The sequence below is a fragment of the Schistocerca nitens genome, chromosome 8 (assembly GCF_023898315.1).
Source record: "Schistocerca nitens isolate TAMUIC-IGC-003100 chromosome 8, iqSchNite1.1, whole genome shotgun sequence".
Taxonomy (NCBI): domain Eukaryota; kingdom Metazoa; phylum Arthropoda; class Insecta; order Orthoptera; family Acrididae; genus Schistocerca; species Schistocerca nitens.
Window position 1 is genome coordinate 329,398,608 of NC_064621.1, and position 72,089 is coordinate 329,470,696.

A 72,089-nucleotide genomic window follows, 5' to 3' on the forward strand; every position below is an offset into this window, starting at 1 on the left:
ACATGTTCCCTCGGAAACGCTGGGGGGGTTTCCGAGCCCCAGATGCGAATGTTGTACACATCAACCTACCCATATGTGTGGATGGTTGCTTCGTCAGAGAAACCAAAATTTCCTAGATACAAGGGTGGACAAACTAGTATGAATACCAAGCATGTACACAATATTTATTTATTATTGAGGAACTCGGCCACCATTCCGCGAAATAGATTCGTATAGTGTCTGAGTAGTTTCCAACCGAATGTTAAGCCATTCCTGTACAAAACGTCTGCCAGTTGCTCCAGCGATGTTGGAGCTGGAAACCTGCTCCTTACTCTCTTTGCTCTAAAACTGTCCATAATGTTTCAGAGATGTTGAGGTCTGGCGATTGTGTTGGCAGGCAAGATGGTTGATGATATTCTGATGCTCCCCAAAACACGCCTGAATATTCTTGGCTGTTTGTATGGGCGCTTCGTCATCTTCGAATATGACAGTCTTTGGCAGCAATATGCCAGTCGTTGTTGTCGAGGATGTATGGGTATTCATTCGCAGTAATCCGGCCAGTGAGGGTAATGATAGGATCAGCTGAATGCCACGACATACCCGCCCAAATTGTAACGTAACTCTCCCATGTTTGACTGTGGTAAGTAGGCAGGCCGGATCGTAGGCTTCTTTCGGGATCCTCCATACATAAAACGGGTCGTTTGTTGGGTCGATGTAAACGATGATTCACGGATCGCAGAACATTCAAAAATGGCTATGAGCACTATGGGACTTAACATCTATGGTCATCAGTCCGCTAGAATTACTTATACCTAACTAACCTACGGACATCACACAAGACCCAGTCATCACGAGGCAGAGAAAATCCCTGACCCCGCCGGGAATCGAACCCGGGACCCCGGGCGTGGGAAGCGAGAACGCTACCGCACGACCACGAGCTGCGGACTACGCAGAACATTCTTCCAGACATCAAGTGTCCACGTCTTATGATCGTAGCACCACTTACTTCGCAGTTTTGCATTGACTTCCATTATTAACGGTTTCGCAACTGCCGCGCCTCCATGAGTGTTAGCCTTGTGAAGCTCTCGCCGTACTGCTTTTACGAACGCAGCATTACTCAAGTGAGTGTCGAGTACTGCTGTCACTTTCGTTGCGGTAGTTTTATGTTGGATGGCCACAATCCTTTGTAATGCTGGTCGTTGTCTGTCAGTTAACTTCACCTTTCGCCAACTATTTCTTTTCGCCGATGATGTTTCACGATGTTTTGTGTGTGCTGTCATTACCGTGGATACTGTCCAACAACTCAGCCGGTTTCGTCAAAGATACTCCCACTAACCGCCCACCGAGTTGCACTTTTGGAAGTCTCAGAGATCACACATTTCACCGATAGCTTGCGTTAACCGTTGCAGAACAAGGCGTATAATACGTTGGAAGGTAAACTCCATGACTTTGCAAGTGAAAAGTGCTCTGCTGGCGAGTCGCAGTATTTACTCGTTCGCAGTGGCGTCAAGTTGCAAGAAGATGTACTATACTGTATGGTGTTTATATAATTCTGTCCGCCCCCTGTAGTTGACGTTTTACCCGGTCCGGTCCCAATACGTCGATAGCAAATCCCTGGCGAAGCTGCAAGTCGTTTCGTCGCTACTTTATAAGGGTTGAAGTCGTTTGTGAAGCACCTTGCGATCTGTTGAGCGAATATTGCACTCAAAATATTCCTGTTGCAAACTTTTAACTGTGAAATTCGTACTACCCACAGTTTTCACGAGCATATCATAAACCTCAGAACATGTTCCAAGTCTTTATCAGTAACTATTTATTTATTTTACTTATTTATTTATTTATTTAACCTGATCAGATTAGGGCCATCAGGCCCTCTCTTACATCGGACCAGTGTTCCACACATGCAGTATTTCACACATCAGAGTTACATCATAACAATAGTTTAAATGAGAAAATTAGATTACTCTAGTGACAATATGAATAAAGAGTAGTGACTAAGACCTAATAAAGTAAATGCGGCAGAATTTTTACAACAGGTGCTATACATACAGATTATGATAAAAGCAATAATAATAACAGTAAAAAAAAGTCAAATAATAATGATAAACATGACTAAGACCTAATAAAGTAAATGCTGGCATAATGTGGAATTTTCATTATTCTTTCACAGTGCAATTCCCTTTCATATATCATCCGTTTAGAAATTGTGTAATGACTGCAATGACTCACTGTTGAAATAGTTGCAAACTGTAGACGAGAACGTGTCATTTCCGTTGCATTGACAAAGTTCATCTGTCCAGATAAACCAATAAGCAGATATGTTTTCCAGTATCTGTTAGCAGCTACTTGCGACTAATCACAGTATAACATCTACGGTGATAAATCGCAGGAATCGCACTTCAGCATTGTGGAAGGATACAAGTTGCGAATCCGCAAAATGCAATTTTAAACAGTGACAAATCGTAACTAGACATAGCAGTTACCAAAAAGTAGCATTCACGGAAATCACTGGTATTGGCAAATCACAGCTTGGGCAGTCCCTATCCAGCCACCCCAGCCCCCATGCCCCCGCTCCTTTCTTGTGGTTCCGCCATATGGCGGCGTACATCCATTGTGCAGGCTGTTCACCTATTCAGGTACATCAATTAGCAGAAATGACCGCGTTCAGGAAGTCACAGTTTTACACCCCCACCCCCCCACCCCAGTAACTGTTAGCAGCTACTTGCGACTAATCACAGAATAACATCTACGGCTACGGTGATGAATTGCAGGAATCGCACTTCAGCATTGTGGAGGGATACAAGTTGCGAATCCGTAAAATGAAATTTTAAACTGTAACAAATCATTACTAGACATAGCAGTTACCAAAAAGTAGCATTCACAGAAATCACGGGTATTGGCAAGTCATAGCTTAGGCCATCCTTATCCAGACACCCCCGCCCCTCTGCCCCGTACCCTTCCTAGTGGTTCCGCCATATGGCGGCCTACATGCACTGTGCAGGCTGTTCACCTGTTCGGGTACATCAATTAGTAGAAATGACTGCGTTCATACGGTCACAGTTTTACACTGCCCCCCTTCCCACGGTTTGGCCATCTGGCCTTGTCGGTGGGCCCTCCCTAGCGGCCTACGTGCACTGTGCAGCGTGGTGCAGGCGGCAGGCAGAGGGTCCCTGCGCTGTTGCCGCCCTTCCCCGGCCCCCAGACCCGCCCACGGGCTGCAGGGCCCCTCCACACGTAGGCACGACTTGTGCCCACCCTCTCGTGTTACGCCCTGAGTCGCTCAACTTGTTCCTTCATCTTTATGGCCTGAACCTACCTCACGGCCGTTCTCCCTTTTAATACTTGTACCCTTTGGAGTCAACAAGAAGAGAATTCCAACTTAATTAGTACTGCCCGCATCTTGCATCTGTTATATAGCGGCTGCGTAAGATACACATCTAATAATTTCTATGTTATTCAAGACCATAACCGGTGATAGTCTGTATTACAATTTTATTTTTTGATATGGACTACCTGCTTTAGCCCTATTTGCCTGTCTTCGGTGACGTTCCGTATTTTAATAAATATTGGTATAGTATCTAATGAAGAAAATAGCGACCAAATTGCTTTGTAAATGTTTATTTAGTCAAGTCCCGTAGTAGTATACACAGGAGACACGTTTCTTCTGATATGACTGGATTGTACCGTTGTCGTAAAGGGACTCTGCTGCTCTTGGCGAAGCATGCGTCACATTTAAAGGAAAGACACGGTAGAAAATGTGGAGAAGAATAATGGGCTGAATTTGTTCTGCATTTACGATTATGTTCGATGATGATGATAATGATGTTTGATTTGTGGAGCGCTCAACTGCGCGGTCATCAGCGCCTGTACAAAGTCCCAATTTTTACATAGTCCAGTTTTTAACTCAGTTCAGCCTAGCAACTGTCACGAGTGATGATGATGATGAAATGATGAGGACAGTACAAACACCCAGCCCCGGGGCAGAGAAAATTCCCAACCCGGCCGCGAATCGAACCCGGGACCCCGTGATCCAGAGGCAGCAACGCTAGCCACTAGACAACGAGCTGCGGGCACTACAGTTCACGAAAGCTGTGGCACAAACCTCCATATCGCCTCTACCTGCGTTCTGAATTGAATTAAAAATGAAAAATGTCATTGACTTTCGGTTTCTTTAATGACACCATCATTGGGGATCGGAAATCCTCTTTATTTCATACGAATCAAAATTAACGATTACTTTATCTTAACGCAGATAAAATGTTAGACATTTGGCATGTAGCTACACAGGTTGTGTCAGGAGGAAAGGTACATATTTTGAGGGGGTGATATTATTAGTTATTCTGAACAAAAAACGTCATAGGAACATACGTCCTTTTCTTAACAGTTTCCTAGGAAATCAATGAGAACTATGGGAAACACGACAAATGCAGCTGATAGTAAATAAAGCATTGTGATCTGATGTTTCGTTTAATTGTGTACATTTCCCCACAAAAAACGTTCAAAACACCCACCGACAATTTCAGTGCATTTTGCAGTTGTTGTAGACAATTGTTGTGTTGCTGAACTAAAGCTCTTTCGTGTGGTCCTTTAGATGAGCTCTGGAATTCCCACTGCAAAAACCGTGGACAAAGATTATGTCACCATACGCCGCATATGTGAAAACCTGTGGGATTTTCATTACACTGATCCATACTCTTTTGACTGTACATCTGTCAAACACTGTAACACACAGGTGCAACCACTGTAGTGCCGGCCGCGGTGGTCTAGCGGTTCTGGCGCTGCAGTCCGGAACCGCGGGACTGCTACGGTCGCAGGTTCGAATCCTGCCTCGGGCATGGGTGTGTGTGATGTCCTTAGGTTAGTTAGGTTTAAGTAGTTCTAAGTTCTAGGGGACTTATGACCTAAGATGTTGAGTCCCATAGTGCTCAGAGCCATTTTTAGCTCAGAGCCATTTGAACCATTTGAACCACTGTAGTATTGAGAGTTGAGAAAAACGTCTACACTTGCAGACTCGTCGCCCCAAAATGCGCTAGTGAAGTGAGCATTGTAATGGTCTGTAAACAAAACACCACGTAGTGTAATTTGGCTTTGGTTGTATTCGAGTGTGAGTCCTGGTGAAGAAGGACATGCGAGTACGTCGGAAACGGTTAATAAAAGGGCATATGTTAAGTTTTTTGTTGGAAATCACCAATACTGTCACCCCTCTGAGTATCTCTCTTCCTGACTCACCCTGTATATTTGGGCTGGACACCTAAACCTCTTGTTAATACCCAATTAGTTTGGTTATACAGGTGTTCCCTGTTTGGGGCAGGCGCGGATGTAGCGTCGGTTGTGAAGGGTGGGAGGTGCTCACACTTTGTTATGTCTCACTCGCTCTCAAAATTTTCCGTCGCCCCCACTTTCAACTTGCCACAGATGCCTAGGATTTTAATAATAAGTACGATAAAATATATATCATGTTTTAATATATTAATAATCTGTTAACATCAACGTTTAATACGTCGCTTTAACATAGCTTCCAAGTGATTGGAGTCCAAAGAATCGTATCGCTTGAAATACATTTGTCCGAAAATTTAAGGACTACTGCCATGTAAATGATTTACGAACAAGAACAGCAACAAACCCGAAGGATCTTCAGAACGTCAGAATGTAGGCAAATTATTGTACTCGGTGAATGGAGAAAAAAATGGCTCTGAGCACTATGGGACTCAACTGCTGAGGTCATTAGTCCCCTAGAACTTAGAACTAGTTAAACCTAACTAACCTAAGGACATCACACACATCCATGCCCGAGGCAGGATTCGAACCTGCGACCGTAGCGGTCTCGCGGTTCCAGACTACAGCGCCAGAACCGCGCGGCCACTTCGGCCGGCGGTGAATGGAGAAGACGGTTTTATTATGCAACTTTATTCTGCAATTTTTAGGAACTTTAGTTTTATGTATCACTAATATTACATATCTGTGACCATACTGAATTATTTTAAAGTGAAAACATATTTAGAATACAAAATGTTTCTGAAAATCATGAAGATGAACAAAATGTTCAGTATTTGGTAGGTCAGATCTTTAATTCTCCTTGGCTTACATATAAGGCTGAGACCCGGTAAGGAGCCAAGACGTGTCGAGACAACGGTGGACATACGGCCCGACAACCGGCAGTAGTCGTCTGGGCTTCCATTGCGTTTCATAGCAGGACGCCTTTGGTTGTTAACCGCGGCACCGCGGTACGTCGACGACTTCTACACCCAGTTTTGTTGCCCTTTACAACACGCTATCCTGAACTTACATTTCAACAAGATAATGCCCACCTGTACACGGCGAAAGTTTTTTCTACTTATCTTCATGCTTGTCAAATGCTGCCTTGGGCCAGGAAGGTTACAGGATCTCTCCCTAGCTGAGAATGCTTGGAGCCTTATCAGCAGGGCTCTTCAACCAGCTAGGGATTTTGTCGGTGTAATGCGCGAGTTAGACAGAATTTGGCACACTACTCCTCAGAAGGACACTCAGTAACTCTACAAATCAATGCCAATAGGAGGTATACCAACGCGTTATTCATTTGCTCAACCTGTGTAGCTCTTTCTCTTTAATAAATCTTTTTTTCGCCTCCTCCTTAGAGAGTGTTTCAGTCTCGCCTTTATTTCAACAGCATGTGATTTAGTGGGTTAGAAAGTGGGTTCACGAACCGTGGCAGATACGTTGTGGGCAGCAGATGTTGTTAACCTCCAAATGCACGTATTTACCTGACTTGTACAAAGTTCTGTACTTCTACAGCTGGTCGGACTGCATACGTATCCACATGATGGAGCCCCCCAAACTTCGTAGAAGATCTGCATAATTTGCAGAACTAACACTGCTGGAAGAAAGGATACAGCAGCGAAATTGGGTTGGCCACAGCCTGTGAGTCTCTGTAGTGGAGGGTGCCCTCTGCCGGACTGGCACTCGAACCCAAATCATTTTCTTTCATCTTAGTTGAATCTTTGAAGTAGTTAATTAACTGAACTTCATCTCGGGCGCCGAAAGTCTGAAACTTGGGTTTTAAACGGAATTTCCGCCGCAGCTTCCGTCTCCGATAGTTTGAAGACTGATGTTCTATCGTAGCGGAAGTGTCAAACTTTCGACCTTAAAATTTCAAAATTCTAGACGTCGAATATCAGCAAAAACGCTTCCAGCTTAGGGCGGTCGCGGGCCTTTGCTGTCTCCGGTGCTGTACCGGCCCACCACAAAGGGACGCCGATGTTTACAAATCGCCTCAGGTATAGTGTGTCGACTGTGGGAGGGATTAGAGGAGAAATTCTTCTGCAACATAGCAGATTGTACAGGATGGAAAAACTGGAAACGGGTTTCAGGCGGCTACTAGAGATCCAAACAGTCTTTGAAGTCATTCTTTTAAGTGCAGTCTTCCATGCACTGCTCAGGTACTCCCCGTGTAGGACAGCATACAGGCGTGTGTTGCTCTAGAGCCTGAAAACTGGATACAATGGAGCTTGACAGGTCCTTTGTTCGTATTTGCCATTTGGTTGGTAGAGGGCATTAGTGAGGACATTGTTTTTTAACAGTGAAGTTTATCTGCGTTGTCAATAGCCCTCTAGTCGGAGGCTCACAAAAAAGTTTACTGCTAGCATGCTCTGATGCAGCCATCAGTCAAAACATATTTATGGGTTATTGATAAAGACTGATCAGGCGAAATCGGTATAACCATTGAACTATCGGTTTGTTTATAAATAACTTTTCTGCTACCAGTCACGATTTTCTTTTATTTACATTTTACATGAAGCGTTTCGGAAAACGATTAACATTTTCAAGTGAATTACAAAGATGTAAAAACATCTTTCATACATCGAGAGTAACGAACTTACGTAAACAAAGAGTTACAAAGATGTTTGTACGTCTTTATAACTGTTTGTTTATGTAAGTTTTCTACTCTTGATGTATGCTATGCATAGAAAATTGTGTCTGATATTTAATATATGGTAGACTCTGCACAAATGTCAGCAAGAAAAGTTAAAGGCAACAGAACGAATGCAGAAACTCACACATCAAATACAGTACGAACAAATGGCATAGTACACAGATAAAAACGCACTCTAAGATATGAATCATTTCCCTAAACGCGTCGTGTAAAATATAAAATAAAGAAAATCGTGATTGATAGCAGAAAAGTTATTTATAAATAAACCCGTTGTTTTCACAGGCGCAGGTTTTCAAAACCCGTTTCTAATGGATCATATCAGTCATTGAACAATTGACGGAAGCACTGACTGAAACAACTTTGTGGTTACGAGAGCCTCTGTTGTGAGAAAACGTAAACACAGAGTGCCAAATCCTGTACTCTGTAGTATCAGTATTTGTCTCCACCACAGGTTTGGTGGGCTGTGAACAATTTCTTAGTGGAACAAAATATATGATTCCTTAAGAAACAGATTAACAAGATGTAAAGCTGCAAAGTTCACACTCACTCCGTTCGTTTCTTTCAAATGTGACGATGCCGCGCTGCTCTCACTACCTGTAAAGTTATTGTTTATTAAATATAATTCATCATTTTCAGAATCCTGTGGTTTGATTTAACTCTTACATTTTCTTCCATTTGATTTTATTTTCAAACAAGTCCTTTCATTATAATACAATATCGGCTTTCGCGACCGGAACTTCCTTCACTAAAATCCCCCGGAGTGAGAGACCGTTGTAGACGTACAAAACTCTTCACTAGCGTTTCGTCACCATCTGTGAGAGACATCTTCAGAGTAAGTCGTCAAATGTATCTAAAGCCCAAGGAGGCTCCAAATTTTAGAGTTGTATACAGGGAACAATCATTCGTTACGTGTAGCCGAATGTGTGAGCCAATGTTTGCGAATACCTGGAAGCCGAAACAATCCTTGATCGCAAATTTACTTTATTCAGTTCAATAATCGGTTTCGATCGTTATGATGTTATGGGATTGATTTAAACCAGAAAGCGAATATTTGTGTGTAAGAACATTACGATAGAAAATGGTTCAAATGGCTCTGAGCACTGTGGGACTTAACATATGAGGGCATCACTCCCCTAGAACTTAGAACTACTTAAACCTAACTAACCTAAGGACATCACACACATCCATGCCCGAGGCAGCATTCGAAACTGCGACCGTAGCGGTCACTCGGTTCCAGACTGAAGCGTCTAGAACCGCTCGGCCACCAAGACCGGCCATTATGATAAGATACGGGATTAAAAGTAGTAGCGCTGATTTGCATTTTCTGCGAAGCTTGTAGCAAATCACACACCTATCCCCTGAAATTTAGTGAAAGGAGCAAATATTTTTTTTAGCCTTCATTGGCATTGTAATTTAATATGGAATTGTGGTGAACGCTCAAAGTCTGAGCGGTTTCGGTCAAGAATACCATCATAACAACCGGGAGAGCGGTATGCCGACCCCACGCCCCTCCTATCCGCATCCTCCACCGAGGATGACACGGCGGTCGGATGATCCCGGTAGGCCACTCGTGGCCTGAAGATGGAGTGTTAGATGTCATGCATATTACTTTTCAACATTCTCTTGCACCTCTATACTCCGCAATCCATTTTATGGTATAACGGAGGATAAGTTGTGTAACATTGTCACTTCCCTCCTTTCTTGTTCCAATTGTGAATGGGCGAGGAAAAGAACAATTGTTGGTCAGTCTCGCTCCCTGATTTTACCTGCATGAACTTTTAGACTGATATGGGTGGCAGGAAGCAATGTTTAGATTGATTCGTCTAGGAACGGACGCTGTCGGAATTTTCATAGTTAATCATGAACCACAACGCTTCTATTGTAGTGTCTGTCATTGGAGTTTGAAGACCATCTCCGTGACGTTTTCACGCATACTAAATAGAACTGTGGCGAAACGCGTTGCTAGTTTCTGATTATTTTCTATTTCGGCTATCAGTCCTATCTGTTACAGGTACCAGACTGACGAACACTAATCGAATATTAGTCGAACGAGGCTTTTGTACGTTACCTCCTACATAGGTACCCTATACTTCCTGAGAATTCTTGCAATGGATCTCAGCTATGTGTCTTCTTCTCGTGGCCGAGCGTTTCTAGGCGCTACAGTCTGGAGCCGCGCGACCGCTACGGTTGCAGGTTCGAATCCTGCCTCGGGCATTGATGTGTGTGATGTCCTTAGGTTAGTTAGGTTTAATTAGTTCTAAGTTCTAGGGGACTGATGACCACAGTAGTTAAGTCCCATAGTGCTCAGAGCCATTTGAACAATTTTTTTGTCTTCTTTTCCTACGATTTGTTTTATGTAGTTGTTCCACTCTAAATGTATCATGCGGATGGCCCCAAATATTTAATAGGTACTACATGCCAGGATCGTTGGGCAATCGTGTACTCACACTATTACACCTCTCTCTGACCATTTATGTGCAGTACATCACATCATTTGTGTGTGTGTGTGTGTGTGTGTGTGTGTGTGTGTGTGTGTGTGTCACTACTTCTACAGAGTAGAAAAATTCATATATTGGTAAGTCTAGAAACCAGTATCTGCTGTGAAGTATCGGTCACTCTGTCCTCTAACTCCAATCTGCCTGTTGCGCAGCGGTAGACACCATAGCCAGTCCTATATATGGTTCTCTCGCGCTCTTGCAGCTACACGTGGACCCGTTCTAATTGCGACACATGCATTGATCAACGCTCCTGTAACGCCTGCACATGTCTTTGTGCCGGGCGTACACCAGTTCCTTAACCATTCTCCTAGTCAGAAATCCAGCATTTCACATCTGGTGAAAGGAGGTGCCCTGCTTCCGGCTCTTCTCGACCAGTCCATCGTTCATGAAACATTGCGCTTTGGTGCTGTTGCGAGCTCCGCAGAAAATGTCGTGGTGTCCCGTTGTGCATGAACCATAGCGTTATCTTTCTCCAAAGATAATGCTGTCCAGTGGCTCTGTTAATCCATCACGCAGAAATCGGTGATGCACAGCACCTGTTGATCTGTTTGGTAAGGTGTATGGTCCTACGAGTCTATCAGCAGTTCATGGCCACACTTCAATACTGGAACTATCGAGATTCGTCACATCCATGATTGCTCGATGATTTCCATCACCCCACACGTGCATGTTGCGGTAATTTATTATGCCATCTCTTGTGAATCTTTCCTTATCTGTAAATAAAATGTAGGATGTGAACAGTGGATCTTCACCGCCCCATATACAACAAGTATTGATTTCCGGACGTATCGCTATAGGAAATTCTACTTCGACCAAAACTGCTTCTTCTCGGAAAACCCATAAAAAAAGCAGGCTGTATGCAGGGTGAACCTGGAGGAAAGGTACATTCTTTGAAGGGAGATAGTATTAGTGATTATGAATAAAAAAGTCATACGAATATGTGTCATGTTCTTAACAGTAAACAGTAATCTAATGGAGTAACACAACACCGTATAGTACGCTGATGTGACCACAGTAGTACTGAGACGTGAAGTAAACAACGCCTATACATGCAACTCTTGTCGCTCCAGTATGCGCAGGTGAAATGCATATTGAAGTGGTCAGTGAAGACAACACTACTTATAAAAATTTCAAGGCGCGCAGCAGTCAGTGACAGAATTCCGTAATTTATTGCAGTAGATATAGACTTCGAACGTAACATAATCATCGGTACGTTACGAGAGAGTGATGTTGTTGTTGTTGTGGTCTTCAGTCCTGAGACTGGTTTGATGCAGCTCTCCATGCTGCTCTATCCTGTGCAAGCTTCTTCATCTCCCAGTACCTATTGCAACTTACATCCTTCTGAATCTGCTTAGTGTGTTCATCTCTTGGTCTCCCTCTACGATATTTACCCTCCACACTGCCCTCCAATGCTAAATTTGTGATCCCTTGATGCCTCAAAACATGTCCTACCAACCGATCCCTTCTTCTAGTCAAGTTGTGCCGCAAACTTCTCTTCTCCCCAATCCTATTCAATACCTCCTCATTAGTTATGTGATCTACCCATCTAATCTTCAGCATTCTTCTGTAGCACCACATTTCGAAAGCTTCTATTCTCTTCTTGCCCAAACTATTTATCGTCCATGTTTCACTTCCATACATGGCTACACTCCATACAAATACTTTCAGAAACGACTTCCTGACACTTAAATCTATACTCGACGTTAACAAATTTCTCTTCTTCAGAAACGATTTCCTTGCCATTGCCAGTCTACATTTTATATCCTCTCTACTTCGACCATCGTCAGTTATTTTACTCCCTAAATAGCAAAACTCCTTTACTACTTTAAGTGTCTCATTTCCTAATCTAATTCCCCCAGCATCACCCGATTTAATTTGACTACATTCCATTATCCTCGTTTTGCTTTTGTTGATGTTCATCTTATATCCTCCTTTCAAGACACTGTCCATTCCGTTCAACTGCCCTTCCAAGTCCTTTGCTGTCTGTGACAGAATTACAATGTCATCGGCGAACCTCAAAGTTTTTTACTTCTTCTCCATGGATTTTAATACCTACTCCGAATTTTTCTTTTGTTTCCTTTACTGCTTGCTCAATATACAGATTGAATGACATCGGGGAGAGGCTACAACCCTGTCTCACTCCCTTCCCAACCACCGCTTCTCTTTCATGCCCCTCGGCTCTTATAACTGCCATCTGGTTTCTGTACAAATTGTAAATAGCCTTTCGCTCCCTGTATTTTACCCCTGCCACCTTCAGAATTTGAAAGAGAGTATTCCAGTTAACATTGTCAAAAGCTTTCTATAAGTCTACAAATGCTAGAAACGTAGGTTTGCCTTTTCTTAATCTTTCTTCTAAGATAAGTCGTAAGGTTAGTATTGCCTCACGTGTTCCATCATTTCTACGGAATCCAAACTGATCTTCCCCGAGGTCCGCTTCTACCAGTTTTTCCATTCGTCTGTAAAGAATTCGCGTTCGTATTTTGCAGCTGTGACTTATTAAACTGATAGTTCGGTAATTTTCACATCTGTCAACACCTGCTTTCTTTGGGATTGGAATTATTATATTCTTTTTGAAGTCTGAGGGTATTTCGCCTGTCTCATACATCTTGCTCACCAGATGGTAGAGTTTTGTCATGACTGGCTCTCCCAAGGCCATCAGTAGTGCTAATGGAATGTTGTCTACTCCCGGGGCCTTGTTTCGACTCAGGTCTTTCAGTGCTCTGTCAAACTCTTCACGCAGTATCTTATCTCCCATTTCGTCTTCATCTACATCCTCTTCCATTTCCATAATATTGTCCTCAAGCACATCGCCCTTGTATAAACCCTCTATATACTCCTTCCACCTTTCTGCCTTCCCAAGCCTCTACATCCTTACATTTGTCCTCTAGCCATCCCTGCTTAGCCATTTTGCACTTCTTGTCGATCTCATTTTTGAGACGTTTGTATTCCTTTTTGCCTGCTTCATTTACTGCATTTTTATATTTTCTCCTTTCATCAATTAAATTCAATATTTCTTCTGTTACCCAAGGATTTCTATTAGCCCTCGCCTTTTTACCTACTTGATCGTCTGCTGCCTTCACTACTTCATCCCTCAGAGCTACCCATTCTTCTTCTACTGTATGTCTTTCCCCCATTCCTGTCAATTGTTCCCTTATGCTCTCCATGAAACTCTCTACAACCTCTGGTTCTTTCAGTTTATCCAGGTCCCATCTCCTTAAATTCCCACCTTTTTGCAGTTTCTTCAGTTTCAATCTGCAGTTCATAACCAATAGATTGTGGTCAGAATCCACATCTGCCCCTGGAAATGACTTACAATTTAAAACCTGGTTCCTAAATCTCTGTCTTACCACTATATAATCTATCTGATACCTTTTAGTATCTCCAGGATTCTTCCAGGTATACAACCTTCTTTTATGATTCTTGAACCAAGTGTTAGCTCTGATTAAGTCATGCTCTGTGCAAAATTCTACAAGGCGGCTTCCTCTTTCATTTCTTCCCCCCAATCCATATTCACCTACTATGTTCTCTCCCTTTTCCTACTGACGAATTCCAGTCACCCATGACTATTAAATTTTTGTCTCCCTTCACTACCTCAATAATTTCTTTTATCTCGTCATACATTTCATCAATTTCTTCATCATCTGCAGAGCTAGTTGGCATATAAACTTGTACTACTGTAGTAGGCATGGGCTTTGTGTCTATCTTGGCCACAATAATGCGTTCACTATGCTGTTTGTAGTAGCTAACCCGCACTCCTATTTTTTTATTCATTATTAAACCTACTCCTGCATTACCCCTATTTGATTTTGTATTTATAACCCTGTAATCACTTGACCAAAAGTCTTGTTCCTCCTGCCACCGAACTTCACTAATTCCCACTATATCTAACTTTAACCTATCCATTTCCTTTTTTAAATTGTCTAACCTACCTGCACGATTAAGGGATCTGACATTCCACGCTCCGATCCGTAGAACGCTAGTTTTCTTTCTCCTGATAACGCAGTCCTCTTGAGTAGTCCCCGCCCGTAGATCCGAATGGGGGACTATTTTACCTCCGGAATATTTTCAATATATAGGTCTCAATATCACTCTTTGGTAACACAGCTATAGTGACTATGTTATAGTCTAGATCTGCTGCGATTTACGGATTTTTGCGACTGACTGCTGTCTCTGCGCATACAGGCATCCAGCTGGTTCCAACTTAGTCAACACTATGTAGCCTAAAGTCGCGTTGGTCGTATTGGCATGTGAGTGCTGGTGAAGAAGTACATGCGACTGACGCCGGTGTTTTTCAAACAGCATTATGTGGGATAGGTTTAACAAAAAGGCATCTTTTCATTTGCACCTCTTTGTTAAGAATCACCAATACTATCACCCGTCAAAAAAAAGTTCCTTTCTTCGTATATCCATAATTAAAACGGACGACTTGGGACGTCAGCCGGTATAATATATGTTAAAAATGACGTAATTCCTCCAGCTGTATTAAGGTGTTGGTTTTAAGAGTTACACACGCCTATCTCACCACTGGCTACTAGTGTTAAACACATATACAGTCTGGAGCGGAGCGACCGCTTCGGTCGCAGGTTCGAATCCTGCCTCGGGCATGGATGTGTGTAATGTCCTTAGGTTAGTTAGGTTTAATTAGTTCTGAGTTCTAGGCGACTGATGACCTCAGAAGTTAAGTCGCTTAGTGCTCAGAGCCATTTTTTTGTTAAACACATACGGTTACTGTCAACAAGTATGGGCCTGAAGATGATGATGTAACAACATCAAAACTAGTTGCCAATAAAACCAACACCTTAATACAGCTGGAGGAATTACGTCTTTTTTTAGCATATAAAGTTCCTTTCCTCTTGACTCACGTTGTGTATTGAAACGTAATGGTGCTGTAAGACACAGTAGTGGTACGCTCAAAGTTATTTTTACGCCTAAAGTTTTCTCTCCTTTAAGAATAACGTAATATGCTGTGTTGTATCTGCTAGGAACTCAACAATTCAATCAAAAAAAGTTCTTATAACGCTCGCATTTTCCTCATTAGGGAACAGAGAGGAACGTTATAGAAACAGACAAGCAGGCTACAATGTCTGGCGACTATATATATTATTTGAGGCTGACAGAAAGGGCACCAAGCTGTGCAGTACAGAATCAAAGGAATCTGGCGGGCTGGCCGTGCGGCTGATGAGTCACTGGCTCATCCCCCCCTCCCCCCCCCCTTCCCCCACCAGTCATCCGGAAATTCGACGAGAGGCGTGCATCCATCTCGCAGCGGGCGGCGCCGTAAAGTTTTATACGGGAAGCAGACGCGCCGGGGAGCAGCAGGTTTATGAAAATCCTGGGCCCTCTCAGCCAAGTTGTTGCTGCTGCTACCGCCGCTGCCTGCTATCTCCTCGCATCCTGCCCACCTGGCAAGCAGCTAGCTCTCCAGCCCCGGGGCAAGTTTTAAACACGACATTAATATTTCAATACCGCCACATCGCCGTACATCGTCATGCGTCGCCGATGCGTCCCCTACCACGCTTCCAACCGCGGCTGTCGCTGATGTCGTAACAGATGTGGGCTAGCTACACTCTTTTCATCGACCTGCTTATGACCCTTTCTATGTTTGTGGTTCATCAGTCTTCTGACTGGTTTGATGCGGCCTGCAATGACTTCGTCTCCTCTACCGTCGAGAGTAACCACTTCTAATAGAAGACACGAGATTTCGATAGCTGTGTGCGCCATCATCATCAGGAGTTAAAATTACTGACTGCTGGAGTGGACAATGATCCCCTTATACAAGTACGAGAGCAGCGGCTGGAAACTTCCAGAGAGGGCGAAGTGATGCATGCGCAGAAGGCGAGTTAGGCAGCTCATAGCAGCTCCGGTTCGCCGCGGACCGAGTGGCGTCAGGTGGCGTAGGGAGCCGGCGTCACATTTGAAACTTGCGCATCAAACGTCCGTCTTTGCTTTGGCTCGATTACCACAGCCCCCTACCCCCCCCCCCCCTACCCCCCGCGCCTTACTAAATATGTACCACTGGTCTCTGTTAAAATTGTTGCTATTCTGTCTAATATTGACCGCCTTCTATCTAACACAATGCGAATGTGATTATGCATGACCCAAGACTCTGGAAAATTGAATAAACAGCAACAATTTTAACACAGACTAGAAGTACACGTTTAACAGTGCATGGAGACAGGCTTCGGTTTTCGAGTAATGTCAAAGACGGGTCCTTGATGCTTGACCGAGGTGACGCAGTGGTTAGCACACTGGACTCGCATTTGGGAGGACGGCGGTTCAAACCCGCGTCCGGCCATCCTCATTTAGGTTTTCCGTGATTTCGCTAAGTCGCTTCAGGCAAATGCCGGGATGGTTCCTTTGAAAGGAGCACGCCTGGCTTCCTTCCCCACATTTCCCTATTCCAATGGGACAGATGACCTCGCTGTTTCGTCGCCTTCCCCGAATCAAACAACCTTGACGCGTCCATAGAGGCAGGAATGACTCAAACGTGGCACCGACCTCTTGTGTCACGTGACGTCACTCCCATGGCGGGCCGAAGCTGCTATGAGCTGCCCAACTCGCCTTTCACGCATGATTTACTACGGCCCTCTCCGGGGCCCACAAGAAATATGGGCCTCGCAACGAACGTGTGACGTCACACTGGCCGACTAGTCCACCACACTTTGCGAACGGTCGGTTCCGCGCAGGGCCCATGGGAAATGTATGTGTAGTTGAAATGGCACCCAATAAAGATCTTAACTTTGTTGTGTGCTATCGAGATCTTGCATGCATTTAAACGCGCAGTCAGGAATTCTTAAACTCGTCTGAAATAGTTACTCGATTCCTGCCGGAGACTGCTGCTGGCACTCATTAAGACCTGTAGTGTCACGTGCTGCGATGTACGCACCACAGGTCTCAGGTACTCTCTGCTGGGTTCCAGATTCTACTATGGTGCTTGTATAAGCGGGTTACCTTGCTAGCCCCAGTATTCCTTATAGAAGGTCGATTTATTCGTTTCTTCCTTGTCCTCTAATCCCGACCAGACTGCAGTTAATTACTTGTTACGGACGTGCCGTCCGACTCCGAACTCCTAAATAAAGTTATCCTAATACTGATGCTGCTATTGCGCTTGTGTAGCATCGGCAGTCTGTAATTTTAACTCCTGATGACGATGGTGGAGACAGGTATCGAAAGCTCGAGTGTTTTATTCGATGTGTCGTGGCTTGGAAACCGTGGAGGTTTTATTGAAGCAGGCCCCTTTGAAAGACTCAGAGGAACATGTAAGCCATTCTCTGTTGTTCTAACACAAATCCTATCATCATGTCGCTTCTACTAGTGTTTCGCACAAGTTTGTTTCTTCGCAGATTCTGCTGAGTGTCTCATCAATTCTTACCGTACCTGTCCACTTAACTTTCGGTATCTTTCTGTAACACATCTCAAACACTTCGATTCTATTCTTGTCCGGTTTTACCACACTCCATGATTCACTTCCATACAGTGCTATGCTCCACACATGCATCCGAGAAATATCTCCCTCACATTTTAGCAACTCCCAAGCAATGTTATGTATCCCTTCTGCTTTCTTTGCTGGCAACACCTCCAAAGCTCTGTGGAGCCTACAAATTTGTGTGTGTACCGCTTCGGTATGAAAGAACTGCTCTCCGATAAAATTTAAACTACAAGAAGGATAATACGCCTCCGTTGCTGTCGTCAGCTCGGCTGACTGTCTTCCGAGAGACCCGGGTTCGATTCTCGGTACTGCAGGTATTTTTTTTTCTTTGTGAGAGGAGTGATACAGGGTGCACTCAGCGTCGTGAGGTCAGCTGAGGAGCTAGTCGATCAATTAGTAGCGGTTTGAAGGTCAAGAAACCCGACAACAACCGGAAGAGAGGTTTGCCGACCACCTGCCCCTCCATACCGCATCCAATGATGCCATTGGTGGAGGATGACACAGTAGTCACTCTGGCCCGATTGCCCCTTCAGGACCAGAGTGTGGAACATTGCTTTGACAGGAAGGATAGCGAATAACGAATGTTTACATATTGTGCATAAACAATGTAGCAGGAAGAATACATGATAAAATTTCTGGGTGACTTGTAGCTATATGGCGTGCGAAATTGTATACACAGTGCTGCCGTCTCTGACCGGAATTAATATCGAGTCCCACTGATAACACATGCGGGTACATGATTCCTTGCTGCTTCAGCTCTTTGGCAGACTCTATCAGTATTAGTGGCTCGCAAGTGGTGGAATTCCATTCTCTCAGCGACCCATGACCAGATGTTTTCAGTGAGTGACACATATGGAGAATGTGCTGGTCAGGGAAACACGTGAACACCCTCTGCATTGAGGTAAGTCGGACAGCATGGGCAACATGTCGTCTGGTGTTATCTGGTTGGAAGATAACGTCACGAAACCTCGAAGGTAGGCCACAGAACGTCAGAAGTGTAGCGGTTGCTGTTCAAAATCACCGACTATATGAGCCAGAGGTGATCGTTTTGTGTTCTAAATGACACGCCATGCTGGACCTTTAGATGATAAAAATTGCTATTTTTTCAAGGTTAGTGCTTCTCAGACCCTGCATACAGTGATACATCCACCATGATGCTATACGCAGAACCAGGTCTCGTCTGAAAAGACGATGTCGTCAGCTCCTGTCAACATTGTTGTCGTGCGCGTCTTTCTCTGCCGCTGCATTAAGGGAAGCTTCTTCATTGGTCGCTGTGTTGACAGCCTGTGGTGTCGCACTGCCCGTGTGGATGTGGATTTTGCTGTAAACAAACCCATTTGCTGACTCAAGACACGTGACTTGTCTGTAAAAACCTTCGAGGCCGAGCGGGCGTTATGCATGTCCCTTCGGGCGCTAGTCGCATGCGACCGTTGAGATACTGCAAGGCGCAGAGTACTGAATGCAGGTTGGATTAATAGAAGAGATAGAAATGATCCAGCGAAAAGCAGCGCGATTCGTCATGGGGACATTTAGTCAGCGCGAGAGCGTTACGGAGATGCTGAACAAGCTCCAGTGGCAGACACTTCAAGAAAGGCGTTACGCAATACGGAGAGGTTTATTATCGAAATTACGAGAGAGCACATTCCGGGAAGAGATGGGCAACATATTACTACCGCCCACATATATCTCGCGTAATGATCACAACGAAAAGATCCGAGAAATTAGAGCAAATACGGAGACTTACAAGCAGTCGTTCTTCCCACGCACAATTCGTGAATGGAACAGGGAAGGGGGGATCAGATAGTGGTACAATAAGTACCCTCCGCCACACACCGTAAGGTGGCTCGCGGAGTATAGATGTAGATGTAGATGTACCCACTTTGTTCTGTTGCACTGAAATGTTAATCGCTGGCATATCCAAGCAAGCGGTCCACTTCGTGCCAGTTCGGTGTTTGCTACATACCCCCCCCCCCCCGACCCCCCATCATGGTGATGCTGTTTTACGTGGCCTGCAGCCAGCCGCTGTGGCCGAGCGGTTCTAAGCGCTTCAGTCCGGAATCGCGCTGCTGCTACGGTCGCAGGTTCGAATCCTGCCTTGGGCATGGATGTGTGTGATGTCCTTAGGTTAGTTAGGTTTAAGTAGTTCTAAGTCTAGGGGACTGATAACGTCAGATGTTAAGTCCCATAGTGCTTAGAGCCATTTGAACCATTTTTGAACGTGGCCTGCCCGTCATGTTTACGTTTAACAAAATAAGTTGCTCGGTGGCTGAGCAATTGGGTTCGAGTGGTGCATTGCTGTCCTTGGTCATCGTGATTTAGGGCCTCCACGTTTCTCCCAGATCAGTTGGGGTGAATGCCTGAATAGTTTCATATTTCTGTGTCCTTGTTGACCAGAAGCGACGTTAAACTCCAGCCTGTCCACTTTTTTTCGTGTCATAACGCGGCACTGACGCTGCAGACAATATCGGCTGCCAGACGCCACGCGGCAGACCCGTTTCACACGCGCTGCATTGTGCGGTGCCGCTGCGGAGAGCCCGCTCCGCGTATTGTCCGACACACAAATATTCGGTCGGCGTCCTTGTTCCAGTATGATACGCGCCGAAATGCGCAAATATGACAAGGCAAATAGCCCCAGCGCCCGGCTAATTCGACGTAACATGTGGGGCGCGGTAATTCAGGTCGTCTGACCGGCCATATAGTTGTGAGGCGCTCCACCGAGTCCGGCGCGCCGCGGGTAGCCCTTTGCTGATGAATGCCGCTATAAATGGGGACAGGGAATTCTCTGTGTGTGGCAGCCAGTGTGGCGCTCCGGGGACGCACTGTCTATAGAAACGGTGTCCCGGACGCGAGTCAACAGCGCCAGCGGATGGATGACCTCGGCCGAGCCGGAGGCTCTTTCAGAGCGAGTGCAGTTTGGCAATATCGGTTTGGGAGTCGGCCGTAAACGCCAGATGCAAGGAAGCAAATGAAATATCAGCACATAGGGACGTAATTTTCATCCTATTCCAGATCGCATATGTCGAGTGTCTCTCGGCTGCAATTCATAATAAAATTTCAGTATAACTGCCCAAATTGCTGCCACAGTAGTTTCATATATATTCCTGTCATCACCTTCGAGTGTTAACCACTGAATACAGTGTGATGCCGCACTCTCCAGAACAAGCTATTAACGCCAAATCAAAACTATAATAATTAGAGGTTAACAAGCTTTTGAGGTTTGCAAAGAGGTTAAACCCTGTGGTGCGTCGTGTCCACTGCAGTGGACACCAGTTCATGGTTGTTTCTTTGGCGTTTTCAGTCAGTCCTGCAAATGCACGCAGTCCACTGCGGTGAGCACTCCCTACAGTTTTTGTCCCCTGCATGTATTTGCAGCCTCATGAATGATCGAAAACGGCAAAGAAGCGACCGCGAATAGCTGTCCACTGCAATGGAAATGGTGCACAACGGGGTTAATTAATTTTACCTGTAATTTGATTCATGATTGTATGTTTGTTGTAAGGGTGCCAAGAAGACAGTAATGATGCCCTAATTTAGGTGTATTCACTCTGATTTTTGCCGATAGTAATTATAAGTACTTTAGATTTTAGTAATTTTCGTCAAGATTGCGTTCTCAGTTTTCAGGGCGTCCTTCGAACTAAGAAAGGGGCCCATTCGTCATTATCGATTTCATTCAGATTTATGGTATACGCAGAGCTCGGCCAGAAGTGAAAGTGTCATGATTTCTAGCTCGTCCCTAGCGGCCAACCGTTTGGAAAAAATAGCGCTTTTGGCGTGGGTCGGTCAGGTATGAACCATTTATGCTCGTGTCGTTTCCAGGCAGGAGGAAGATTACAGAACGATAATCCGTGGGTCGTGGTATCGAGTACGTATTTAGATACATTTCTCTTTATTCTTTTAAGCCTTTTGTGACAATATGGATAAATACATTGGCCATTATTGTCGGTATATTTGCGTCATAAGTAATGTAGTAACTGAAAAAATTAATTTTTCCTACCTGTGTACGTCACCCTGCGACTCTAGGATTACTTTCTCTCTCTCTCTCTCTCTCTCTCTCTCTCTCAACGACTGCCATCTGGAGCTCCCACTTCTCTCACTTTCATTTCTTGCCAAACCCTACATATATCGTAAGTTGGGCGAAATCGGTGGCGATGAGTAGGCGGCGTCCCGTTGTGGGTTTCGACGGCTCTTCACACAGAAATGCACCAGGGGCGCCAGAGAATTGTTCCGGCAGTTAAGTGCGTCTCACACAGAGCAAGATTAGCTGTAAGTTTCCTTGCTGGCTCGCGCGACGGCTACCTTGCGGACTCCGTCGTCTGCTAGCGCGCTACCTTGCTGGGAACCTTGTAAGATTTCCAGGATAGGTCCGGTGCTATTTTTTTTGCAAGGTTCCGTGCGTGCTACCTGCGTTGGCCAATCATGAGGTGTTTCGTTTGTGACGTCAGACGCGGAAAGCTTGGGCGGGAAGTCTTTGTTGATAGGCGCTTTTGTGCTACTGTGAGGTGCGGTAGGAAGGTCTTATAATTATTAAATAATGGCACCGCAGTGGTCCAAGGAAGCGATTGAAGAATTTATATGTACTTATAGGGAAGAACAGTGTCTGTACGTCGTGAAAAGGGCAAACTATTATAATAAACACTTGCGTGCAGAAGCACTCGAAAGAGCTGCAAATACCAACACATCCATTCGTATAAAATTTGCAAAGGATGTACGATCTTCTATCCTATAAAATGAAGTCGTATATAACAGTCATAACTGGTATATTTATAAAATCAAACCGTAATTAAATGGTGATACTTTACAAACAGAAGTAGGTGTTAATCGAACTAACCTCAACTCTTTATGAAGCATGGAGAGCACACCTTTTCCAGCGTTTCTCCTCTTAATCCAGTTTTTCGTCCATTCTTTCTTTCTTCTTCTCTCATTAGCATGCATTTCTGCATCGTTTAGCATCAAAACAGCTAATAACGCCAGTTTGCCCTGAACATCTGTACCTGAAGCAGCCATCTTCGTTCGATACAACATGCAGCCGATCGCAACGCAACTAGCTGCCGATCTCGCACCGTGTGAGAGCTTCGGCATGGAAGATAGCCGGCTCCTTTCCCTGCAAGCCGGCAGGCATGCGCGCCATCTCGCAAACTTGCGGCGAACCTTGCTCCGTGTGAGAAGGGCTTTAGACGACGTCACTGTCTGGCTGTCTAACGCAACTAACCAGCCGGCCCAAAACTGTGCGAATGAGCACAGGTAGGTTAGCTTCGACAAGTAGAGCCCTTTGAAAAGTCTTCGAAACCCGAGGTGTTACATAATCCCCACAGCAAGAGCTAAGCCTCACTGGGACCCGAGGTGTTCTGCCGTCAGAATCCGTTTCCGTGGCTGTTACAGTCTGTTCCAGACAACACGGTCCTACCATTATAGGCTTCACGTTGAGACAGTCCATCAGAGTGATTCAGGCGCCAGCAGTGCCGATAAAAAATTGCCGTGTAGTCCGAGAGAGCTAATGATTTTGTTGTTCGCTAATTGCAACAGTCAGATCATCCTCAATTACGAGGGTAATCACCGACTCATTGATGCTGCTGAGGTAGTTTACCACGTTCTCCGTCCATGTATTCTCGTACACACTGTCTCACTCATTCACCCTAATTTATGTATTTTAATTCTTCATTTTGTATCCTCTGAGTTACCTGTGTGGTTTTTGTTGATCAACCAAACGTTGTTTACTGGTCCACTAACAGCGTTCTTGTAACCAGGCAACTATTGTCAGTGCCTCTACGCCGTGTTCATCTGTGAGCTTCATCCTTAATACGTTCGTCGGTCTTTGTAAAAATACGCCGTCTGATCATAAGTATCCGGACATCGGTAGATAATACGGAAATGATCGCCAGATTTTTGTACGTCCATCCTTGTCACTGGAGATCTGGGGGACTTCGACGGCTCACTTACGTCACAAAATGAAACACCTAGAGCTCTCCTTATGATGTCATTTATAGTATGGCTACCACTTTTGGTACTTCAGTTCACCATCTTCAGGCCTTAGCTGATGCCGAGAGGGTTAACACCATCCATATACACGATGCATCAGTGGCCAACATGGTTTTCACAGATTACCTGTAACCGCACCGTCGTCTCTCCAACTATCAACTGCCGGCCGTTGTGGCCGTGCGGTTCTAGGCACTTTAGTCCGGAACCGCACTGCTGCTACGGTCGCAGGTTCGAATCCTGCCTCGGACATGGATGTGTGTGATGTCCTTAGATTAGTTATGTATAAGTAGTTCTAAGTCTAGGAGACTGATGACAACAATTGTTAAGTCCCATAGTGGTCAGAGCCATTTGAACCAACTATCAACTGTCAGCTGAATCTGTTGGGACGCTTGAGACGTTGTAACGACCGTCGCCATTGGACAGTGGATGACCGGAAATGATACATCTGAAGTGGTGAATCCGGCTGTACCCTGTGACAATACGATGGAAGGGTTCGGGTTTGGCGAATGCCTGCAGAACGTTACCTGTCATCATGTGTAGTGCCAACAGCGAAGTACGGAGGGAGGATGACTTAGATATCCGACTTCGCTCCCCAACCCAGCGTCCCACATCACTACCTTATCTGAATCGGCTCTTGAGAGAGAATGGGCTGCCATTCCTCCACAGATCGTTCATATACCTCACTGAAAGTGTCCCGAACAAATCTCGAGCTATCATCAGGCTAAAGGTGGACACACTGCGTATTAATGTTCAGTAATAGCTGTCCGCATACTTTTGATCATGTAGTGTATACATATTTGAATCTGCAGTCGACTCTTATTTAAGTAATCAAAATATCCACGGGTGTGCTGCCCGTCTATAGTGTCCAACGGGCACAATATTTCGGCGATCATACATGTCGCCATCATCAGGTGAACTGACGGACTGAGCTCCTGTGAACGTGCCGGCACGGAGATCCGTACGCTATGGCTGCTCAGAGGGAACTGGGTTCGGTCGCGGCGGCGGCAGATTTAAATACCCTCCGCCCGCGGCGCGCTCCCTCCGCCGTCCGCGCCCCGCGCCACGGTCGCGCGGTGGAACAGATTGCGACGGCGTCTGAGATGACGTCGGTGTGATGGCTCTGTCCGCCGTGGTCGTCACAACTATACGTTTGCTCGATTTACTCTTGATTAACCCGATCGCTGGTTCCCAAGCCCTGCTAAGATTATAGCCACAGTCACGGTTTATGAGGTCGTCATTGGTGCGAATTTCGATGGCCTCTCTAACAACGCTGTCCCAGTATCTCGACGTCTGTACCAGAATCCTCGTGCGGTCATACTCCATGGCGTGATTTTCCGACAAACAATGTTCAGCGACCGCCGACTTGCTCGGATACATCAGTCGAGTGTGCCTCTGGTGTTCACGGCATCGATCCTCGACGGTACGCATCGTCTGACCAATATACGACTTGCCACATTGACACGGAATCTGGTACACGCCGGCCTTCCTCAAACCGAGGTCATCTTTGGCGCTCCCCACCAGTGCACGAGTTTTATTTGGAGGACAAAACACAGTAGTACGGCGGACAGAGCCATCACACCGACGTCATCTCAGACGCCATCGCAATCTGTTCCACCGCGCGACCGTGGCGCGGGGCGCGGACGGCGGAGGGAGCGCGCCGCGGGCGGAGGGTATTTAAATCGGCCGCCGCCGCGACCGAACCCAGTTCCCTCTGAGCAGCCATAGCGTACGGATCTCCGTGCCGGCACGTTCACAGGAGCTCAGTCCGTCAGGTCACCTGATGATGGCGACATGTATGATCGCCGAAATATTGTGCCCGTTGGACACTATAGACCGGCAGCACACCCGTGGATATTTTGATTATCAAATACGCCGGGAAAAACTCAAGAATCACTTATTTAAGTAGTTTTGTGCAATCCTATTCCATACTTAATCTATCCACTGTGGCCGTGAAGACAAGGTCGGTTCAGAACAGTAGTACGAGATGAATTCGATGACTTAGGCACAGTCATTGCAGGAAGTAGTGTATCGGATGCTTATTTCCAAGCCATACAGCTGACAACGTGGTTTCACCTTTTCACAGCACATTATGCTCATCCCGGTCGGCGCCTTTTTCGTGTAAATTGGACTTTCAGTTTAAGTATTTCTTGGTTCATGCGCTTATGCTGTAAGTCTTTCTGTTGCGGGCTTAAATTCGGAGACTGATGAATAATTTAGATCAACAAAACTCCAGTGGGACACATAAAAGTCCGAGGTCTGGAAAGTGAAGTTCGTATTAAGATGACCATAGTGTGCACTTTCAATTCATCACGAATACTGTTGTAATCTGGTGGTCGAAGACAAGCTTTGAAGGAGAACTTTGGATGAGGATTAAATTGCCAGAGGAACTAACTAGCAGTCATTCTTCGCCAGGTGATGCTGCTATCGCTTAGACGGATTTATATCGATAGTGGGTCTGTGGTCACAATGCTCTGGCTGATCAGTGTATATTCACCACGTATTTTTTTCGTTATGCTCAGCAATCAGGATTATCACAGACTTTACGATATTTGTACTCGTTTGCATCGCAGTGATAATGGGCATGTTGGTATAGTGAATGGCTTATGTTGTTGGACATAGTCTAACCTAATAAGCACTGATAAAGGAAAGACATCGTTTTGTCTTATTTATTGTTGCTTCTCGCTTACATGTAATTTCTCATCAATATTATAGAAAACTCTGTTTTGTTTTTACAAATTGCTTGTAATCTGAAATTACTTCTGTGGCTATTTCCCTACATAATTCCTTTGGAGCTGTGCTTTTATCTTCTTTCCGTAATTTATTATATTGTCTTCTCAAGAAAAGTACACAGCAACAAATTGCATGTGACTGGGGCAGGTAATTACACCTTAACAAAATACCCCCAACGAAATGCAAATAAATTGCCCCGTACATCGACCTTTCACATTCGGTTACAGATAAGCATCATTTTGCAATTGTTGAGAAATTTCAAACGTTTTATCTTTCACTAGAAGTTAAGAATTCCACTTGATAAAGCACTTGCACTGATACACAGAAAGGGTATGTTGATATTACAAGCAGGCGGAGAATCAACATTTTCTCTCACCGTCTCTCTAAGCCACCCCCTCCCCAGCCCCCACTCCAGCGGCAGGTAAGAGAACTGTAGCAACATGCGCTACCATCTACTGGAAGAAAAGTGCGTTGGTACCACCGAGTAAATCAATATTCGCAGGCAATACTGTGCCCCTTGTAGCACCTAGCACCGGTCTCCCTTGTACAAGAGCTATTCGTTTATTAAGGTCCGACCGGTCGCGAAATGGAAAAAACACAGTGCAATTCAAAAATGTTTTGTTTGTAATAGTTAGCTACACCTTCCAGTTACTCCCCTACATACTTGCCGCTCCGACTTCAGACATTTTTCGTAGCGTTGTACCAACTACCCGACACCTTCGTCATAGAACGTACCCGCCTATGCTTTCCGCCAACTCTCTACGCTGGTCTGGAGTTCTATCACGTCTTTCCAGAATGTTATCTTCACAGACAGTGGTTCATGTGAACAGAGATGGAACTTGGAGGGAGCCAGATCCGGGCTGTATTGTGAGTGATCAAACGCTTCCCGTCGAAAATTCTACGAGAGCGTCTTTATTGCCTCTACAGTGTGTGGCCGAGAATTTCCATGAAGAAGGAAACGCATGACAATTACTTTATGTGGGCTACGTGAAATCGGGCAAAATCTTTCAGCAGGAACTTATACAGACACTATTTTCTAGGCATCTTTACGTGCTGATTGAGTTCTGACATCCGAAAAGAGCTACGTTATACGATCGACGGGCATGTCATGCACACTGCTCAACACATTTGTGCAAAGTGTCATCAAAAAGCTCCCAGTTGGTGCACATCAACAGCGCAGAAAGATACGTGTATAGCTTCTTTTATGTGTTTACTTCGTAGATTCTTACTTAAAATTGCGTGAGAGTTTCGTATAGGAGGTGTAATTTCGAGTTTTAGTTACTCTTGCCGTAAATTCAGGCAGATTGTAGCTCAGTCGTTAGGCACTTGTACAGGTTAGTTCATACATTCTTAGCGTGTTTCCCTTGAGTTATCTAGGCACGGATTCGTGTTTCAGTAACTGTTGCTCAACATCGATTAGAATGCTTTGTTGCTGTGTTCGGATGAGTGCTGAGTTGGCATCCCTTCGCTCACAGCTGCAGGCGGCGCTGACTTCGGTCGCTCAGCTTGAGGCTGTTGCCAATGGGCACCACTGTGGGGAGCTGGACTTGGGTATCACGGGGATGTCAACCTCGTCCCGTCTGTCCCTAGATCGGTCAGCCGCTGTGGTTGCCCCAGTTGCTGCCCGCACTGGGGCTGAGCCCTCGCCTATGGTTGATTGGGAGGTCGTTCCAAGGCGTGGCAGGCAGCGAAACTCGTCCCCGGTGGCTGATCAGAAAGCCTCCCCGGTGCGTCTGACAAACAGGTTTCAGGTACTGTCTCTGGCTGAGCCAGGTGCAGCTGCCTGCCCTGTTTCAGAGGATGATTCTCAGCCTTCAAGGTCCGGGCAATCGCAGAGCTTATTGGTAGTTGGGAGCTCCAATGTTAGACGCGTAATGGGGCCCCTTAGGGATATGGCGGCTAAGGAGGGGAAGAAATCCAGTGTGCACTCCATGTGCATTCCGGGTGGAGTCATTCCTGATGTGGAAAGGGTCCTTCCGGATGCCATAAGAGCACAGGGTGTTGCCAGCTGCAGGTGGTGGCACATGTCGGCACTAATGACGTGTGTCGCTTCTGGATTCTCTCTGGATTTCAGCGGCTATCCGATTTGGTGAAGACTGTCGGTCTTGCTTACGAAATGAAGGCAGAGCTCACCATCTGCAGCATCGTTGACAGAACCGACTGCGGACCTTTGGTGCAGAGCCGGGTGGAGGGTCTGAATCAGAGACTCAGACGGTTTTGCGACCGTGTTGGCTGCAGATTCCTTGACCTGCGCCTTAGGGTGGTGGGGTTTCGGGTTCCGCTGAATAGGTCAGGGGTTCACTACACTCAGCTGGCGGCAACACGGGTAGCGGAGGCTGGGCGGTTTTTTAGGTTAGAAGGCCTCGGGAAAGTACGGGGTGGGCTGCAATCTCAAATGGTGCATGGCAAATACAGGACGTGCGTGGATCAAGGAACAGTCGGAATTGTAGTTGTAAATTGTTATAGTTGTGCTGGTAAATTCCCTGAGCTTCAAACACTAATAGAAAGCACAGAATCTGAAATCATTATATGTACAAAAGCTGGCTAAAGCCTGAAATAAGTTCTGCAGAAATTTTTATGAGGTCTCAGACGGTGTTCAGGAAAGGTAGATTAGGCAGAATTGGTGGTGGAGTGTTTGTGTCTGTCAGTAGTGGTTTATCTTGTAGTGAAGTCGAAGTAGATACTTCGTGCGAATTGGTATGGGTGGAGGTTATACTTAACAGCCGAAATAAGTTAATAATTGGCTCCTTCTACCGACCCCCAGACTTCGATGATATAGTTGCTGAACAGTTCAGAGAAAATTTGAGTCTCCTAACAAATATATACCCCACTCATGCGGTTATAGTTGGTGGGGACTTCAACCTTCCCTCAATATGTTGACAAAAATACTTGTTCAGAACCGGTGGTAGCAGAAAACATCTTCCGAGATTGTCCTTAATGCTTTCTCCGAAAATTATTTCGAGCAGCTAGTCCACGAACCCACGCGAATTGTAAATGGTTGCGAAAACACGCTTGACCTCTTAGCCACAAACAATCCAGAGCTAATAGAGAGCATCATGACTGATACATGAGTGATCACAAGGTCGTTGTAGCTAGGCTCAATCCACCAGAAACAAACGCAAAATAATTTTATTTAAAAAAGCGGATAAAGTGTCACTAGAAGCCTTCCTAAGAGACAATCTCCATTCCTTCCGAACTGACTATGCAAATGTAGACGAGATGTGGCTCAAATTCAAAGATATAGTAGCAACAGCAATTGAGAAATTCGTACCTCATAAATTGGTAAGAGATGGAACTGATCTCCCATGGTACACAAAACAGGTCCGAACGCTGTTGCAGAGGCAACGGAAAAAGCATGCGAAGTTCAGAAGAACGCGAAATCCCGAAGATTGGCTAAAATTTACAGACGCGCGAAATTTGGCACGGATTTCAATGCATGATGCCTTTAATAGGTTCCACAACGAGACATTGTCTCGAAATTTGGTAGAAAATCCGAAGAAATTCTGGTAGTATGTAAAGTACACAAGCGGCAAGATGCAGTCAATACCTTCGCTGCGCAGTACAGATGGTACTGTTACCGACGACTGTGCCGCTAAAGCGGAATTATTGAACGTAGTTTTCCGAAATTCCTTCACCAGGGAAGACGAATGGAATATTCCAGAATTTGAAACACGAACAGCTGCTAGCATGAGTTTCTTAAAAGTAGATACCTTAGGGGTTGCGAAGCAACTCAAATCGCTTGATACGGGCAAGTCTTCAGGTCCAGATTGTATACCGATTAGGTTCCTTTCAGATTACGCTGATACAATAGCTCCCTACTTAGCAATCATATACAACCGCTCGCTCACCGATAGTTCTGTACCTACAGATTGGAAAATTGCCCAGGTCGCACCAGTGTTTAAGAAGGGTAGTAGGAGTAATCCATCTAACTACAGACCTATTTCATTGACGTCGGTTTGCAGTAGGGTTTTGGAGCATATACTGTATTCAAACATTATGAATCACCTCGAAGGGAACGATCTATTGATACGTAATCAGCATGGTTTCAGAAAACATCGTTCTTGTGCAACGCAGCTAGCTCTTTATTCGCACGAAGTAATGGCCGCTATCGACAGGGGATCTCAAGTTGATTCTGTATTTCTGGATTTCCGGAAAGCTTTTGACACCGTTCCTCACAAGCGACTTCTAATCAAGCTGCAGGCCTATGGGGTATCGTCTCAGTTGTGCGACTGAATTCATGATTTCCTGTCAGGAAGGTCGCAGTTCGTAGTAAATCATCGAGTAAAACTGAGGTGATATCAGGTGTTCCCTGTGACCTGGGTGACAATCTGAGCAGTTCTCTTAGGTTGTTTGCAGATGATGCTGTAATTTACGGTCTAGTAAGGTCATCCGAAGACCAGTATCAGTTGCAAAGCGATTTAGAAAAGATTGCTGTATGGTGTGTCAGGTGGCAGTTGACACTAAATAACGAAAAGTGTGAGGTGATCCACATGAGTTCCAAAAGAAATCCGTTGGAATTCGATTACTCGATAAATAGTACAATTCTCAAGGCTGTCAATTCAACTAAGTACCTGGGTGTTAAAATTACGAACAACTTCAGTTGGAAAGACCGCATAGATAATATTGTGGGGAAGGCGAGCCAAAGGTTGCGTTTCATTGGGAGGACACTTAGAAGATGCAACAAATCCACTAAAGAGACAGCTTACACTACACTCGTTCGTCCTCTATTAGAATATTGCTGCGCGGTGTGGGATCCTTACCAGGTGGGATTGACGGAGGACATCGAAAGGGTGCAAAAAAGGGCAGCTCGTTTTGTATTATCACGTAATAGGGGAGAGAGTGTGGCAGATACGATACGCGAGTTGGGATGGAAGTCATTAAAGCAAAGACGTTCTTCGTCGCGGCGAGATCTATTTACCAAATTTCAGTCACCAACTTTCTCTTCCGAATGCGAAAATATTTTGTTGAGCTCAACCTACAAAGGTAGGAATGATCATCAAAATAAAATAAGAGAAATCAGAGCTCGAACAGAAAGGTTTAGGCGTTCGTTTTTCCCGCGCGCTGTTCGGGAGTGGAATGGTAGAGAGATGGTATGATTGTAGTTCGACGAACACTCTGCCAAGCACTTAAATGTGAATTGCAGAGTAATCATGTAGATGTAGATGTAGATGAAAAATGGCTCCAAGCACTATGGAAGTAACATCTGAGGTCATTCAGTCCCCTAGACTTGGAACTACTTCAACCTAACTAACCTAAGGACATGACACACATCCATGTCCGAGGCAGGATTCGAACCTGCGACTGTAGCAGCAGCGCGGTTCCGGACTGAAGCGCCTAGAACCGCTAGGTCTCAGCGGCCGGCAAAGTGTCATCGAAGTGTCGTTTCCATTTCGCGACCAACCGGACCTCAGTAAATGAATAGCCCTCGTACGCAGCTTATAATATGGCGCAAGGTTAACAAAGCAAAGACAAAGGCAGTAGAAAAGAAATAAAGGAGATTTCAGACGTTGGTACGGGTGTCTGCAATAAAGCACCTCTAATATTATGAGATGCTGATACGGAAATGAGGAAATACAACATCGTATGGAAGTCAACCTTTGGACATCCAGAGAAACTACGAAATGAGTAGGTAGGAAGAAGAAACGCGAGGAAGCCAGAAGAAGGGACAGTCTAGTGATAATAATCTGAGTAATGCGTACCACGCAATCTTCCTAGTTGTTGACATATCAAACAAAGTATAGGGGAAGATGCAGGCTCGGATTGTGCGGGTGGACACGGAATCCTATAGCCTTCTCGTTTCTAAGTACTTGAACATGTGCCCGCGACTGAGATAACCACTCGCCCTTCAGAAAGCGGGGTCTGAGTTCACCGTCCATCTTGGCACCGCAGGCCGTTTGCTAGCCGCAGATGGGCCGGCGCGTCTCCGGTTTCTTTGATTCCTATCGGCGTCACCTACGTTTAGCTACCTCCGCCGACGGCGGAAGTAATTTAGAAGTGCGACGCTGGCTGCCACTTTGCCTTCGAGAAGCCAAGAGAACTAGCATTCCAAATTACTTTCCGCCGCTTTGTGGGAAGAACGTGCTGCCTTTTCCTCTCTACCGCCCGTGTCGTTGCAGGAGCATGCCTACGCATAATCACAGTGTGGCAGTTCAGCGGCGCGCCCTTACTGCGAAAATTTGAGACGTAGAGGAATATTTGCTGCTCCCACTCTCACCGATGCTATCAGCAGTGAGGCAATAGTTGCGAAAACATGCTAGAAAGAAATCGGGAACATCTAAGGATCACTCCAGAACCCCTCTGCTACCATTTGGGAAAACTTAGGATAGGTGTGGAACCGTTGTTGCCAAAACTGGAAAGAAGCCTACATTGTTGTTGTTGTGGTCTTCAGTCCTGAGACTGGTTTGATGCAGCTCTCCATGCTACTCTATCCTGTGCAAGCTTCTTCATCTCCCAGTACCTACTGCAACCTACATCCTTCTGAATTGCTTAGTGTATTCATCTCTTGGTCTCCCTCTACGATTTTTACCCTCCACGCTGCCCTCCAATACTAAATTGGTCTTCCCTTGATGCCTCAGAACATGTCCTGCCGACCGATCCCTTCTTCTAGTCAACTTGTGCCACAAACTCCTCTTCTCCCCAGTTCTATTCAATACCTCCTCATTAGTTATGTGATCTACCCATCTAATCTTCAGCATTCTACTGTAGCACCACATTTCGAAAGCTTCTATTCTCTTCTTGTGTAAACTATTCATCGTCTACGTTTCACTTGCATACATGGCTACACTCCATACAGATACTTATATCCTCTCTACGTCGAACATCATCAGTTATTTTGCTCCCCAAATAGCAAAACTCTTTTACTACTTTAAGTGTCTCTAATTCCCTCATCATCGCCCGACTTAATTCGAATACATTCCATTATCCTCGTTTTGCTTTTGTTGATGTTCATCTTACATCCTCCTTTCAAGACACTGTCCATTCCGTTCAACTGCTCTTCCCAGTCCTTTGCTGTCTCTGACAGAATTACAGTGTCATTGGCGAACCTTAAAGTTTTAATTTCTTCTCCATGGACTTTAGTTCCTACTACGCATTTTTCTTTTGTTTGCTTTACTGCTTGCTCAATATACAGATTGAATAAAGTCGGGGATAGGCTACAACCCTGTCTCACTCCCTTCCCAACCACTGCTTCCCTTTAATGCCCCCCGACTCTTATAACTGCCTACATACGCGAAAAAGTAAAAATAGATCTCTGATATGTTATGAAAAGAAAGTCACTTTTATGATCATACAGCAAATATGGAGAGGAGGGGGAGGAGGAGGAGAAGAAGAAGATAATGAAACTTCCTTCAGCTTAAAACTGTGTGTCGGACCTATACTCGAACTCGAGACTTTTGCCTTCCAAACTTCAGAGACGCTCTCCTGCAAAACTTACAAGACAAGCGCTCCTGGAAGAAAGGCCATGACTCCGCAGTATCCTTCCTGCGGACATGATGCTGAAATGAAATGGCTGTAGGCCGTTTAAAATTACTTGAAAGCTGGCGTCTGTCACTTGCCGCTACGGTGTTGCCACATCAGCCGCCGGCTACCGCTCGGTTGTAGGTAACACACAAACACGGAAGCTCACTTCACAGATGCTGTTAATGCTAACGCGGAGTAATGTTGGAAGCGGTCGCCGCGAGGTATGTCGGAAATACGAGATGCTCTGTCGGCAGCTGAATTTAAGTAACGAATGACTGAACTGCGGCAGACGACTCGTTTTGTAGCCCTGAATTGAAACGCAGGTCATAACGTAACCACAACCTCTTGATGTGTGATGTATTCGAGTTAGCGGTGGTCAGCAATCAGCGGCAGATCTAAGATCCCGATCGTTTTGTTCACGGCTGCAAAAGCTAGCCTCTACGAGCAAACTCCAGATCGAAAAAGTTCGGTTTCAGCGCTAAAAGCAGACTGTAATTTCTTGCTATCATTGGTTATCTGAAACTATCCTTTCATTGGCTACACGAGCTGGCGCTTTACCAACCGATGAGCAGTCCTCGTTGGCACTTGGCTGTAGATTCCAGATGAAGAAAGAACGATGGGTAGAAAAAAAGAGCAAACAGAAAAGTCAATAGGATGATGAAAATGATGTGGCAAAGAATTAGAAATAAGAATATTACGTTCAAATCAATTAAATGACTAAAAATGATGATCAAAGTCTAGACTTAGAAATAAAAAAAAAATCACAACATGTGAGGAGATTCGGAACTACGACGATCAACATGGCAGGTTAGTAAGCTAGCCATTTCACTAAACTACAACAGTGAGTTAATTTTTTATATTTTTGACTGTGATCATTCAGTCGTTATGATGAATTGCAGTCCTCAAAAACTCGGATTCACAAAATGTCATGCGAAGTTTATGTAATGTATCCGATCTCTATGATAACCGCATATATGACGTTCAGTCGCATCTTGTGCGGAAGTATCCAGTAGTGTGTGTAAAACGTTTATATTTCATTCGCATCGTTGTGAGTGAGTGTGTGTGTGTGTGTGGGGGGGGGGGTGTACCATGTATGACGAAATACGAAATGAAAGTGCCGGACCCATGATTCGGGATCCAAACACATCAAGAAAGAATGCCGGACAAGGAATTGGAAGTGAACTGACTAACTGTTGTGGCAGGCTGGCAACGGTGAACGGTTCGGGCGTGACGTTGATCCGCTCGGATTGGACGCGACAAGCTCCAACGCGTGAAGTGTCATCTATCAAGTAATTTTAATCAGAGTATAGTCAGTCATACAACACGCATAAGGTAACATAACGTTCAAATAATTATTATTAAATTTTTAATTTGTTCGAAACTTGTGGTTTTTCAATAAAGTAGAAATTTTAGGCAAAAGATTTCGAGACGTATGTTAATTATGTTTCATATCTTCAGGAAGCCACAAACTTCTACTAAACTTTAAAATACCTCACAATCCATGAGTTGCGTTTGCGAACGTCGTCCGATTCGAACGAAGAAAACAGACTGGCTTGAATTACGCCGACCGTCGTCCGAGGTCTATGCGATCGGTCGTTGACGTGGGTTGCACCGAGACCACGCTCTTATTCACGTACAGGTTTGAAAAGATTGGCTGTCTTCATCTGTGTCGGCTGTCGGCGGAATGCTCCGACGTCGGCGGCACTGTAACAGGCGCCTTCGAGCCGCCAGTGATGATTGCCATGCTTAACTGAATTGAAACCCTGTGCCTCTGTTACTAAAGTTGTTAGTTACACGTATTTCGACTGCGTCTTTAATGCTAGAGTGCCAGAGTGCGGAGTAGCGATGGGGTATTGAAGCCAGGACAACCACCAACACCTTGCAGTCTAAGCATTACGGAGAAGTGATTACAAAAATATCTACCTTGAAACAAAAGATATGAGCATATAGGATATTGAATTTTAAATAGAGTTTCTTTTGCATGATACTGGATCCAACATGGCGAACAAGGCCAAAAAATTCCGCAAAAAAAAATGCATCGCTGTAAAATATTAATTGCGTCCAATAGATGTTTTAAAAAAGCTATCTCAGCTCCAGGATGTAGTAGAAAACTTTTTTATTTCTTTAAAAAAATTCAGCAATTTCCTTCTTTAAAAGTTAAATGGTTCAAATGGCTCTGAGCACTATGGGACAAAACATCTGAGGTCATCAGTCCTCTAGAACTACTTAAATCTAACTAACCTAAGGACAGTACACACATCCATGCCCGAGGCAGGATTCGAACCTGCGACCGTAACGGTCGCGTGGTTCTAGACTACCGGCCGCGATGGCCGTGCGGTTCTAGGCACTGCAATCCGGAACCGCGGGACTGCTACGGTCGCAGGTTCGAATCCTGCCTCGGGCATGGCTGTGTGTGATGTCCTAGGTTAGTTAGGTTTAAGTAGTTCTAAGTTCTAGGGGACTGATGACCTAAGATGTTAAGTCCCATAGTGCTCAGAGCCATTTGAACCATTTTTGGTTCCAGACTGAAGCGCCCAGAAACGCTCGGCCACTGCAGTCGGCTTTAAAAGTTATTTTCATAAAATAAAAATTGAGATAGTTTAAAAAAACTTGCCCAGCAAAACTGCAAGTTTTTTTGGGTCATTCTTTGATCCCCACAGTTACAAAGAAAATCATATTAACTCATTCTTCCGTTGTTTCTTGCTAGAACAACATAATAATAAATGTACTGTACTATATCGCTAATGTTCCACAGGATTAATTTATACCGTATAAAATTATTTAATAGCATGGTACCACTTCGGTTTGCGAAGAAAACGAGCCTAAAACGGTTACTGTAAGTCATCCGCTCAGAAAATATAGAGAATTATCGAGCTCGCCTCTTTTTAAAAAATCGATATGTCTCGAAAAATAATTAATATTTTTGACTTTTTCAAACAAGTACTCTTCTGACTTTTCACGGGCTATACTTGTTGTACCATTCGAAATAACACTCGTTGGTACAATGATGGGTTCTTTGCATTATTTCTGGGGATGGCCGAGTTGATACTACAATTCGTAAATGAGAAAACTCAGTTCGTAAAAATTAGATCCACTTATTGCGATTAGAACAAGTCAAAATAACTCAACATTGTGACAATCCATATTCACAGGAATGTGACGAGAATTTATTACTGTCACTGAACATTAACGTTTCACTTGATACAGAACTAGTCTCTTCTCACAGAGTATAATTAAGAATAAATTTTTGTGCAGAGTTGCGTCTAATACTTCTATCGCACTGCTGACTCGGTAGAGAGACTATGCTGTCGTGTTGGGCAGTGACTGCCGACTGGGCTGAGAGATTCGGTGGAGACTTTTCTGGGCGTGACTACGCCACCATCTCTCATTCATCGTTGCTTCCGGCAGCGACTGTGTTTACTTGGAGTTCCGTCGCTAGGTACCAACTTTGCCTTGATACACCGTTCTTCGGACGATATTACAATACCTACAGTAAAGAGCAAGAATGGGTACGTGTGTGTTAACGAGTTATAGTGAGTCAGATTTTTAACGATTTTTCCGAAATGTCTTGAAACGTCTTGAAGCAATCGATACTTATATAAAAAAAGCGATCGATGTACATTTTTAAGTCCTACAACTTTCTCCTTTAACATTTTTCGATAGGAGCCATAGTTCTTCACTTAAGAAAAACTGTTTTTTCCAACTTTGCGGAATTTTTTTATAATGTTCGCCATCTTTATTCGAGTTTCCTGGAAAATGGTTAAAATGGCTCTAAGTAGTTTGGGACTTAACATCTGAGGTCATCAGCCCCCTAGACTATCTAAACCTTAACTAACCCAAGGACATCACACACATCCATGACCGAGGCAGGATTTGAACATGCGACCGTACTTGCAGCGCGGATCCGGACGGAAGCGCCTAGAATCGCTCGGTCAAAGCGGCCGGCTTCCTGGAAAAGAAACTATATTTAAAATCTTATATCCTGTGCGCTCATAGTCTTTTGTTTTCAGGTAATAATTTTTGCGACTTTAGCAATACGCCGCCACAGAATGCTTGGACAATTGCACGCACGCATTCGCTGGAGCCCACAGCTTGTGACTAATCTTTCCCAATGCCGCGCACGTATGGTCTCCAACGGGGCACTCTGCAATCTTAATGTCCTCTTCGATGACTTTGTAACCCAGCCTCTTGAAGCCTGATCTTATCTAACGAGCTACTCTATGAACTCGGGTGGCCACAATACATGCCATAGTTGGACTCGAAGATGACTAGCAGCTACTTCGTGAAAATATAGTTCAGTTTAGGCGTGAGATGCTTCGCCCGAAAGCCTTCGAAGCATATAAACACTGAGAAGAAAAAAAAACAGACAAACAAATGATCACGATATCAGAAAATTGTATGATTTAATCAAGAGAAAGAACTACAGAAACTCAGCAAGTCAATAAAGCTTTGGTCCACCTGTGGCCGTTATGCAAGCAGTTAGTCGGCTGGGCACTGATTGATGGAGTTCTCGGATGTCCTCCTTAGGGATATCGTGCCAAATTTTGTCCAACTGGATCGTTAGAATGCTGAGTTTGTTGGCGGACGCTGCTCATAATGCCCCAAACATTCTGAACTGGGCAGAGATCCGGCGACCTTGCTGACCAAGGTGGGGTGTGGCAACCATCTCGTCGCGTGCGGAGCCGGCCGGAGTGGCCGAGCTGTTCTAGGCGCTACAGTCTGGAACCGCGCGACTGCTACGGTCGCAGGTTAGAATCCTGCCTCGGGCATGGATGTGTATGATATCCTTAGGTTACTTGGATTTAAGTAGTTCTAGGGGACTGCTGACCTCAGAAGTTAAATCCCATAGTGCTCAGAGCCATTTGAACCATTTTTTCGCCGCGTGCGGAAGGACATTGCTGAAATATAAAGCCAGGATGGCTTGCCATAAAGGGCACAAAACTGGGCGTAGAATATCTTCGACGTACCGTTGTGCTGCAAGGGTGCCGCAGATGACAAAAAATTGGGTCTTGCTATTAAATGAAATGTCCCAGCTGATCATTACTCTTAGTTGTCGGGCCGTGTGGCGGACGACAATGAGATTGGTATCTCACCACTGTGCGCGACGTCTGCAGACACGTCTTCGGTCTGAGTAGAATTGTCTTCAGCGATGAGTCCTGCATCGAACTAAGCCCCGATGACCATTGATCTCTCCCCAGTTGAGGAAGATTGGAACACTGTGGGAAGGGTCTGCAACGAGCTCGGGATTTTGCCGATCTAACGTGGCAGCTTGACACAATTTAACACGATATCCCTCACGAGAAAATCCAGAAACTTTATACGAGGTATGTCCACAAAGTAAGTTCCGTTTGGTTATATAAAACAAACGTGTACAGATACAGAAAAAATATTTATTGTACAAAAAACTACAACTTTTATGTTGTGTTAACCGGAGACCTAGAAACGAGGGAGAGGCTCCGTCCCCGCCGCAGCCGCAGTGGTCCGCAACCCCACGACGACTACCGCAGTCCACTTCACCCCTCCGCCGCCCCACACCGAACCCAGGGTTATTGTGCGGTTCGGCCCCCTGTGGACCTCCCAGAGAACGTCTCACACCAGATGAGTGTAACCCCTATGTTGGCGTGGTAGAGTAATGGTGGTGTACGCGTACGTGGAGAAATTGTTTGCGCAGCAATCGCCGACACAATGTCGCTGAGGCGGAATAAGGGGAACCAGGCGATCTGAAAATGGCGTACATGTCTTCTTCTTCATTCAGAGTAACTGCCGTGCATGCTCGGAACTGCGATCGTAGCGCTGCCGGGGATCCAAATAGAAACGGAACTTACTTTGTGGACGACCCTCGTATATCAGTGGTTAGCCGAATAACTGCTTGCGTGAGGGCGAAATGTGGACTTGTACGTTATTGACTTGCTCAATTTGTGATGCTCCTTCTGGTGAATAAATCAGACAAATTTTCTGAAATTGTAATCACTTGTTTATCTGAAAATGTAAATCACACCTACCGTTTTCCGTCCCATTGGGATTCATTCTCTCTCTCTCTCTCTCTCTCTCTCTCTCTCTCTCCCTCTCCCTCCCTCTCTTGTGTTAGACTGTTGTCCTTGTTGTTGTTGTTGTTGTTGTTGTTGTTGTGGTCTTCAGTCCTGAGACTGGTTTGATGCAGCTCTCCATGCTACTCTACCCTGTGCAAGCTGCTTCATCCCCCAGTACGTACTGCAGCCTACATCCATCTGAATCTGCTTAGTGTATTCATTTCTTGGTCTCCCTCTACGATTTTTACCCTCCACGCTGCCCTCCAATACTAAGTTGGTGAGCCCTGGATGCCTCAGAACATGTCCTACCAACCGATCCCTTCTTCTAGTCAAGTTGTGCCACAAACTCCTCCTCTCTCCAATTCTGTTCAATACCTCCTCATTTGTTGTGTGATCTACCCATCTAATCTTCAGCATTCTACTGTAGCACCACATTTCGAAAGCTTCTATTCTCTTCTTGTCCAAACTATTTATCGTCCATGTTTCACTTCCATACAAATACTTTCAGAAAGGACTTCCTGACACTTAAATCTATACTCGATGTTAACAAATTTCTCTTCTTCGGAAACGCTTTCCTTGCCGTTGCCAGTCTATATTTTATATCCTCTCTACTTCGACCATCATCAATTATTTTGCCCCCCAAATAGCAAAACTCCTTTACTACTTTAAGTATCCCATGTCCTAATCTAATTCCCTCAGCATCACCCGACTTAATTCGAATACATTGCTTTATTCTCGTTTTGCTTTTGTTGATGTTCATCTTATATCCTCCTTTCAAGATACTGTGGCGTTTGCTGTGTTATTCAGTGGTTTGGTATTTAAGTAATTTGTAAATGGAAATGATAATCTTATTTTGTTACGTTGAGTAATTACTAAATAATTTTTCTCCCGGCTAAAGATTTGATCAAGTTGCTAAAGAACTTCAAGTTAACGTCGTGTTAATGTGTTGTCTGTAAGTTGTGTAAGTGTTACTAAATCACAGTTCATACAACAGATTCTATACAGCTATTGATTAAGATGGAAACAGTTATTTTCAGCAAAATGATCATTAAAACCACCGAATATCAGCCGCGCACAACACTGACGTATGTTACCTGAAACAATATTCTTCGCAACTCATGCGTAATTAATTTCGGCTCCGTACATCAAAAAAAAAATGGTTCAAATGGCTCTAAGCACTATGGGACTCAACTGCTGAGGTCATAAGTCCCCTAGAACTTAGAACTACTTAAACCTAACTAACCTAAGGACAACACACACATCCATGCCCGAGGCAGGATTCGAACCTGCGACCGAAGCGGTCGCGCGGTTCCAGACTGTAGCGCCAGAACCGCTCGGCCACCAGCGGCCGGCTCCATACATCAGCTAGAAAAGTTTCTTATAATGATCCTGCTATGAGCATTGTTTTTAAAGAACCAATATGTTTCGAATTATTTTCATTAAAATGAGTTCGGAACCACCGGTGCACATTTATTTTTACACATTTGTATTACGTTTGGCATTTATGTCTGCAGAGTTGCGTAATTTAAATTTGAAGTTGCCGCTGAGATAATTTTTAAGATGGCGGCAGACAATTGATAGAGACTTTCTATTATTAGAGCAAATAAGTAAATGTTTAAAATGGTTATTAAACGCTATAAAATCTACTTTCGTATTGTGCACTATTTAGACTTCATCAAGCAAACATTTGATTTGTTTCTAAGGAAAACACAGACAAAAACGCGATACAAATCGCTATCATCAATGGCTGCGCTCGTTGCAGCGGAAAGAAATAATTAACACAAATGATGCTTACTGAGAGAGGAATTAAAGTTACAAATAATTATTCACTCATATTTATAATAATAATGAACTCTATTTTCAAGTAATAATTAACAAATAATTATAGTTTCTTAACAGACCTCAGTTCGATATGCGTCCGCAACTTACAAAAGCCAACCAACCAAAGGTAAAAAAAAAGGAAGACATACGCAGATCATAAAAGGAATTTACAATTATCATTGTCTTTGTATGATACACATCGATATGGCCAATTATATCATAGAATATTATATAAATAATTAATATTTATAAGTTTTCCCTGTTTTTTCATACGTCGAATAGATAATGTTAGAGGCATAATTTCCTCTCGTCGGACTGTAGCCAAAAATTTATCACGTGGATGTTACAATACTGTCCATTCCGTTCAACTGCTCTTCCAAGTCCTTTGCTGTCTCTGACAGAATTACAATGTCATCGGCGAACGTTAAAGTTTTAATTTCTTCTCCATGGATTGATGTTAGAGTGTATTACGTCCGAAAAACCTCAAAGTGCAGACGTGCAATGTTTCTGGGTCTGGATGCGGTACGACGTAGACAGATAGCGGGCGGCTGCGGTTGCGCACCGCTCTTGCGCGCGTTACCCACGCGTCAATTTGCAATTACGGCGTGACCGGCGAGTGCTGATCGGCCCTCCCCCGGCACCGCCGCGGGACGCCGCTCGACTCCTCCTGCCTGTAGCCCGCAGGTGGCTATTGTATGCAGATCGGCCGCGCCCGCTTTATCTCCACCGGGTCGTTCTCGCTCATATATTTGATTCCGCTGTAGGTGTAATTTTTTGTACGCGGAAAGAAAAAAAAATAGAGTAACCGGGCTCCGATGAAATATGTATCGTCATTTGAATAAAGCACGGCGCGTGGTATTTGCCAGGACTCTCGCGGGCATTTGTTGCTTTTAGGACGCCCCTATGGCGGCAGAAATTTCTTCCTCTTTAACATTTATTATGCTGCGTTTCGTGAGCCGTTCTTTTGGATCTCTTGTTGTATCGGAATCCTACTCGTAGCGTGCTAATCTGTTACCTTGTCGGTGCAACATCTGAGAGACAGTATACGAGAAATAGCTTCAGCATTAACGCGGAGAATGAAATAATTTCACCGCGTCGTAGAGCTTGTCTCCAGACTGATGAACGAGCAAGCGAGCTCCAACTCTACCTCCCCAGTGCAGTGCTCCAAATTCCTGAGCAGCACTGTCCACATTTTCCGCCTGAGCAACATCGGGTAAACTATAACAATATATATTCTCACTGTGTAAATTTATTTCTGTTATTTGTCTACTGAAAGGCTGGTGTTTTCTGTTTCTTTCACGTTGCACGTAGGAGATCCTGACAAGCGATTCATCGGCGTTCCACCGATCAGCATGTCGGCAGTGCGGTTCACTAATAACAAGGGTACCGACGGTCCCAGTCGCTGTGTATATAGAGGCACCATTGTCAGCATCATCTCTGCGTGCTGTTAAAAATTTGTATTTGAAATACGGGGTGTTCAAAAAGTCTATCATTGTTAGCCGCGAGTGCCGTATGCCACAGTGAATATACCTAAATGAAACTCAGTGAAATACAAGTTATTAATTTATTGAATATTCATTTTTACTCACAAATTTAAACATTAAGTGTTGAAAGTGTCCCCACTGTTGTTGAATACACAATTCAATTCGTCTAACCATGTTTACAAACACAAGCTGTAACATTTCTTCTGTAACAGAAGCAGTGAAAGTGGATACTGCAGTTTTCAATTCATCGATGGATTTTGGACGGATTTTATAGGCAATTGTTTTCGCTGCACCCCAGAAGAAAAAAATCTGGTGGTGTTAGGTCAGGCGATCGTGGAGATCAGAGTCCCTGTGAAATTATGCGATGACCAGAAACGTCAGCAAGCAGTGACATTGAAACGCGAGCTGTATGTGCGGTTTCATCATTTTGTTGAAAATAACCGTTCAGTATTTCACTTAACACAAGTTCTCCTATGAATGGGTACAGAATATCACTGCATTATCGATGTGCGTTTATTGTTTCGTTGAAAAATATGGGGCCCACAATCCGACGACTATAAATTGCAATCCAGACGACTATTTTCATAAAATGAAGTGGTTCCTCATGAATACACAATGGATTTGCCTCAATTATACACAATGGATTTGCAGTACTCCACATACGAGAATTTTGCGAGTTCATGTACCCGGATAAATGAAACAACGCCTCATCAGTGAAAAACGTGTGATTAAGAATATCCATTCCATTTTGTTGAACAAAATTTTTGAACCATTGACAATAACGCAGTCTCTTGCCATGATCAGTATTTTTCAGTTCTTGCATGACTGTCACTTTGTATGGGAAAAGTTCTAATTTTTTCCTTACAGCTGTGTGGGCCGTTCCGACACCAACATCAATTTCGTGGGCGAATTTCCTTACTGACTTGTCCGGACTCATGCACATTTTATCGAAAATATCGAGTAGTTTATCCTCAGACAAAACGCTAGGACGACCACTTCTCAGTGCATCTGTCACTGAACCCGTTCTTCGAATTTTGTTAATCAAATCTCGCACAGTAACGAGATGTGGGAGTGTTGTCTCCGGGAAAACTGAATTAAATGTTTGACGAACTGAAACTGTGTACTTACCGCCAGCTTTGAACACTTGTTCGACTAATAACACACGTTCTTCAATGGTTAGCATTTTAACAGTGACAAAAACTAAACAAACGATCAATGGAACTAAACTTCAACGTTCACGTCAATACGTAACGACACACACCAACGATACTACCGACTTGAAGGGAAGTAACCTAGGCAAGTGAACAATCATACGGCACGCGCGGAGAGACTTTTTGAACACCACGTATATATACACATGAGGTGTTGACCTTTTATGATCATTGCATGTTATCAGCATTTTAAAAATAAACCGTATGTTAACTAAATATGTGTCAGTTACGACTACTGATCAATATACTAATTGTACCGTAGAAACCTGCTCAAGTTAATGTAGTTGTATTTCTTACAAGACAATGCCTTTGATGTTAGTGGAGGAATAGCTCTTGTATTTCAAATTGGTTGTGAATGATGAAACCTGTTTTGAAGTTATTGATGGACAAAATAGCGCCAACGGCTTCGCCACAATGTTAGCACCAGTTCCCGTCAGATCATCGAAATTAAGCGCTGTCGGGTTTGGCTAGCATTTGGATGGGTGACCGTCCGGGGTTGTCGAGTGCTGTTGCGAGGCCAGTTGAGGAGCTGCTTCACTGAGAAATAGTGGCTCCGGTCACGAAAGCTGACAACAGCCGGGAGAGCGGTTTGTTGACAACATGCCCTCCCATATCCGCATCCAGCGAACGCCCATCGGTTGAGGATGACACGACCGTCAGTCGGTACCTTTAAGCATCCTGAGGCCTGTTCGGATGGAGTATAGACGGACAAGATAATTTTAACAAATTACTGCTCGATGATATATTTAGTGAAGCGTTTTTTTGACTGTGAAAACTGCTCGAATCAGGGAGAGTTATATCATTGTAAAAAATTAACTTCCTGTAAAGAAACGAACTGTAAACAGTGAGCGAAAGAGATTTGATTGCTTATTTCAGTAGTTGATATCGCTACGCGACTTTACCCTTTCACTGAAGTCTGTGAGGCTTACTAATCAAAGTTTTAGATTAACATCGAAATAATCAGCAACCATTTGCATAAAAGAAATTTTATTTCCTCAACCGGTTTCAGGCACTTCGTGCCCTTCTTCAAAAAGTTATAACTACCGCGTTATTTGCGTCAAAAATAAGATATGTGCAGCATATTGCTGTGGTCCTGTGGTTCGTAGTACATACTACATTATTAACCACAGGACCATAGCAAGATGCTGCGTGCATATTATTCTTGACACTCGCTAGTAATGTGATGGTTATGACGTTCTGAAGATGGGCACAGTGCCTGAAACCGTTTAAGGACATAAAATTTCTTTTAGGCGGCTGGTTGCTGGTTATTTCGATATATACAGCTACAGTTGCTGAAGATGGATAAAATACTAAATTTTACATTAAAGAGGTGTTTTATGGCCAAGTTCACGTAGGAACTTGGACGAATAATAATTATTAGTTTCTTATCAGTTAGCGATCAGTGTTCAAGAAGAAAGTAATCGAAAGTAATGTGTTTTCACGTTACGCAGCAGAACTGTTTAATAATATCTGCGGTTCAAGCAAATTTTATCAAGGCGATGTGCCATTGTTTTAGTGCAGCGAACGACTGTTCTTGCACGATGAAGACAATTTATTAAAAATCTAAGAGACAGTATCTTTTCATCTAGGCAGGTAACACGACACTGATATATTTAACAGAAAGTGCATTGTATTTATGACAAAGGAAGATATAAAATTATTTGCGAAGACTTTTTCGTATGGAGTGTAGTACCGACGATAAACACGGTCATTTATATGATCAGAGAGATTCTTTGAGAAATTTTAATTAAATATGGCACCTCTGAAGGAAGAGTACAGCGTTTACCATATCCGGAATGTACCGGCATATGTGTAATTGCAGGCACAGAGGTTTTCAGTTATTAAGATTTAAGAAGAGAGTACGCAACCAGTAGAAGATAGTACCACCACTATTAACGGGACAGTCCATCTCACCAGCTACGTCACAGGGAGCACCTAAAGTGTCTTTCACCATCTTATACCGACACTTTGGAACCAGTCGCGACGTAGGGCGCAGAAACGCCCAGGGAGTGTTAAAGCTACATTGAATACAGAAATTAGTAGCTAACGTAACTAACGCGACAAATACAGATGAACAGAATTTACGTAAGATACAGGACGCTACACTCTGCTAGACGAGAAATTTATTCTTAGTCATCATATACGGCAGTTGCATGTTTCTTCCGGGAAATGTCACTCCCACCTTCACAAGCGCTTCGCGTTCTCCAATTTACAGATTACGGTAGCGCTGTATTTCGATAATTTACTTTGTATGTTGTTTTATTATTAGCTCTGCATCACGGACTTCACAAAGCCAGCGCCTTGCCTCTCTGAAAACACAGATCACCGAAGTTAATCAATGCGTGGTCGGTACTTGGATGGGTAACCGCCCAGGTACGCCATGCGCTGTAGGTTGCCTTCCATTCGTCTTTCCGACAAAGGGAAGGGAGGGTGGTGACAGAGTTGCTGATCACCAGACTTTGCGCTAAGGTCCTGGATTAAATTCCAAATCTCTCCGAAGTGTCTCATGGTGAGAGGACATGATACATTGTTGACGGTAATCTATGCGTCGCATGGGGACGTTCGATCAAAAAATGGTTCAAATGGTGCTGAGCACTATGGGACTCAACTGCTGAGGTCATAAGTCCCCTAGAACTTAGAACTACTTAAACCTAACTAACCTAAGGACAACACAAACATCCATGCCCGAGGCAGGATTCGAACCTGCGACCGTAGCGGTCGCGCGGTTCCAGACTGTAGCGCCAGAACCGCTCGGCCACCATAAGCCGGCCAAGACGTTGAGATCGGTGGCACCATTGGTACAATTCGAGAGAAGTACGCTAACTGCGTTTCATACTTCATCCTCTCCCTTCTGTCATGATCCAGCACTAATATATACACAGTGAGAGAGAGAGAGAGAGAGAGAGAGAGAATCATCTAAACGTATCACATAAAACACGGCTCTTACACTTTACGATGAAAGTCGCCAGTGTGCGCGAAGAATAGGAAAAAGCTTTCTATTTAGGCTGGTGATTTGCCCGTCGAGCTCCTTCCGCCAGTCTTGCGTCTTCGTTTCTTCGAAAGGCACCTAATGGTGATTTGGAACGAGTAATTCCTCTGTCTCTGTAACTTCTCTCCTTTACCAATCACGAAGCCGGCCGCGGTGGTCTAGCGGTTCTGGCGCTGCAGTCCGGAACCGCGGGACTGCTACGGTCGCAGGTTCGAATCCTGCCTCGGGCATGGGTGTGTGTGATGTCCTTAGGTTAGTTAGGTTTAAGTAGTTCTAAGTTCTAGGGGACTTATGACCTAAGATGTTGAGTCCCATAGTGCTCAGAGCCATCTGAACCATTTTGAACCAATCACGAATGATGAACTGGAAGAACGACAGTAGGTAATCCCTACTAATTGTTAATCTGTTCTTAAACCGTGCGGTGATATGATCAATGCATATGTTTACATAATCCAAATGAAAGTGGGAAGTCCTAGGTAAAAATATATCACAATCTTCCTCCGTCTTTGGAACTTATTCACCCAGTTACAGACGGTCATGCAATTTAATGAGGTCACCGAACGACAGTGTGACTTGGAAGTTTTCGCGTGTTAAGACCATTGCCAGAGCTGAAAGGGGCGAGAAATGACAAAAAACGGGCCACAGAACTGATTGTGAACTGAACCCTGGGCCTCTCGGTTGAAAACTTACCCATTTTTATATAATGTGATCTGGTGCAAACATGACTTAACAACATGGTAATAGCCACCTCCAGTCCTCAAACCTATAATTATTCCATAGTTTTGGATAATAGGAGAGATTTAATGGCGTAAGTAAAATTGTTAAAACGTCCTGAATCGTGCGAGAATAGCTCAGCCGGTAGGAGCATTGCCCGCGAAACACAAGGTTACGGTTTAAAGTCCCATTCCCATACGCAGTTTTAATTTGCCAGGAAATTCCATGGCAAGAAGGAGATATGGTAATACGACGTACAGTTTCCCATCGCCAGGCTGTGCAACTGTTTAATGGGTTCAACTCCAAACTTCTACACACTGTCCCTTGGAGTGACGCCAAATGACACTGTTGAAGATGATGTAGCGTGACCCTTTCGTTACGTTTATTTTGGTGTGATAAACCAATTACAATGTGCCAGCTTTCTATTCTGGTATGCAGACTAAGTACAATATTCGTTCTGTTATCTGCCTGTCACATGTTATAGGTTATGCCCAACGGAATTTGTATATCTGTCCCCGTTTCTGAATCTGACTGCGTTTATGAATCGAACCTGAGTGCAAGGAAAGTTACTTGTGCGCCGTGCTGACTACACTGAGATTCCCAAGTCGAGAAAAGGGTTACTCTTCTTCTGATAAACTACACTGCAATTCCCACAAAAAAGTTCTTTGTTACCTTTACCACTTCAGTCCCTAGGTGTCATATATGTAATCTCTTGTCTTTATTTTTTTTTTCTTGGACGCGTACGCAACTGAACGTTTCCTAGCCTTTGGTATAATATAAGATAGATGTCATACTAGCGGAAACTCACTTTTTCGTCCTTCTGTCAACCTCCAGGAGGTACTAACTCCGACTGGAATCTTCAGATTACGAAATTGAACAGCACGTCTCCGTGAAACAAAAGTAAGGGTCCGAGAGGTGAGATGCGTGGGAGTGCGTCGAACTTTCCTTGAAGCACCTTTGTAGGCAAATGATTGATTGAAAAAAGAGCAGCATTGCTTTATTACTTATTATATCCTCTGTTATGTTACAACACCAGCTGTTATCTTACACTGTTGTTACTTATTGCACCAAATGTTTGCACAACGTTGCACATAGGTCAGTAATAAACTTGTTCGAGTAATTTTATACGCGTATTCTATAGTATGTTCAGCACTATTTTCCGCCTTCAGTACTGTGTCTCAAAACTGTTAATAATCTCACTAATTATTCACATAATTCGACAACCATAGCCACTACTCACTTAGGACGTTCACTCTCATTTTCCTCTCGTCCTTCACAGAATTCAGTTGTTCTGCTTGGGTACTCTCCAGGGTATATCTTCTCCGCTAACGCGCCTCGTAGCATCCATTCGTCATTTCCACTTAATATAACACATTTCTTATGATATAATAATGAATGCTATACTCCTTCAATAATCATGTTTTCTGGGTGGTGCTTTCTTCTGATCAAAGTGCTGCATAAGCTGAGGTTTGAATAAAGGGTTTGTTAACATGTTACTTTGCATGTTAAGTTTAACTCATTGTCACAGAATGAAATGACCACGGAGGTCACGTACAATGATCTGTTCGTCTAAAGAGAACTTTAAATTCGGCGACCGCCTAAATGCTATTTGAGAGGAGTAGACCATATGCTGGTTCCCTTTCATTGAAACACAGCTCTACGTTGTACAAGCACAAGCTCGACACATATGCACTTGACACTACATGACAGATCGGAAAAAGATTAACAAGCTCCACCAGAACATTTTCTTCCTAAACTGCCCCCGAAGCTCATTTCATAGTTATGGGTATGATCGCACAGGGTGATTTTGCTAAGTGAGGACGAACTGCATTAAACTGTCCTTGAAAGGTTAAGGAACAAATAACTTTATATCGCTCCAAGGGACGTACTCCTGCTTAAAGGTGCAGAAAAAAAGACCTTTGAGAGTGACCCGTTGTCAGTACCTTGCAGGTCCCGACAGTATGGGGTTCCACAACTGTCACTATCCGTATCACTTACCATGCATCCAGGCGAACTTGCCTCCGTGGCAACGATTTTGTCGCTCGTTCGTTGCACAGGCCACCACGGTGCTGGGATTTCTTTCATCCATTCTATTCACATGTCACCACGATGGGCGGAATCGTCACCTTTCATCTGTGGGCTACAAAGGATCCCCGTACTGTGATGGCGGCGAATCATCAGCACCCTTTCAACCCCAGTGTATGGGCGGCGATTACTAGGGATCGTCTCGTGGAACCTATCATCCTTCTACAACGCCTCACACACTAGCCATATGTGCGCTTCCTGCGGCTGTCGCTGCCTGCGCCGCTGGAAGACGACGGCCCTTTGATGGCACGAAGCACAGTGTGGCTACCAAATGATAGTGCTACATCTCACTAAACTCTTGAGGGTCGCGCTAGAACACAACTACAGACAGAACATTCCCACTTGTCTGATGTCAGTATGAGCTTTCGATCGTGGAAACCTACACTGTCAATAAACTTTTATCTCCGTCGTCAGGTGTGTGATACTCTCTTGGAACCTATTTCCGCTATATGTTCATTGATCTTCTTTGTTCCGTATCCTCACAGGGATCATTTCCTGCAATTCCTCTACATTTAGCAAAATCACCCTGTATACTGCGTTATTCTAAAATAAATACAAGACAAAAAATACAGACAAAAAATAAAGCTTCATCTCGAAGGAATTAGCTGAATGGCACGGAAATCGGTAAAGGTAATGTAAACGTACAGACAAACAAATTATTACAATTTCAGAAAAATTGTACGATTTATTCAAGACAAAGAGCTTCACAAACTGATCAAGTCAGTAACGTGTTGGTCCACCATTAGCGCTTATGAAGGCAGTTATTCGGCTCAGCATTGATTCTAAACCTCGGGCTGGTTCGGGCGACCGGTCCATAATGGTCCTAACGTTCTCAATTGGGAAGAGATCCTGCGATCTTGTTGACCAAGGTAGGGTTCAAATGGCTCCAAGCACTATGGGACCTAACATCCGAGGTCATCAGTCCCCTAGATTTAGAACTACTTAAACCTAACTAACCTAAGGACATCACACACATCCATGTCCGAGGCAGGATTCGTACCTGCGACCCTAGCAGCAGCGCGGTTCCGCACTGAAGCGCACGGTCACAGCGGCCGGCCACCTACGTACGGTATGGCAACCATGAAAACAAGAACTAGCTCTCGCCGTGTGCGGGTGAGCGTTATCTTGCTGAAATGTAAGTTCAGGATGGCTTACCATGAAGGGCAACAAAATGGGGCGTGTAGTCGACGTACCACTGTGCTGTAAGGGTGCCGCGGACGCCATCCTAAGGGGTCCGCTATGAAAACAAATAGCACCCCAGACCATCACTTCCGGTTGTCGGGCGGCAATCTGGTCAGTATCCCACCACTGTCTGGGACATCTCCAGATACGTCTTCGCTGGACATCGGGCTCAGTTCGAAATGGGACCCATCACCAAAGGCACTTCTACTCCAGTCAATGAGAATCCCGGCCGAAGACATGCCTGGAGATACCCAGAAAGCTGTGGGACATCAACCTGATTGTCATTGGCCGTACTGCCTGACAACTGGACCTCTTCGATCGTCATCCGCGACACACTTAAGAGCACACAGTTACGTCGACGATGTTGTACACGCCGTTTTGTTGCCCTTCATAGCAAACCATCCTGGGTTTACATTTCAGCAAGGTAATGTCCATCCACATAGGGCGAGACTTTGTACTGCTTGTTTGCATGCTTGTCAAACCCTACTTTGGACAGCAAGGTCGTCCGATCTCTCCCAAATTGAAGAATTACAGGCAGGGCCCTCCAACCAACTCAGGGGTTTTGACGATCTAACGCTTCAATTGGAGATAATTTGGTACGATATCCCTGAGAAAGCCATGCAACAACTCTACTAGTCAGTGCCACGTAAGGGAAAGAGGTGGATCAATGCGTTACTGACATGTACATGACATGTGCCGATTTCCGTCACATTCAGTAGGGGCGCAGTGGAAGAGCCGGAGTGAAAGAGGCTGTAGTTCCTCTTTGTGACGCAGCTTACTGCAGAGAGTGAACACTCACCTGCTAGAACTTCAGTATGCCGACAGGCTGTTTGTCTTCTTCCAATCGTTAGCGCTCAGTACGATTACTTGGGGCTGAAGAACAGCAGTGGGAAGTTCCAGATGGTCAGCACATACGTTGCTGTGGGATACGGAGGGGCTGTTCCCCTTGTATGAAGAAGGAAGGCAGTGCCGGCCCGACCTGCCCCAGATGCCTGTGGTGTGCCTCCCCCCCCCCCCCCCCCCGCTCTCTCCCTCTCTCTCTCGGCGGCGTTTATCTTGGCTAATTACTGGGCGGCGATCGCCGTGGGCGCTGGACGTGCCCAGCTTGCCTGATATTTCAATTACCATCGATACGGATCGATCGTTACGGGATACTGCCCGACCGCTCGATGGCATCACCCACCGCCACGCTCTGGAGGCCCTCAGTCAGGCCTGTCACGCTTCCGGTCAAGAACGCCCGTAGCTTGAATACTAGCGTGATTTATGCATAAAATCACCGTTTCAGTAACGGTTACTTCAGATAAATAGCTTAACCGCGACGAAAACATTGAGAAAGTAATCGGATCTAGCGAAACTGTAACGGATTTCTCGTTGTCCACAAGATTCTGCTTCTGAACTATGGGAGCAGTGTTACGAGGTTTTGCTGCCTTTGAATATTCAGCGAAACGGAAGCAGAGATGCGAAGTGATAGGACTAACCCAAGCATGTACTGCGTATAGGTGCGTCAATGCAAAGGAGCGATCTCTGTCTAAACCAGATGACGAACTTCGGCTGTTTAAGCGTACTATCCAAAGATCCTTAAGTTCTGTATATTGTCCATCTGCAATATGGCATCCAGAAAGTGACACTAGAATGCTAATAAAGTACAGGGTGTTCCAAAATCTTCTTTACAACTTCTTTCACGTATATTTCAGAAACTGGGATAGGTAGAAAGGCACGGTTTGCGACATACTGTTCATACACACCTAAAGTTTTAGTAGACGTTTAACATACTCCAATGTGTGCGTCACCTGTAGCATGAAGGATGCAATTCCATCCATGTCCGACCTGCCATTTCCTCATTGACATTGTTGCTATGATACGAGCTCGCAGTTCCTGCAGGCCTCGCACCGGAGTCTGGTAGACAGTATCCTTGTAAAGCCCCAAAGGTAAGAAGTCTAATGGGGTTATGTCTGGGAACCTTGGGATCTGGTTCAAAATGGTTCAAATGACTCTGAGCACTATGGGACCTGTGGTCATCAGTCCCCTAGAACTTAGAACTACTTAAACCTAACTAACCTAAGGACATCACCCATATCCATGCCCGAGGCAGGATTCGAACCTGCGACCGTAGCAGTCGCGCGGTTCCGGACTGAGCGCCTAGAACCGCTAGCCCACCGCGGCCGGCTGGGGTCTGGTCGGCGACTGCTTAATTGGGCCGTGCCTTTTACCATCCCGAGTGAGAGCCGCGAATTATCAGACCATTCTGGAACAATGTCAAATCAAAACACCTTTAGCCATCCAAATTTCCAATTTTATTTCATACATGTAACTTGTTTCAGCGTTATATTATCCTCTGATCGACCTGCAGGAAGAATCCCCCTTAGGGGCCAGCATTCACATACGTCGGCCAGGAAGCCTGAATATCGCGTAATGTAATGTTAAAACTGTGTGTGCAAATAAAATATTATTAGAAATTTTGACGGTTTAAAGTGTTTTGATTTGACATTTGCACTGAACAGCTGAGGTCACGCAACCATGTTGTATATAGCTGGGACCTACAGAGACATTCTGGCACAGGTTTTTCCCGTCTTGTTTGAAGGTATTCCAGCAAATGTGAGACGTAGCATGTGATTTCAGCATGATGGGGAGCCTGCTCATTCTGAACTGGCTGTTCGTAGGCATTTGAACTTGTAATTCCTGCATTGATGGATGTGGCGTGGTGGACCGTTTCTCTAACCCCCACGCTTACCGAATTTATCGAGCCTTGATTTCTTTCTGTGGGGAGCCATGACATCTCTCATTTATGCGATCCCGTGAAGTCTGAAATGGATCTCGTCGCAAGAATCGTTCGCGCAGCTGCTACAATCAAAGAAACTCCCGGTGGGTTCCAGCGTATTCGTCAGTCTACGCTCCGTTGGTGTCAGGCATACATGTCGTATGATATGGGCAAACTTCGAGCAACTGTTGTAACATTGGAGTTGAATTCATATCGTACACCATGTGTACTCATTTTGTCCAATAACCGTTTCAAATGTATCACTCTCTTCCTTCGTCTCCGATCTTCGACCTTTCCTGCCGTCTGGAACCGCAAGACCGCTACGTTCGCAGGTTCGAATCCTGCCTCGGGCATGGATGTTTGTGATGTCCTTAGGTTAGTTAGGTTTAACTAGTTCTAAGTTCTAGGGGACTAATGACCTCAGCAGTTGAGTCCCATAGTGCTCAGAGCCATTTCATTTCAACCTTTCCTGCCACTTACCCCCGACATTTATGGCCATGGCTTGGTGTGCAATCCTTATGTTGTGCTTCACCTCCTCTAGAAGTTATTCGCAACGTTTCTGGATATGCTGCACACTGAGGTGGCAAAAGTCGTGGGATAGCAATATGCACGTATACATGCAGCGGTAGTTCGCGTATGCAAGACGTAAAAGGGCAGTGCATTGACAGAGCTGTCATTTGCACTCAGGTGATTCATGTGAAAAGCTTTCCGACGTAGTTACGGCCGCACCACGAGAATTAACGGACTTATGAAAGCGGAATGGTAGTTGGACCTACACGGATGGTACATTCCACTTCGGAAATCGTAAGGGAATTCAATATTTCGAGATGTACAGTATCAAGAGTGTGCCGAGAAAGCTGGTCTCCAAACATTACCTCTACGACGTACAACACATTGGCCGACGGCCTTCACTTAACGATCGAGAGCAGTGGCGTTTGCGTAGTGTTGTCATTGTAACAGATGAGCAACGCTGCGTGAAATAACCGCAGAAATCAATTTGGCACGTCGTCGAACGTAACCGTCAGGACAATGGTTCTGACCACTATGGGACTTAACTTCTGAGGTCATCAGTCACCTATGACTTAGAACTAATTAAACCTAACTAACCTAAGGACATCACACACATCCATGACCGAGGCAGGATTCGAACCTGCGACCGTAGCGGCCGCTCGGCTCCAGACTGTAGCGCCTAGAACCGCACGGCCACTCCGGCCGGCCCCGTCAGGACAGTGCGGAGAAATTTGGCGTTAATAGGCTACGGCTGGAGATGGAGCGAGTGTCTTTGGTGACAGGATCCTAGACGTCTGGAAAACCGTGGGCTGGTCAGATGACCCCCGATTTTAGCTGCTGAGGGCTAGTGGTGGCGTTCGAGTACAACGCAGACCCCTCGAAGCCACGGACCCAAGATGCCAACAATGCATTTTGAAGATGGTTATGGCTCCAAATGGATTGGACTGTCCTCTGGTCCAGCAGAACCGATCTCTCACTGGCAATGGTTCAGCTATTTGGAGACCATCTGCAGCCATACATGTACTCCATGTTCCCAAAAAAGGATGTAATTTCTATGGATGACAGTGCGCGACGTCACCGAGCCCCAGTTGTTCGTGAGTGGTTTGAAGAACATTCTGGACAAATCGAATAAAAACGATTTGACCATCTAGATCGCCCGACATGAATCCCATCGAATATTCATGAGACATAATCGAGAGTTCAGTCTGTGCACAAACTCCTGCCTGCACTGTCGCAGTTGCGGACGACTATACAGGCAGCATGACTCAATATTTCTGCAGGGGATTTCCAGCGACTTGTCGAGTCCATGCCACGCCAAGCTGCAGCACTATGCATGGCAAAAGAGGTCCGACACGATATTACGAGTGGCGTTTGAAAAGTCCGTGCCAAAATAGAAACTACTTACGTGTTTGGGGTAAACCCTTTTTATTTTTCTACAATATCTCCTTTTAGACTTATACGCTTCGTCCAGCGCTGTTCTCATTTGCTGATCTCTTCCGAATAATAGGAATTGTCCAAGGCTGCAAAATAGCTATAAGTTGCTGCAATCACCTCCTCGTCTGAATAAAATCTTTGTTCCGTCAGCCATTTCTTCAAATTGGGAACAAATAGTAGTCCAAGAGAGCCAAGTCTGGAGAAAAGGGGGGGGGATGTGAAACGAGTTGGAATCCTGTTTCCATTAATTTTGCGACCACAACTGTTGAGGTGTGTGCTGGTGCATCGTCGTGATAGAAAAGGGCTTTTTTGAGGCCCAATCGCCGGTGTTTTTCTTGCAGCTCGGTTTTCAAACGGTCCAATAACGATGAATAGTATGCACCTGTAATAGGTTTACCCTTTTCCAGATAGTCGATGAGGATTATCCCTTGCGAATCACAAAAAGACAGTCGCCATAACTTTTCCGGCCGAAGGACTGGTCTTCGCCTTTTTTTGTGCAGATTTTCCCTTGGTAACCCATTTTTTAGATTGTTGTTTGGCCTCAGGAGTATAGCAATGTATCCAGGTCTCATCCACAGTGACGAAACGATGCTTCCAGCGGATTCTTCCTGAACAGCTGCAAACCACACTTGCAACACTTCACACTATTCCGTCTTTGGTCAAGCGTGAGCAATCGCGGAACCCATCTTGCGGATAGCTTTCTCATGTCCAAATGTTTATGCAAAATATTATGTACCCGTTCATTCGAGATGCCCACAGCAGTAGCAATCTCACGCACCTTAACTCTTCTGTCATCCATCACCATGTCAGGGATTTTATCAATGATTTCTGTAGTCGTAACATCCACAGGGCGTCCAAACGTTCAGCATCACTTGTGCCCATATAGCCACTCCGATTATTTTGAAACCACTTATAAACTGTTCCAATCGAAGGTGCAGAGTCACCGTAATGTTTATCAAGCTTCTCTTTAGTCTCCTGTGACGTTTTGCCTTTCATAAAGTAATGTTTAATCACCACACGAAATTCATCTTCGTCCATTTTTTGACAGTCACTCCACTTCCTTGATTCACACGAATGCCAAACACAAAGAAATAGACCAATATGGCTGAAACCTGGTGTGTGTTCTTTCCAAAGATGTTACTAACTAAACAGGACCTCGATACGCGCCAGTAGTGCCATCTCTCGGTATCCCATGACTTCTGTCACCTTTGTGAATATAACACTTACCTGCTCTTACCCAGCTCCAGGCTTTTAGTAATTGCGGTATCATTAACGTGAAATTAGAAAGAAAATTTTCTGACGATTCTCCGGAAGGTGTCACTGGCACATTCAGTGCATAGCCGAGTTGCTGCAGGAAGAAAGCGCGACCGCCGCCTGAGCGACTGCAGCGTCGGTATTCTAACGTGAGAGGCTTCTCCCGCCATCAGTACCTTAATGGCAGGCGTAAACAGAGTGACGTCAGCGTGCGCCCGGTTAACGACCTCGCAAATCGGCAGCACCAACTTGTCGGACGTTCCTCTCCGACTTAATTGTATAACAGCGAGTGCGTCACGGGCTGCTCAATAATACTATTTGCAGAAAAGAAAGGGAAAAAATAGCGAAGAATGCGAGTAGCGAGCGAAACAAATTGCAACATACACGATCGTATCAAAGCGCTCCCGCACTTCGTTGTCTGTGCACTCAACGCGACATGCAAATAAAATTAAAATTTTAATCATCTCGTTTATGCTAATAATGTCCCGTATTATTCGCCATTATTTGGCCGCTGGCAAAAATTACAAACGCGCGTCGGCGCAGCAGGCACCGACGTAATGAAAAAGGAAACAAAAAAAGAAGTAAAACTAATCTGTATCGCGCACAAAGCATGAATTTCTGAACAATGCTAAGTACATTTTACGCATGTGTCGCAGCTACGTTTTAATTGGATAGCAGATGCCAGGATAATATAAAAGCGGTTTATATTTCGTGATAAGCTGACACATGCAGAAGGTAGTTTGTGTGCATGTTAGGGCATTCTGAAATTTCATATTTTCCCCAATAGGCCGGCATCAGTCAGAGATTTCAGATTGTACTGACGGCATGGGGAATTCTAACGAAGCCAAGAGTCGTTATCCTCTCTTCCTTGTCTTAAAATAACTCTTCAGAAGTACGTTCTAGCACATACATTAGTCAGCAGTAATCCAAAATCCACTGCTGGATAAAGGCATCGTCTGTATTTTACTATGGATTATAGTCTTTAGCTGTATACACGTCTGCCCAAGAAGTTGCGACATTTAATTCCTGGAGTATAAACGACGTCAGCTCAGAGTATCTACGGAGCAGCTTAAGCTAACAACCGTAAACAACGGATGTGCATTCCTCTAGTCACTTGTGAGCAGGCATTCTTAAGTAGCAGACTTGGGGATTTAGTTCAAAAATGGCTCTGAGCACTGTGGGACTTAACATCTGAGGTCATCAGTCCCCTAGACTTAGAACTACTTAAACCTAACTAACCTAAGGACATCACAAACATCCATGCTCGAGGCATGATTCGAACCTGCGACCGTAGCGGTCGCGCGGTTCCGGACTGAAGCGGATTTAATGTATCAACATTATTGTGTCACAAACCACTGTAGAACAAATTTCTAAATCGAGCATCCACGCTATTCTCCAAAATGTTTTCAAAACGAGAAAACTGTCCCGCACAAATATTTCAAAGGACGTAGTCCTTAGCTGGAAAAAATCATCACTGGCAACAAGACTTCGTTTTATCAATACGAAACTACCACAAAACTACTAAGTGCAGAATGAGCCTCTAATGGTTCGCCAAGAGCGAATGAGGTAAAATGTGAGGTGTGAGTTGAATAACATCCCAAAGAAAGACTTTTCTGACAGTTTCACGTGGTTTTGTGAATGCTCTCTGCATCGTACTCAAGTGGGAGAGGCTTTGTAGAACACCTGGAGCACTGAAACCACCACCGTAACTTTTCTATATTTTTTATTTATTAATCCAGTCTCTAAATTTTTTGGACATCCATGCTGAATCTGCGCATTTTCTAATACTGTCTAGTCACCTTTCATTAAGCTGGTCTTTTTCACTCTCTCTCGGAATATCTTCCTTACTTCCTCTGCCATCCATTCGCCTGGCTAAACTACAGGGCTATTACAAATGATTGAAGCGATTTCATAAATTCGCTGTAGCTCCATTCATTGATATATTGTCACGACACACTACAGATAAGTAGAAAAACTCATAAAGTTTTGTTCGGCTGAAGCCGCACTTCAGGTTTCTGCCGCCAGAGCGCTCGAGAGCGCAGTGAGACAAAATGGCGACAGGAGCCGAGAAAGCGTATGTCGTGCTTGAAATGCACTCACATCAGTCAGTCATAACAGTGCAACGACACTTCAGGACGAAGTTCAACAAAGATCGACCAACTGCTAACTCCATTCGGCGATGGTATGTGCAGTTTAAAGCTTCTGGATGCCTCTGTAAGGGGAAATCAACGGGTCGGCCTGCAGTGAGCGAAGAAACGGTTGAACGCGTGCGGGCAAGTTTCACGCGTAGCCGCGGAAGTCGACGAATAAAGCAAGCAGGGAGCTAAACGTACCACAGCCGACGGTTTGGAAAATCTTACGGAAAAGGCTAAAGCAGAAGCATTTCTTAAACAGGAGATTGGAAAACCGATGGATCGGTCGTGGTGGAGATCATGATCAACAATTCATGTCATGGCCTCCACGCTCTCCCGACTTAACCCCATGCGATTTCTTTCTGTGGGGTTATGTGAAAGATTCAGTGTTTAAACCTCCTCTACCAAGAAACGTGCCAGAACTGCGAGCTCGCATCAACGATGCTTTCGAACTCATTGATGGGGACATGCTGCGCCGAGTGTGGGAGGAACTTGATTATCGGCTTGATGTCTGCCGAATCACTAAAGGGGCACATATCGAACATTTGTGAATGTCTTAAAAAACATTTTGAGTTTTTGTATGTGTGTGCAAAGCATTGTGAAAATATCTCAAATAATAAAGTTATTGTAGAGCTGTGAAATCGCTTCAATCATTTGTAATAACCCTGTACATATTGGAGGTATGAATTAAACAACGTTTTCAGTCACAACTTTTTTGTGTTTTATTACATATGATTTTCAATGATTTTCAAAACAGTTACACGGCCGCAGGTTCGAATCCTGCATCGGGCATGGATGTGTGTGTGATGTGCTTAGATTAGTTAGGTTTAAGTAGTTCTAAGTCTAGGGGACTGATGACCTCAGATGTTAAGTCCCATAGTGCTGAGAGCCATTTGAACCATTTTTTGCAAGTCCTATAACCATCATGATGGCAAGGCATCAGGGTCTCTTCAGTACCAACGTAATTTCAGGTATTATAGGTGACAGACTCTTAGGGCTATTCACATTACCATACAGTTCAACAGGTGCTGTGTATCGCCGATATATGTGCGATCCATTACCAGAGCTAGTGGAGAACGTTGACCTTGCAGAAAGACGACGGCTGTGGTTGATACACGACTGGACACCAACCCCTTTTTCTATGGATCATGCGACAATAGCTCATTGCCATGTTTCCCATGTTCCCCCGGACATAGCACTACAAGAACTAATTCTGTCTCCTTAAGATATGTGATACTTTAAAAAAAAACCTGTATAATATAATTTCCAGCTGTAAGATGAAATTTATCTTTCGGAAAAGTGACGAAGGATGCAGGTTTACAGGGAACGTTAGTGCAAATATTTACCCCTCTTAGGAACGTTGCCCTGCCATGTTTTGTTGCTTGTCACCAGACTATTTTACGAAAGTAGCCTGTGATGTCTCGGGTGGGTTCCATGAAAGCTGTTTCACATAATTTGTCCGTGTATTACGGTCGCGAGTGGCCGTCTAGAAACCATTGCTTTTGTTAATAGTTTTACACTTGTCTGTCTCTGAAGATGAGCTACGAAACTCTAAGGATCGTTGTAAAAATCTGATTTTCGTATACCCAAATAACGTGTCAGAATAGATCGAGGGTGGGACCGCACCGCTCACTGTGGGTGTTCCAGGCACGCTTGGCACAACAACGGGACAAAGGTGTTTTGACTACGACCGGAAAATCCAGGCAGGCCCAGCCACCTGCAGGTAAGGCATCCAGGGACCACCCTGCAGAGCTGCTCGCCAAAAGCAGACAACCGCTAGACTATCCGTGGAGGTCGTGTTCCCACGGGATGAGGGCTTCACGTTGTTCCCGCGCTTTTGTAGCAATCTCAGAACATTAAGTGATACATAGTAAATCGCTTAACAAACTATGTGCTTATTAAGCACCTATGAAAGGGACGGGGAACTTCGGAATAATCCCCAAACGGACGTAGCAAACGTAGAGGAAACTGTGCAAATAATTTAACGCTCAGAAAACTTTATAGCCTCGAACTCTTTTTATGTTATCCCTATTCATTATTCCGCCGTCTGGGGTTCGAGTCCTCCCTCGGGCATGGGTGTTCGTGTTGTCCTTAGCGTAACTTAGTTTAAGTTAAATTAAGTAGTGTGTAAGCTTAGGGACCGATTTGTTTATTTATCGCGTCAAAAGTACAGAAATATACACTACCGGCCATTAAAATTGCTACACCACGAAGTGCTACAGACGCGAAATTTAACAGCCTTCCAGAGCATTCACACAAGGTTGCCGGCGGTGGCGACACCTGCAACGTGCTGACATGAGGAAAGTTTCCAACCGATTTCTCATACACAAACAGCAGTTGACCAGTTGACCAGCGTTGCCTGGTGAAACGTTGTTATGCCTCGTGTAAGGAGGAGAAATGCGTGCTATCGCGTTTCATACTTTGATAAAGGTCGGATTGTAGCCTATCGCGATTGCGGTTTATCGTTTATCCTACCGCGACATTGCTGCTCGCGTTGGTCGAGATTCAATGACTGTTAGCAGAATATGGAATTGGTGGGTTCAGGAGGGTAATACGGAACGCCGCGCTGGATCTCATCGGCCTCGTATCACTAGCAGTCGAGAAGACAGGCATCTTATCCACATGGCTGTAACGGATCGTGCAACCACAATGTCGGGATGGTCCCTCTGAAAAGGCACGGCCGACTTCGTTTCCCGTCCTTCCCTAATCCGATGAGACTGATGACCTCGCTGTTCGGTCTCTTCCCCCAAACAACCCCAACCCAACCGTGCAGCCACGTCTCGATCCCTGAGTCAACAGATGGGGACGTTTGCAAGACTACAACCATCTGCACGAACAGTTCGACGACGTCTGCAGCAGCATGGACTATCAGCTCGGAGACCATGGCTGCGGTTACCCTTGACGCTGCATCAGAGAGAGGAGCGCCTGCGATGGTGTACTCAACGACGAACGTGGGTGCGCGAATGGCAGAACGTCATTTTTTCGGATGAATCCGGGTTCTGTTTACAGCATCATGGTGGTCGCATCCGTGTTTGGCGATATCGCAGTGAACGCACATTGGAAGCGTGTATTCGTCATCGCCATACTGGCGTATCACCTGGCGTGATGGTATGGGGTGCCATTGATTACACGTCTCGGTCACCTCTTGTTCGTATTGACGGCACTTTGAACAGTGGACGTTACATTTCAGATGTGTTACGACCCGTGGCTCTACCCTTCATTCGATCCCTGCGAAAGCCTACATTTCAGCAGGATAATGCACGACCGCATGTTGCTGGTCCTGTACGGGCCTTTCTGGATACAGAAAATGTTCGACTGCTGCCCTGGCCAGCATATTCTCCAGATCTCTCACCAATTAAAAACGTCTGGTCAATGGTGGCCGAGCAACTGGCACGTCACAATACGCCAGTCACTACTCTTGATGAACTGTGGTATCGTGTTGAAGCTGCAGGGGCAGCTGTACCTGTACACGCCATCCAAGCTCTGTTTGGCTCAATGCCCAGGCGTATCAAGGCAGTTATTACGGCCAGAGGTGATTGTCCTGGGTACTGATTTCTCAGGATCTATGCACCCAAATTGAGTGAAAATGTAAACACATGTCAGTTCTAGTATAATATATTTGTCCAATGAATACCCGTTTATCATCTGCGTTTCTTCTTGGTGCAGCAGTTTTAATGGCCAGTAGTGTATATATAGTATTGACATAATTTTACACAGAAGAAGACCAAGTGGATTTGGTGTAGCTCTCATGAGGTCTTGCTTAGTGCATTTAGTTGGTCAGGAGGAACACTGAAGGAAATGGCTGTTAGTGTGCTCAACGCCACACTGGCAAAGAACTGAGTCTACAGAGAAACCCCAAGTCCGTAGATTGTTCTTGTATCTCGTTGTGTTTTATCGTAATCTATTGAGAGACCTCCATATTGACCACTTCTCCGAATGTCTAGGGGGAAGTTGTTCCTTTGGAGCCATCCATTCTCCCAAATACCGACATTTTTCCCGCCATCGCGAGATCCTTGCCGTATGTGTATTCTCGATGAGAGCCTCAGTAGTTGTCAAGAAGCTCTTTCTTGATTTCAGCCTAGGATGTGTGGGCTGACGACCATATAGTGGATGGGCTTCCTTCGTTGTGGCCATAATTTTCTCATATCTCGTAGCTACCTCACGTCTGATTTCAGGAGGAGCTATGCCAGCGAGGCAGTGGAGTTTGACCTCAGCAGTTTCGTCCCACAGAACTTACAACAAATTTCCAAATTTCCTATTCATTATACGGCATTTTTATATTCTTGGCGAAGGAGTAGTTGTTCATTTGCTCTAGAAACTGAAAGTGAAATATGACTGCGATGCCGTGAAGCTTTCATAACTATTGTTTCACACAGCGCAAAATCATTTTATTTTTTGTGTTTGTTTGAAGAGCCCATGATAGGCGCTGCTGGTGATGTGGTGTTACCAAGGGAACTCGTCTGCTGCCATAGCCCATTAACGCTAAATTTCGCCGCACTTTCTCAAGGGATACGACCGCCTTCCGTCCCACATTGATTTATGTTGTCATTTGACGCAGGTTTGCTTGTCTTACCACTGCCAACTCAAACGACGCTGGTCTCGGTAGTTAAGTAAAAGCAGTCGGCCACTGCTTTCTCCATGGTGAGAGACAATATGTGAAATGTTATTGGTATTCTTGGCACACTCTTGACGCTGTGGAACTCGGAATTTTGAATTCCCTAACGATTTCCGTAATTGTCTGTCTCATGCATCGAGCACCAACTAACATCCCGCGTTCAAAGTTTTTAAATCCCGTCGTGCGGGCATAAGCCCGTCGGAAAGCGTTCCACATGAATTACCTGAGTACAAATGACAGCTCCAGCAATACACTGCCCTTTTATACCTTGTGTACGTGGTACCACCGCCACCTATATGTGTGCATATCGCTATCCCATGACTTTTGTCACCGCAGTGTATTCGAACTGTTCTGCATTCGTAAGTCATGTAAATCAGTGGTATGTGAGTGTTCAGACACAGTTTCGCCTTACTACTTCGCAACTGTATGGAACTGTATTTGACGAAAGTACTACGTAATGTCGTACTATGTTTATCTTATAACGCCGTAATTTACAGCAAATAAATAAAACCTTTTGCAGTTACAGTATTTACTAGCTACGGAACTTTAATACGACTCAAGTCGCTGGTTGCTTGTACATGGGAAAAATTACAGTTCGGTTGAAATTAAGTGAATTAGAGGAAGCAAGACACTTGAAGTTCCAGCAGAATTAGTGTGTATTACAGGATTTAATAATTTGAATAAGTCTTCCTCAGGGCATAAATCATGTTAGCACAGGTATCCTGAAACTTCCTGGCAGATTCCACAGGTATCGTGTCGCCTACTCTACTCGTACATTTGTAGAAAAACCAAACAGGAATAATAAGAGTGGGAGTCGAAGAACGAATAAGTCGGATTAAAATTTTCTCCCGTCCCTGCTGTTCAGCCTAGAAGCAATGATGGAAATAAAAGAAAGGTTGCGTAGGGGGATTAAAATTCAGAGTGAAAGAAAACCGTTGAGATTAAATGCGCTGACGACAAGGCTATCCGCAATAAAAACGAAGAATTACCGCAGGATCTGTTTACTGGAATGATCTAGCTGAGAATAAAACTAAGTAAGAGCAAAGTCACGAAGAGCAGCAGAAATGAAATTTTCGATAAACTTTTAAGTCACAATTTAAGACCATATTTGTTTACTATTTGTAGTACCGTACTGCCAACTTCCGCCGTGCGCACATCAACGCGTTGTCCGGCACGTTGTGATTCCTCGTGAACTTAACCAACACATGAATCAAAATCCTCATTATTGTGCTTCTGACGGAAGTTTCCTGAAAGATGCGGCATGTATTGCGCTTTGGAGTCTAACTAAACGATGGCAGAAGTGCGGTTGATGTTCCTTCTCGTTGTAGCCAGTTTCCATCCTACAGCTTTCGGTTTGTCTACGACAGTGTGGATAATGGGTTGTCTGTTCACTGGTTCAAATGGCTGTAACCATTGTGGGACTTAACATCTGGGGTCATCAGTCTTCTAGACTGTGAAAACGTAACTAAGGACATCACACACATCCATGCCCAAGGTAGCATTCGAACCTGCGACCGGAGCAGCCGCGTAGTTCCCGACTGAAGCGCCTACAACCGCTCGGTCACAGCGGCCGGCTGGTTGTCTGTCTGGATTGGATTGTTTGGGGAAAGAGACCAAACAGCTAGGTCATCAGTCTCATCGGATTAGGAAAGGACGGGGAAGGAAGTCGGCCGTGTCCTTTGAAAGGAACCATCCCGGCATTTGCCTGGAGCGATTTAGGGAAATCACGGAAAACCTAAATCAGGATGGCCCGACGCGGGATTGAACCGTCGTCCTTCCGAATACGAGTCCAGTGTGCTAACCACTGCGCCATCTCGCTCTGTGTGTCTGTCTGGAGGGTAATTGTGGTAGGAGGACGATCTTAATGTATTCAACTTGTGCTAATTCTGTCGCCTTGTTGCGGTACGCTTATCGCGATCGCTTTAATTTATTTCGCTAGTCAATCACGTGGCGATGTTACGTAAAAAATAGCTGAGAGTACAACAACAGGCCACCCTGACGGATTTTTTGTATATTAATCAGCGTAAAAAACGTCGCAGAAATGAGACATTCTGCTGTGTGACCGTCTGATTGAGGAACTGGCCACTAGAAGTGAGCAGACGGTGTCGCAGCTGTCATGGTACTGCAGTCTAGGAAGACTCCGAGCGCGCTGGCGACGAAATGAAAATACTAAAAATATTGTAATAATGTCAGTTCATTTCATGTACTGGTCTTGTAGTGATCTGTACAAGGATCTTAGCGTCCGGCCAATGTTATAGTTGAACCCACTTTGAATTATTTGAATTACAACGGGCGATCAAAAAGTTTCCTTTTGACGTCGTTGCAGCAGCACATATGCAGCGTAGCGCGGCTCTGATACGGGTATATAGGCACCGAAATGTAGCAAGAGATCAGTGTCGCATTCATGCCTTTCCGATGTGCGTGCGGCAAATACGGGAACGTGAACTGTGACGATGTTTTTACCAAATACGTCCAAATAGGAGTAATACGCTGTGATTATTTTCTTGTATTCCGAAGGACAAACACCTGTATACATCCATCGGAGATGAAGAATCTGTATGGGGCAGTACATCTGTCGAAAATAACCGTTGTACAATGGTGTTCCAAGTTCGGTACAAGACGCACCCCTGTGGTAACGCAGAACTGCGCGAACTCGAGGGGAGACACTCGAGCACCAGCCCTATCGTACTGATCTCTCCCGATGTGATTGTCACACCTTCTGTACCTTTAGAAAAAAAAAAGGCCTTGAAGGGTCGACGATTCGTGTCGGACGAGGATGTGCAGCAGGCAGTTCCGACTTTCTTATGTAAAAGGACAGGGTGTTTTACCAAGCGATTATTTCAATATGGTGCGTCAGTGGGATGATTGCCACAACGTTCATGGAAATTTTTCCTGATTGAATTCCGATTCTGGGTTGTACGGCCTTCGAACGGAAACTCTTTGATCGCAACTAATACGTAAAGGATTGTTAGGGAATTACAGCATGTATTATGTATCTGAGTTTTTCAGCATTTACAGGGTGCAACGTGTATAAATGCAATTTTTTTTTTGTATTTGGTACCTTATTACGTTTGTTTTTTCTCTTTGTCGATCACAGACACGTCGCAAGCTTAACGACCTGATGTTTTTTGTACAAGATAAGTGGACTATCCAATGTCAATATAAACTAACCGTTTTGAGTCCACGCATCCACACCTCCACATCTGACCGACTGCCCACTAGAAAATGAGCGTTAAGGATTTGCTCTAGCCACATACACACACATCAAAAAAAGTTTTGCATCACCCCGGTTCCCAGAAGTTCTGAAGATAGACGTTGACTGTGGATATTGTATCATAGACACAGTCCTCTTGACTTTTCGGCATGATCACTCATGCCGACCGGTGTTAGGCGAGCAGTGGTAGTTTTATCTGGTGACTTCAGTTTTATATTTTATGGAAAGAGCGACCATGAGAGCAGTTTTTCATTATTTTTTATTGGTTGTGACAATGATTTTATCAGATGGTCTGTCTCATATGCCATGATGTCCACATGGTTTTATAAATGTTAATCCACGTTTCAGATCTGATGATGGCACCTTCAGAGTGCTGAAACCGGTCATCTAATAAACGATTGAAGCGATCGTGGCTTTTCAATTATTTTAAAAACAGAGTGATCGCCCCACGACACACCATGTGTTCACTGTCATCAATTGTCCTTGCCCGCACCTGCACTGTGGTGTCACCGCCAGACACCACACTTGCTAGGTGGTAGCCTTTAAATCGGCACCGGCCGAAGTGGCCGAGCGCTTCTAGGCGCTACAGTCTGGACCCGCGCGACCGCTACGGTCGCAGGTTCGAATCCTGCCGCGGGCATGGATGTGTGTCATGTCCTTAGGTTAGTTAGGTTTAAGTAGTTCTAAGTTCTAGGGGACTGATGACCTCAGCAGTTAAGACCCATAGTGCTCAGAGCCATTTGAACCATTTTTAAATCGGCCGCGGTCCGTTAGTATACGTCGGACCCGCGTGTCGCCACTATCAGTGATTGCAGCCCGAGCGCCGCCACACGGCAAGTCTAGAGAGACTCCCGAGCACTCGCCCCAGTTGTACAGCCGACTTTGCTAGCGATGGTTCACTGTCTACATACGCTCTCATTTGCAGAGACGACTGTTTAGCATAGCCTTCAGCTACGTCATTTGCTACGACCTAGCAAGGCGCCGTATTCAGTTACTGCAACTAATTACTTCATGAATGTATTCTGAACAAATAATATTGTGAATCATGTACCGTCAAGAGCGACCTTCATCATTAATGGATTAAAGTTAACTATGAAACTAATTACGTCCGCTTTCTGAATTCTCATTCCTTGTCGTGTTCCAGATCTCACGTCAGTAAGCTAAAACGCGTGCATTTCGGCCTCCATTCGTAACACTGTGTTGGCTCTTGTGCTAACACAACATGCACACTCGCGAGACGTATCGCGGTGACACGTAGCAATTGTGCCTCGACATAGTGTTCTGCCGATTGTCGTTCCATCGACGGGGGTTGCACAGCCAGTTCGCGGAGCGCAGTGTAGTAGAATTTATCAACGCTCTCTGTCTCGTCCATAGCTGGTTAATGTTCGGCACAAGGCGTGTTTGACACACCGTAACCACCGTTGAAGCGTGGAACTGTGGGCTGGTAATCGTCGTTGGGACCTGCTCCACGTGAACTCAACTTCGCGTCTACACTTTACCTTATCAAGAGGACCCCTACTTCGTTGGAGGCGTTGGCGGCGGAGGGTGAGAGTACACACACGCACCAGGTGGTCCGTGAACGCTGCCGGCTACATCTCCGCGTCGAAAACTGTTGATCGCATGCCGTGTGTGATGTAAACTCGATCCAAATGGTTCGCGGAATGGCTAGTAAATCAGGTGTATGCCTTTCGATCGCCTTGTTGAATTACCCAGGTGTCCAACAAGGCCAAGTCCTCTATAAGCGCCTGAATTGGCGGTCAGGTATAGTGTGGCATGTGGTTGGATGGTATGAGCACACGATTGAAATCTCCGCCTACTACTGAGTGGTCGGGATTGCCTTGGAAGAGCAATGCTCTATCTTCGGCATAAGAGGTGCGGCGTTCTCTCCTCTGTCGGTTCCGGAAGGAGCGTACAGTTTCACCAAGCGAACTGTACCAACCATGAGCGCGACCGCACGGACTGACGGTAAACAGGATATTGCAGTTGCCATAATCCCTTCCCTGAGCAGAACAGCCGTACCTCTTCCGCCCACATCTGAAGGTTTGGAGTAGGCATCATGTCCGTAGGTATTGAGACAGAGTCCTGGTTGGACTGTTTGAAGGCAAACAACATCGAGATCCGCAGTCGTAATGTATCTTTGAGCATACGTGTTTTGAGAGCACAAGTCGCGGGGGCTGTCCTTGCTATTACATGGGGGCAGGAGTCGCGCTGTGGAGCGTCCTCAGGGCACGAGATAGGAAGCGGCGGGTGTAGGTCATGTCGACCTAGGCGTATTTCGCGGCCAATGGCATCGGTGTATCGTCAGGTACCTGAAACTCATTCTGCAACTCCATATCCTGCACACAGTCTCCCGGGAAGGTTGGTAACAATGGATCTCGAGAGGCAGACTTAGTCGTGGGTGCATCCGCGAGGGCGGGGATTCGATGGTCTCCCGCAGCCCCACAGTGCGCGGTCCCACCGTTACCGGGGGGTGGGGGGTAGGGAGACATTTAAATATGTGGTACGCTAGGATCAGCCGTGTCAGATCGATGTATCGGCTAACGCTCCTCGGCTTCCTCAGGCCATGTTACTGCCTCGATCGTTATGCGCCGTTTCTTATGTCGCCTCGGCGATTTCTGTTTACGTGGTCTCGCCTCTGTGTCCGGCACAGGACGGTGGCTGGACGGCATCCTGTTGTTCAACTTCTGCAGCAACGTCGTCTTGTCGTTGCAGTGATGCGTGTGTTCCGCCTGGGCTCGACGAGAGGGCAACAGAGGTATCGACGCTAGAAGACGCTGGAGGCTTCTCAGGAACTATTGCAGGAGTCTCCAAAGCTTTCACCAACATATCAAGGTCATCAAAGACAGCTGGCGTCTCCCGTCTCGCTGCCGCAACATACATAATCGGCATCGAGTTCAAGTCAAATTTGAAATTTGGAAATTTGTGGTAAGGTCTTATGGGACCAAACTGCTGAGGTTATCGGTCTCTAAGTTTGCACACTACTTAATCTGACTTAACCTAACTTACGCTAAGGATGACACACACACACAGCCATGCCCGAGGGAGGACTCGAATCTCCGACGGGGGGAACCGCCCGGGCCGTGACAAGACGCTCTAGATCGCGTGGCTACCCCGCGCGGCAGTCAAATTTGATCGTCTGCACGAGACTACGTTGCTGGCATTCTGCACATACACGACCTACCTGCCCACATCCGGAGCAGGTCCTCGGTTGATCATCGTTAATAATTATCGCTGGGCAACAAGCGATCGTGATATGAGAAGGTATATGGTGGTGCAGTTCAATGCGGACCTATCGCACCCCGTTATTAACAGTGTGAATTTCGAAGGTCTCACATTTTTCGTCCGTATGGCCGAGAACTGTGCCATAGGGTGGAAGAGCAAGGGTGACTACTTAATTCTCTGGAACTTCAAATGGTAGCTCAGACACGCGCTCATTTTGTATTCCTGATCCAGTGCGTTCAAGGTTGCCACACCCACGTTTCCATCAGAGTGGTAGAATCTGTAACCTTCCGTCTAGCGTCTGAGAAGTTTGTCACAGGACTTATCGTTAGTGAACTTAAGATATACAACGGTGGAGACGAGATACAAGTGTATACCCGGCAGCTCTTTCGGATCCACGTGTGTCACTTCCCGTACAAGTCTCTCTACTTTGCAGGGCTTGGGTCTAGAGTGCGTTGTGTCAAACTGCAGCTTGAACGCGGCACTCCAAAGTGAAATAGTCATCGGATATCAGGAACGTAATTATAACACTCAACATCAGCGCGGTGGCGCGGTAAACAACAAAGGACCCGGAAACGCGACACGGAGCGGCCGGGACGTACCGCACCGTTCCATAGCCAAAGGCTAACTGTGCCATTAGGCTGTCCGAACACGACTCATGGCAAACCCAAACTTCCATATGTCGTCAACCTGTACTCTTAGATTCACTATGTATATTCCCGTACAAGGGAGGCATTTTATTCGAAAGTCGCTTACCCGTTGTCGGCCGACAAATACCATACTGCAATGCGTGCATCGTAATTCGGAATAACACAGGCCATGAGTCGTGCTCGGATAGCGTAATGGTAAGGCGACCGCTCGTGATAAGCGGGAAATCCGGTTTCGAGTCCCGGTCTGTCACAAATTTTCATTGTCGTCAATCCATTATACAGCTGGTGGTTGGCAACTGCGAATAGAGCTCTTGTTTCTCAGTGAGTTATTACTTCCAAGATGTCGATTTTCCAGAAGTTTTTTGTCCATAATAAAGGGTTTTTGTACATGGAAATTCCACTTCAGTGTTAGCAGCTTCGTGTTGTGTTTCTTCTTTCTCAAAAAATTTCATACCAACGCCGTTGCAATGACAGCTGTTATCTCCCTGAAAGTGCTGGTAGTCAACAATAGGATGCGACAAATAGCCACAGGGCTGTGGTCAGGTCTGCAGACAACCTCAACCCCTCACACTCCCATTCTCTCTCTCCGGTTCTGCCCCCCCCCCCCCCCCTTCGTTGCACCCCATCCCCTCTTCACGGTTCTCTCCTCAATTTCGCGGCAGCCCGTCGGGGCCCCGCGGCGCTGTGCGGGTTAATTACAACGGCCGTCGTCTGCGGGTTGCCTAGCGAGTAGGGGCCGCGGCTGCCGATTGCTCGGTGGCGAAAAAGGCGGCTCAGAAAGCAAGCCTGCTCTGGCGCAATGAGAAAAA